Source organism: Artemia franciscana, chromosome 15 (assembly GCF_032884065.1).
Source record: "Artemia franciscana chromosome 15, ASM3288406v1, whole genome shotgun sequence".
NCBI classification, from domain to species: Eukaryota; Metazoa; Arthropoda; class Branchiopoda; order Anostraca; family Artemiidae; genus Artemia; species Artemia franciscana.
In genome coordinates, this window is record NC_088877.1 from 21,154,478 (window position 1) to 21,217,822 (window position 63,345).

Genomic DNA, 63,345 nt, shown 5'->3' on the forward strand with positions numbered 1-63,345 from the left:
TTTTTTTGTTTACGTAAAAATCTGAAAATCCCCTCAAAAAAAGATTTGAGCTGAGTGAATCGCAGTGAAGCCTCATGACGAAAAAATTTTTCTTATCACAACTTTTGAGTATGCCTTTACAATCATTTTTGGGCTCAAAGAGTTTAACTTCCTTTTAAAGTCTTTTAAGTCGGTAAATTCGCTAATTTTACTGAAAGTCATACTACTCAAAATTGCTCCGCTATCCTTCGCAAAGTACAGAGAGTTGTTCTGTAGTTGGGGAGTGGGCTGCATTTCAGCTAGGTAACAAGGGACCTGGAGTTCGAGTCTAGCTGTGTCATTAAATTCCAAGGCCGATGCAAGGACCTTGGCAGTCAAGAAGCGTCGTTAATCCGATACAATACAATACCCAGTACAGAGACTTGTATTGTTTCTTGTTTTTATATTTGCAGAAATTGTAACATAAAGACAGATAGATTTATTTTGCGAAGAATTTCAATGGGTATTGTGTGATTGTTAAAAAAATATTGGCAACTACTAATTGCACATTTCCGTAAGGAATGTGATAAAACTAATAGGTAACTTTGAATATATTACCCCAATCAGTGAGGTAGTCTCCTCCATTGTTCTTGTCCTTAACTGGTTACTCTTAGCAGAAAATTCTGTATGTATAGATCGAATTTACTGCAGCAGTTGACACTCACTCAGTTTACATAGATATCGATAAACAATACCAGCATACGATTCAAACTTAATCCAGAGATTCAATTTATACCCATCCATTGAGAAAAGGAATGGACAGAACAAGGTTCTCCGAAGCGTGAATTTTGTTACAATACTATCTTATAAACTTCAAGTTTTTTGGGGGGCGAAAACAATACTTTGATAAACAGTGTTGTTGTATTTTCTTGTGCTTACGCTTCTTATGCTCTTGTGGCAAAAACAGAAATGTGTATCTGATATTTTCATTATTTTACAATTGATTGAAATATGACTTTTTTTTGCGGTAACAGTTTTGTTCGATGATCTGAATGAAAGAATATGAATAAAGCAAAATCTAAAAGAAAAAAATCTTATAAACTAAGAACAGCTCAGTGGTCATCCGTACACTGCTGTGAACCTCAGACCAAGTCCCTGGATGTAGTCCCAGCTCAAACTCCTTCTGAATTTTTTTCCTTGGAAAAATTAGCATCTGGGCACGTATGATCCACTTGGAGACATGCAAATAAGATAAGTTACGGTAACCCCCCTTTCTGCAGAAGTTATTGCACCAACTTGTCGATTACCCTTACAAGCAATTATTTTGACTGGTTCTTAGGGTTCTGTGAAACACCAGTTTCATCGTAATTAAATATCGGTGACCCAGTAAGTTTGTGATTATTTACCAATTGAGTGAGTAGCGAAAAAAAAACTATCCACAGCCACTCTTTTAAATCCCATAGCTCTTGCACCAGACGTTGACTCGGTCTTCCGAATAGACAGGATATAATTTCTCTTAAAAAAAAACTGTTGACACAGTCTTGACCAGCTATTTCATTTTGAAATCTATGAGCTGTGTCATTTTTTTTTAGCTAAGTGGTAATCTAAGGTACGCAAGTCCTTCATCGTCAAACCAAATAACCGCACCTCCATAGTTTTTAAGTGCGTCACAAGCTTAAGTTCTTATTCTTGGGTAAACATGGCTTGAAATTTCCAAGCAGTTTTATCAATCACATACTCAGGATTTTCGTTTTTGTCTTAACGTATGTTTCAAGAATAGTTTGGGGAACGTCAAACTCATTAAAAGACATCAGTGGCATTCTTCGTCGCCTCGACCAGGATTGTTTGTTTTTCTTTTTTTATATACACGCGAACTATCTGAAAATAAATCAAGAAAAGTTACTGACCCAGTTTTAACGACTGGTCAGATCAAAATAGTGCGGTACGGAATGGGGTACTTCCCCATTCCACCCCAGGAACACGCCTTGTTATTTGGAGGTTATGGCCATGCGAAAACTTCACGTAAAGAAACAATAAGGTGACTAGAACAAAGCTCATTGAACGCACTAAAAGTATGACTAGCTATAGTTGTAATACAAAGAAGTGTGTTGACCTTACTTTGATTACAAAATCAATAAAAGTTGCGATCCAACAGAAATAACAAGACGACAACAGATTCACTCATGAAACGAAAGGAAACAAAACCAACATGGATGCCGTACATTAGCCGTACTGACCAGGAGTAGTTGCAGCTATTGGGACTAATTTTTTCCCACCCCAGTTCGCCCCTTACCCCATTCCGCCCCGTATTCCCTTACCTGAAGAGTTCAATAGCTATGCATCCGGAGAAGAAAACCCAGCCTCACTCCTTGGGACAAAGGTTATAATTTATGCAATTCGTCACAAAGCAAAGCACCGCGTATCGAAGGAGTTGTCACAAAAGCCTCGGAAGGGGCTCATTCAATTTGAAATTAAATGTTCTTGTACCCTATTAAATTGCCGAAAGTGACTCGAGGTTAGTCAGCTTTTCTTCCGTGTCTGCTTTTTCCCAATGAATGTTGATTAAAATGTTGAGACCGCCATTTAGTTTAGCATAGCTGAAGGATCCCATAACTATGCCTGTATTGAATACGAGCCCACCACACACCTAGAATTAAGGGTTGTAAGTAATGCAATTCAGCCATTATTTGAATATAGAATTTACTTGGCGTATCTTGCTTACTATCTTCAAAAAGACCAAGGACTTTCAGGTGCAGCTTTCAGGGAATATCAAGGAGAGTGTTGAACTAAATTAAAACACACTATGTGTATGCGGGTTGTTAAAAGCAGACTCCGGAAGGCTTAGGGTATTACCTGTCACTTTCAGAGAATGATGAAGGGGATGACCGAAAAGCAATATTGACACAGTGTTAGTGCTTATTCTACTACTACTACTACTATTGTGACTACTACTAAGGCTAAAAGATCAAGGTGGAAATTCAAGGGAATGTTGTGGGGATGTTGAACTAATTCAAAACAACGTATATGCATGTAGGTTGTCGAAAGGATGTATCAGCAATATATAAGAGAATGCTTCAGATATTAGGTTGAAAATCACAAAAAATGTTGTAAAAACAAAGGGCGCTAAGTGTATATTACTAGTAATGCTACTTCAACTATTACTACTATTTATTAAAAAAAAGGCATTTTCAAGAAGAGAGGCTTTTCAAACACAAGTGAAGAGCTTCACTAAGCCAAAAATCAGAAGAAACAATATCAAAAAACCTTCCATGCGTAAAACTATCACAAATCACCATCAATGAATAAATGAACATCAGAACAAACAGATATTCCAATAAATAGCCGAAAAATGAACATAAAACTGGAGTGAAAGCCCCCTTGCCTTTTCAAAACCAAAACATAATATGCACTGGATTACCCTGGATTGTCAGTTTAACATAAATATATAATTCCTTAAAATTTCAATAATTTATTTTTAGTAAAGTAAAGAAATTGAAAAGGTTTTAAATGCGTTTTGTTTCCGGTAAAGTGCAAATTATGTTCTGTTCTTGAGAAGGCATGGGGGTTGTCAGCTCTACTCATGCTACTGTTTGCTCATTTTGAATTTGACTCGGAGAGTCTATTGTAATTTCTGTTCGTTTTTATTTTCATCTATTTATTGATGGTGCTTTGCGATAGTTTTACACTTGGAAAGTTATTTGACTTTATTTCTATTCAGTTTTTTTCCCAGTGAAGGTCTATATGCTTCTTTGAAAAACAGGTCTTGTAAAAAAAAAAGTTTCTTTAAAATATTTTTTGCTCGTTTTTTATTTGCTCAGTCTTTTTCATAGAATATCTTTTTGGTTGTTCTCTATAAAAAAAAAAAAAAAAAAAAAAAAAAAAAAAAAAAAAAAAATTGGCTTATTATTTGTATGGTGGGGAAACTACTTCAAAAATCCTGACACAGTTTAATTTTTTGCCTCCTCAAATTTACCTAAAAAATAAACCTTAATATTGTTCAAAAAATATTCTATCTGTACCCTTTGACAACCTGGATATACTTACTCTTTTGATCTATTTAAATTACAAGAGAAAAAGTAGTAAGAGTAGAAGTTGAATACGAATCCCCCAAAGTTTATAATTAATATTCTTAGCCGTTCTCGGTGTATTGCTGAGGTTTTTAATTGGTAACCATGCATTCAGTGCCTTTTGATTTGGTTTTAAGGCAACATTTAGTTCGAAGCATAAATAGTATGGTATTAATAAGTATGGTAGCATAAGTAGTATAAGGGTTTTAAACCGGAACATAGGGGTGCATAAACGAACTACTAGCCCCTAGAACCTTCCATTTTTGTTCAAATGAGTGATTTCCCGTTATTCTAAGACCATTAGTTCGTTATGATCACCCCTGAGGAAAAAAACTAACAACAAAAAATAACACACATCCGTGATCACTCTTTTGGCAAAAAATACGAATAAACCTAAATCTAAATTGGCTAAGTCTTTCTCGACACTATACTCTATGTGCGAGTACTCTTTGTACCAAGTTCTAACAAACCGAAACTGGCGTTTGGAATTCCGGGATTAGATTTCCTCGTTTATTAGAAAATTGATATTTGGCTGAAATAATATAATATAAATAATAATGAAATATATATATGAATAAATATGAAATAAATAATATAATGATAAGCTACATGTTTTCTCAGTCTGAAAGTTTTATTTTTCTTGAGCCCCGGATTTAACTCGACTCTTACAATTCCAGCTTGCTGTTAACTTTTGGCTTCAGATTCTACTCCTTCCATTCTTGACACTTCCTGACAAAGGAATTGTGTTGTGAGAGCAACACTTAGGTTTTATTGTGTTTTTTTTTCCAAGCACCCCGATTTCAGCTTATTCCTAGAAAGTGGTAAGGGTCTAACCTCTGCAGTTTTAAGAAAAGTGTGGACCTTAGGCCGGATTGATGAATATGACTTTGCATTTTGGAAAGCTTCGTAGAACTCTTCCCTGGGGCCAAAAATCTATTATTTCTACCCATTTCTGTTCGTGATTTCAGCTGAGTTTATCATTTGGTCTTTCACACTTGGGATTGCAGTAGAGAAATGGTATCAGATGTACCTCTTAAACTTTAAAAGTCCTCTCATTGCTAAGGAAATTAGTGTCTATCCTTTGCTCCTTTCTAAGTGATGACGTTAGAAACTTGGCCTACGGCAAAAAAGGTCAACTTTTGAACTAAGACGGATAGATTTTTTTCCGACGGCAGTCAATAGCTCTTTATGAGCTGATCAAAGTATATATCATTCATTTTTGGTAGAAAAATTCCTTCATGAGATGCATCAGTTTAAAGGGGTTGACAACTTCAGTACTTTAAAAGTTCTCTATTTGCTATAGAAATTAGAGTTTATGCTTTGCTCCTTTTTAAGTGGTGATGTTAGAAACTTTGCCTACGGTAAAAATTTCAACTTTTGAACTAAGACAAATAATTTTTTTTCGACGGTAGTCGATAGCTCTTGTTGAGCTGATCAAAGTATCTTTCATTCATTTTTGGTAGAAAAAATCCTCCATGAGTTATACCAGTTTGAATGTTTAAACGGATTGAAAACTTCAGTTGTAAGGTGCACCCCGAAACCAAAAACAGGCCGATTACAATTGTGAGACATATAGGGGAGTTTTGAGTAACAGTCGGCTGTTTGTTTCCGGTGTATTTGATTGTAAGATCAATTTGGCTCCAGTGGTAATACATGTAGGGGACTTATAAGTGATAATCGGCTGTTAGGCTACAATTATCTTCAGCGATGAGGGGTTTGCAACTTTCGCTAGTTGTGATAAGGGGTTTGCAACTTTTGCGATTTGGTGTATCTAGTATTTATTTTAAGATCCTTACAGATTAACAGTTTCAGCGTTTAATCGAAGCGAGGAAACAGAATCAAAGTGTTGCTCTCGCAACACTTCAATCGGTGAAGCCGAACAATGGTTGCCGCAACACCTCACGTTGCCCATGTAACGTAAATCTAGTTTCTCTTACTGACTAATAAGCCTAGTTTCATATTCGCTGATTGATTGCCCTATGTCTAGCACTTGTACTGTAGCATCTAATTTTTTAGTGACGGGACCCAACTTAAATTCAAGTATCAGTTGTTTAGCTTCCTCGATACAGTCAATAATGCAAGAAAGATGAGCAAAGATATCGCTGATTCCTACCGTTTCTTCGTAATTAATTTTTGAACAGCGAACTTCTTCCAATGTGTTTTTTCTTTCGCCAGATTCAAGAGTGTCAGACCTAAGAGGATAAGCTACTTCAATTTTTTCAGCCGCGTCTTCTTCTATTCAGACTGATATTTGTCAAGGATTTACTACATATCGATACCACTATCTTGTATATATATTTACTTATAATCCAATATCTTTAAAACTCAAGCGGCTCAAATACTTCAATCCTGTAGGAAAGAACACTTACCAGGACTGTCTTCTAGCTCACAAAAACAAAATTAAATTAAGTAAAAATAAAATGAGTTTGCATATTTAAAGGACTTGTTCACCGCCCTTCAGGATAGCTCATCTTTTTATCATATAATTAAAAATTAAGAATAGATTTTTTTAAATATCACTAATCTTATTATCATTCCTCATTTATCTATCACAAATTATTGAGTGGTTCAATCAAATTTTTTAAGGTTTACTGCCCTTTAAGAAACTAACGATTGTTGATCAGATTTCCCGTTAAAAGTAAGATTCTGCGCAGACTATAGGAGTCTATTCTATCAAATCAAAGTTTACTGCCCTTTAAGAAACTAACGCTTGTTGATCAGATTTCCCGTTAAAAGTAAGATTCTGCGCAGACTTTAGGAGTCTATCCTATCAAATCGTCTACTTACACCTAGGACATCTTTTGAACTTTCATGATAACCATCTTTAGCAGTCTCAGAATGCGAAGCACTAAAACAAGAGACACCACTTAAGACAGACTCTAAGCTTTATGTTGACTTACATTGCACTAAGCTATCTAGCTGTTCGAGATAAAGTTTGCTCATAAGAGGGTCTTTCACAGTTTTCTTTGAGCTTCCTGGCTTTAACCATTTTGGAATATAAAATAGAGTGGTCTTTTTCACAATCCTTAGCCTTATCTTGACTTTGCCAATGTTTTTCAGTTCGTCACTATGGTACTTATGAATATGGGTGGCTTGATAATGAGAGTCAAATTCGTAATACCTTTCATTTTTCTTTCTTTTGAAACAAACTTTTCACTCAAATGCTATTCTAGTTTTAGATATTTTTCTATGTCTTGCAAACATTTTCATGTACTGATGATCTAAACAAATAAAACAGTGCTCCAAGCGTCCTTTTAGGTTAAAATACAGTATCGCACTAATTCAAATTACAATTCCTAGATCACTGAGAAATTAAGAATCCTTGTAAACTGTCTTCACTCTTGACAAACCGATTTTCTTGAATTTGTTTCGGCTTGTGTATGGATTCCAGAATTTTTCTTTTGTAATAGCAGTACAATATAGGCTACTGTTTTTTTCCTTTTTCTTTTTTTTTAAGTTTAAAAAAAGTATCATGTTGCAAAGCAGCAAAATTTTCGAATCTAGATTTGAATTTTTTTTCCCTTGTAGTTTTGATTCTTCATACACTCGGTTATATGATTTGATATACGGCTTTTGAGAATAAAAGAATGAGGTCTAATTCTTGGTGAGCTTAGTATAACCTTTCACTTCTATTGACTCTTGCAATAGCAAAATAAGTCATCTATTTCCAATATTTGAAAAGAAACATCAATATTGGGTCTCTCAATAGACCTACTGGAATCGTCCTGGCTAACTGAAACGTTGAAAAATATCAAATTTTGCAAAGCTCCACCCAACAAGTCGTTTTTTAGACGGGCAATCGGTTAATGTCAGCTGACAATTTCATCATCTTTGCCAGGCGGATGTATTTCTTGACATAGCAATGGACCGACAAAATATTAACTTTTGTCGGCTTTGTATCAATGAAGCAGTAGATTTCGTAGTCCTTCACACGACGAAAGTCTTTAGTGACATTAGATTGGGCCGATAGAATACCAAGTTCTATGGGGCTTGGCTCAACAAGTCATTTTTTAGGGGGGGGGGGTAATTGGTTTCTGCTGACCTTGCGTGGATGAAGCAGTAAATTTTGCCGTTTCTCGCCCTACGGAAGTCTTTTATGACATTATATTGGACCGACAAAATACCAAGTTTTGTAGTGCTCTGATCGAATAGTCGGTTTTTAGGGGGCCAATAGGTGTCTGTCGATGTCACGCACATGAAGTAGTATCTTTCGTTGGGCTTTACCTGAATAAAACCCTTCCAGAAGCTTCATATTGAGCTGAAACATGTAAAGTCGGGAACGAGAAATATATAGAGAAGAGCTCTGGGTATTAATTTGAAAGTTTCCAGGCTGCTACTATTACTACCTCTGCTTTTACAATTTAAATAAATCAAAAGAATGTAAATGTATCCAAGTTGTCAAAGAGCATAGAATGAATGTTTTGACAACAGTATTATGTTTTAATTTTCACATCAACTTAAGAAGATATAAAATGAAAATAATTCGATTTGTCTCAGGATTAAACATGGGTGAAAAACTTCTTCTAAAATACAAATACTATGGCAAACTACCGACTTTTATTACAAAATAGCGTAAAGATAAAAAAAAAAAATTTTCCAAGAAAAAGACCATGTGATTTAAAAACCAGCAGAAATTAATTTAAAAGACTTTCTCCACAAACAAGTTTTTCGAAGAAAAGATAAGAGCCCTATTAAACCAAAAATGAGCAGAAATAAATACACTAGTCAAATAATCTTTCAAGCGTAAAACTACCACAAATTACCATCAATAAATAAATGAAACCCAAAATGAACAGAAATTACAATAAATGAACGAGTCAAAATCAAAACGAGCAAAAATTTATATGAGCATTGCTGACAAACCCCATATTCTCTCAAGACCAGAACATAATTTGCACTTTACTGAAAACAAAATACATTTTAAATGTTTTCTATTTTTTAACTTTAATAAATAATTTTTTTTAAATTTTAATGAAAAAATATCAATATATGCGTATTAAACCGACGATCCATGGTCATTTGCTTTTTTTTAGTATAGTTTTTAAGGATTTCTTTTTAGCTTAAAAAGAAACAACATCAATTCTTCTCAGTTACTTTATATTTGAAGCGTATCTTTTAAATACAAGGAACGCTTGAAGTTTTTCTAGTAACCGATTTTTGAGACCTAGACTATATAGGTTATATCTGCAAATTTGCCCTTTGTTTGAACTGTCTTTTTGGGTAAGTATGTATCATAGTTTTGGTTCGAGTGGATTGGAGCCGTCATGGTTCATGCAGGCCTAGGCTCCAATCCTCAGCTAATGATTTAGGCTATTGCATTTAAATTTTGATCAGGCATTGGTCAATTTTAAAATTCTCAATCATGTACATTCCAATGTCTTGGAAAATAGCTGGGTAAAATTCTAGTTAATTGACTTCTTGCTATCTCAGAAAGGGTTTAGGTTAGGAAAATGAAACTTTCAGGGATGAATCTACAGACTAAAGTATGTCCCAGGAAGGTATTTTCAAGCAACTACCTCCACTTCTTCTCCCTCTAAAAGGCTCTGACCTTTGATTACCTTTAAAAATATGTATGTTATAAAAGTGAAACCTTGCAAAATAGATCTGCTTAATTCAAGTACAACAAAATTGTTTTCAGCTTTATAACTTTGCTCAATTCCATTTTATGAAGTTTTAAAGATTTCCTTAATTTCCTAAATTTTGAAAAAAACACTGAAATGGCTCAAAATTCTACTCAATTAACATGCATTATATTTTCAGAACTAAAGGCAGAAAAAAGCAACTAGTAACAGAAAATTAAGGTAAAATGTTATTCTGTCTAAATTGCAATAGGTATAGAACTGTCATTTAGACAAATTTCAGGGCCTTCTAGAGAGAGAAGGAGTAGAGGTGGGTACTTTAAAATACCTTCCTGGGACATACTTTCACCTGTAAACTCATCACTGGATGTTTCATTTTCCTAACCTAAACCCTTTCCAAGATATCAAGAAGCCAATTAACTAGAATTTTACCAATTTTAGAAGTGGATTCAGAACCTAAATTTTGCCATCAAACCTAAACTACCATAGCCTATATCTGTCCATTAGGGGGGAGAGTAAAGTAGCCTAAATCAAATAAGCTCCTAGGAAGTTTAAATGTAAGTATTATAGAACTTTTTTGGGTAAAATACTAGACAAGCTACTTTCTGCTATCTTTGAAAGGGATTAGGTTATCAAACCAAAAATTCCAGGGATGGATCTACCAACTAAAGCTGGCATGTACACTGGGGGGGGGGGCCTTGGAGCCCAGCCCCCCCCCTAATTTTTCAAAAATTTTAATTTTCCCATGGTTTCTTAGGATTTCTGGCAAAAGTAGGACATTTTTTAAGAATCTAGATACATGTATAAAGCTTGTTTTTGGGGATTTTACAGCATGAATTATCTGATCAAGTCACTGCCCAAGTATTAACCCATTTTCTGTCTAACTTTTTACCCTCTTTGAAGTAATTAGCAATTGTACTGTTATTTTGTTTTGTAAAAAGAGTTTGCTTTCCACACCAAAATAGAATTATCCTTGATATTATGGCATTTTCAGGATAAAGTACAGCTTTTAATGGATCAATTTTGGAAACTATCATTTTTCATTAAAATCAATGTTTTTGCAATAGAAGAACTACCCCCACAGCACCCATATTCCACTATTAACCCTAAAATTTCCCTTTCAGTGGGATACAATAGATCAATCACTGGTTCTAAATTGCTATGAACATAACCTGAGTTTAAAATGTACTTTTGAGGCCTCAGTCTCCTTCCCCCATCTGCTACAATACTACTAATTAAAGTTAATCTGTATTTTCTGATATATGTGCTTTTTGCATTTATATAGTTACTATAAAAAAGTGCTACTTTATATCTGCTGTTTTGATGGTTTTGTCCCCCCCCCAAAAAAAAATTCCTGTGTATGGGCCTGAACTAAAGTATGGGTAAAATTCTAGATAATTGACTTCTTGCTATCTCATAAAGGGTTTATGTTAGGAAAATGAAACTTTCAGGGATGGGTCTACAGGCTAAAGTATATCTCAGGAAGATATTTTAAAGTACTCACCTCCACTCCTTCTCCCTCTAGAGGGCCCTGAAATTTGCCTGCATGACAGGTCTATATCCATTGAAATTTTGACAAAACAACATTTTATCTTAATTTTCAGTTACTAGTTGCTTTTTCTCTTCCTTCAGTTCTGAAAATGTAATTCTGTTATTTGAGTAGAATTTTGAGCCTCATCAATGTTTTTTTTTTTTTTTTTTTTTCAAAATTTAGGAAATGTATTAGCATATCTTTAAAACCTTATAAATTGGGATTGAGCAAAGTTGTGAAGCTTAAAACAATTTTGTTGTACTTCAATTAAGCAGAAAATGTATTTTGCAAGGTTTCACTTTTATAACACACATATTTCTAAAGGTCATCAAAGGTCAGGGCCCTCTAGAGGGGCAAGGAGTGGAGGTAGTTGCTTGAAAATACCTTCCTGGGACATACTTTAGTCTGAAGATTCATCCCTGAAAGTTTCATTTTCCTAACCTAAACCTTTTCTTAGATAGCAAGAAGTCAATTAACTAGAATTTTACCAAGGGTAAAAATTCTAGTTGATTGACTTCTTTCTATCTCAGAAAGGGGTTAGGTCAAAAAAGTGAAACTTTCAGGCATGGGTCTACAAGCTAAAGTATGTCCCAGGAAGGTATTTTGAAGTACCTACCTCCACTCCTCCCTTTAGAGGGCCCTGACTTTTGATAACCTTCAAAAATATGATGTGAAATAAAAGTGAAACCTTTCAAAATAGATCTTCTGCTTGAATGAAGTACAACAAAGTTGTTTTCAGCTTCACAACTTTGCTCAATCCCAATTTATAAGGTTTTAAAGATATACAAATACATTTCCTAAATTTTGAAAGAAAAAACATTGATATGGCTCAAAATTCTAAGGCAGGTATCTAAAAATTCAGGGCAGGGTATGCTAAAAAGTATGTACCAACTATTTGCAATCCTCTATAATTGTCATCCATGACATTTTCCACAAGCCAATCACTATCTGATCATAAAACAGTATGTACTTATACTGTGCATCACAATTACTCATTAGTTAGTTTGGTTTTAATCCAAGCAAAAGCATATATCAACTGGTATTACTCTTGGTCGATCTAAGTGATCACAGATGTCTATCTTAGTTTAACTCAAAAGTGTAGCTAAGGTGCTTTGCTTTGGAGTAGAATCCTATTTTTACTATCAGTAGTATAATGAATAAGATCAACAAGTTTCTTTGAATTAAGAGAAATACGCTGCCTTTGTAGAATCTGCAACTTAGTTAACATAGTGGCAGTTGAATAGGTGACTTGCTTGAGAACAGTTGACAGGTCTTTTTCTGTCCCTAAAAGATTAGAACTTAAAAAGTAGTCTGCTGCAATCTTATTTGTTATACTTGCTTTCAGTGCTTTGGGCATGTTTGATTGGATGATTTGGCCCAATGCTGCAATGTATTTAACTAGTTTTGAGATCAGATAACTATATCTTTGATGCAATGTTTGGATGTGAAGATTTTATTTAGGTGAGGCTGTCACTATTTCAGACAATAATTTCTTGTCAATTCTTCGATTTTCGAACGTTGGGCTGGCATTGATTATATTGAGGTGCTCATGGTCAGACTGAGGGACAGATAGCTCCATAGGAGGTAAGACCATCTGCTTTTGGATATTTTTTGGTAAGGAGCCAGGGGCTGGGTAAAGGGTTTGAGCTCACTTCTTTGACCTCAATAATTGTTGGAAATACTTGCACCTTGGAAAGCTTGGTGAGCTCCATTGCAGCAATTGGGACAGGAATATTTCTTGATTGGCCATTCTCAGAACTTTGGCATGTTGAATATATTTTGGGCATAGTATACAGTCAGTGGATTGATATCTACCTTCACTTCTGGTGCCTTTAGCAATTGTAGTTCATCTTATTTCAAAGGAAGGGGTATTGTTGCCAGGACAATTAGGACACCTTATGTCAGAGATAGTGCAGTTGTTACATGTCTGCCCAAGCTTTAAACATTTTGAGCATTTAAGAGGCTTTCTCTGGTAGCTTTTATATGTTTTAGGCTGGCCAAAGAGGAATAATAAGTCCAATGGGGTAATGGCTGGCAAGATAAAAAGAACTCTCTTACTACTTTGAAGCCTATTAAAGTCAGGCTTGCCCATTTGGTGGTTTCAAAGGCATTTAAATTTCTCCCTTGTTATTCATATGACTATATTTCAAGTCTTCTGTTTACAGTTCAATTGAGGCTTTGTACATCAATATTTTCTGTATGGCTTTGGGAGGAGGTCTCCATGAATTTTGGAGTAACAGAGATATTACCAATTCCATTTTGGTTAAGAGCTGTGCAGGCATGATTTCTGTCTTTGAGCATGACAGTCAAAAACCCATTTCTGTTTACATTTACAGTAAAGAGCTAGAAGAGCTATGATGCATAGTGTTAAGGTAAAAATTCCAAAACAAATACTGCAATACAGTACTTTTCCAAACAAGTATATCAATGGCGTTTGTCCATTTGAAAGAATAAATAAATTGGTATCATTAAAATAAATATTTTCTCAATATCCAGGTTCCTGTTTGTATAAATATGTTATATTATTTCAAAACTTTTCAGTGCTGTCGTTTCTCCCATAATCTGGTACATATCACTGTTGAGGGAAATGTTGTATCTCACTGAGTATCAAAAATTAAATGTGCTTGTACCAACCTCTGTGAGGGAAGGACTACACTGTTGTCATATGCATTGATCCGGTATCAATTACATTTTGCACAGATGACTATACAGAGTTTGAGTTTTGTCCTTAGAGGGGTTCGAACCTGACCTCGTAGCTGATGCAGCATATGCTCCTTGAAACAGGTGCTGTTCATATCTTTAGGTTTTATTAAATTTTAGTCTTGATGAGTCAATTCATAATGTTTGTTCAAATCTTTTAAAGACTGTCCAAAGCCAGAGTGAATTTCTCAGATGTGTGACATATTTAATTGAGACAAGCTTTTTGGGTAAATTCTGATTTTTTCATAAGCTATAATAGCCTACTGAGGAGTACAGGGATTTGATGACTGAAGCACTTATCATCATTAATCTAAGAGTGAAAATTTGATTGTCGCATCCTCTCCCCTTCCTAAAACCACATTGTTTTTCTCTTTTATTTGTTTTTATTTCTTTTATTTCACTATTATTACCTGGGGCCTGATTATGTTTATTCATTTAGTATTTTCAAATCTTTTTTATTCTTTATATATCTTTCCCTGTAACTCTATCATGGTTTAGCACAGTCTCAAAATTTTCTGTCCATCTCTCTTTAATTCTTTCCTTATCACTAGTTGTGGTCCCGTTTCCTATCTGTAACTGAGACAAGTCCATATTGATTACTCCTCTCAATTTATTAACATGCCAGTACAACATTTGGCTTTTATGCCGTCGTCATGCATCTTCCAGATTTTCAGCAACTAAATCGTCCCTCCACACCTGTTTAATTCATATTTTAATTCTTTCTCCACTTTTGTGCATTACTCTTTTCTCATACAGTTCATCACTGAAATAATCATTTTGCTAGCCCCTCCTCTTCTCTAGATACATAAAAAGCAGTCTTATGGTTTTGTTGTTTCTGTTTTTGGAGTTTCGGTTTTTTTTTGTTTTCAGCGTCCCAATTATATTATTGAAGCAAAAAATCAAAGTTGCAAGATATCAGTTTGAAAACCTTGCGTGAACGCTATTTTGTTCCTGATAATTCTCCTCAAATACAAAGGCTTTGTTTCTTTTGCCAGGTTCCTGTTGTAGATGGAAACACTAGTCGTCCAAGCTTTCATCTTAATTAGTTTCAAAAATTGTGGCCTAAACCTACTCTGATTGGCTCATGCTTTAAAGTCAAACACTGTTTAACACAAGAAATTACAAAACTTTTGTACTTGTAACTCTGATGCGTGGCTCACAGTTATTGCAACTTATATGAGGCTTTGGCATTGAAGGTCTAATTTTATTCGATATTCTCTACATTACTCGCCATACATTCTGTACATAACAGACTAGGAGCATTTATGCTTATTAAAAAATCGCAAAGGTGGGAAGCACTTCATTCATAACTACACAACAGGACTGTGGAAGGAATCCACATCTTTGGATTGCCTTGGCTCTTTCTCCTTCCTAAAGCATTGGCATTTAGGCTTAGAACTATATTTCGCTTTTATTATATTTTATATCCTCTAAGAAATTGTAGCTACATGGACTTCTGACCTTATTTATAATTGTTTCACCTTTATTTGAAATTGAGGGTTTCTTTGGGGCATTATATTATTCACTCATTTTCTTGCTTATTGCTAAACCTTATATTGATTCATTAATTTCCAATCTTCTGGTTCTTTGACTCTGGTCACTGATTTACCTAGCCATGTGAAGTCAGCCGAATCTAATACTACTTTATTGTTTTATGCAACTGCTTGTTAGTTTCAACGAGTGATGATGCTATTTCGGTTTAGACAGTTTTGATTTCAAGGTGAAGGTTATTTTTGAAATGGTGGACAATAAAATAGGCAAAGGTGTGATGAAAACCGCAATTTTTGAAACTACCGGCTTAATAAAGGCGTGTTTCTACTGTAGTATTAAAAATTGTTGGTAAGAAATTTTGGCGAGTTTCTAAAAAAATGTCTCCCAAAAGTGTTAGGGTTTTTAGGAAAAAATATTCAAAAGGTAAAAATCAGCTTGATTCGGTTAAGAATTAACTAAGGACTATTTTTGTCTTGTTTCATTGTAATTTTATGCTTGTTTTTTTTTAAGCTTTGAATGTCATTTAAATCTTAATCTATATTTTTGGGATATGGAAGGTATGAAATGGGAACGAAAAATGCTTTAAAATTTAGGTTTTTCTCCTCTCTAGGGGCGAATCAATACTGGACTCCGATAAGGCAAAACTAGACCATCAACTGTTAATTCTGAATAAGTGTGGTTGTTACTTATTAGTAAATGTTCTGATAACTTAAATTTAGGAGCCTTACTTCCCTAGAGAGGAGATTTTGAGATTACTTAAACCTTAAACCCATACTTAAACCCATATATATATATATATATATATATATATATATATATATATATATATATATATATATATATATATATATATATATATATATATATATATATATATATATATATATATATATATATATATATATATATATATATATATATATATATATATATATATATATATATATATATATATATATATATATATATATATATATATATATATATATATATTATATATATACACAAAAGAATAGAGGAAGAAAAATATTGAACCATATCGATAGAATACCTAGGATCTCTATTTGCTTAGACTTTACCTCTGAGGGAATAAAAGAGATCTTATAGCAATCTCAAATAGACTGAGAGACATGTGGATATAACAAGGGTTAATACAAGAAGAGGAGGTAAAATATTTATTTCCAGATATATTCATTTAATAAAAGATCCCAAGAAGGGAGGTAGTCCGGCTAAAGAGAGAAGATTGAATACGAATCGCAATAGTTATTAAATTCAATAATCATTTTAAAAACAGTAAATTGCGGTTTTTACAACATATATATTTCAAAATTCAGTATAGGCTCAAATTTATCAAAATAACAATTTTTTGGCTGTTTTTGGGTAATATTTTCAATACAAACATCTTTGAGGGGGGGGGGGGCTTTAGCCCCCTAGTTACGACTGTGTATTGTATATATATATATATATATATATATATATATATATATATATATATATATATATATATATATATATATATATATATATATATATATATATATATATATTGATTTTATAAAATAAAATTCTTGTATTTTTCACATCTTTTAATTTATTGTTTGTATTAAATAGGTTTTTACATCCGAATAAAATTCTTAATTTGTATATATTCTACAAAAAATGCTGGATTTGCAGTTTTGGTCTCTCTTGGTGGATAGTTCTAATCCTTTGTGTTTTTGGAGAAAGTTGGTGTCTTGGGTATCATTTGCGGTAACCGGAATAGGCTCATAGTATTAGAAATGAAATAAAGCAACCAAGATTTAAATTTGGGCATCTTTGAAGCTATCCGTTACGTGTTATAATGTTATTATATTCATCATACCGGCTAAAGCTTTTTGGATTGCTTCACAGAAACTCCGAACGAATTTGGGAGTTTGTTCCAATAAATTGTTTCAAAGATTTATGTAGGGTCACCTCTTAGGAGTACTTTGAAGACATAAGTCTAGAATCTTCTACCAGGAAGTGTTCGATGAATTACCTGTAAGACCTCCGAGTATTCTTGCGTTAATAACGGCAGTATTTCACCCTGCCTGCACCATTTTGGCCAAGGCCAAAGTTAGAAGCAATTACTGCCTCGGCACACTCTAGTGAAGAAACGCCCTGAGTTGTTTTGAGATTAAATAAAAAGAAAAACAAGTTCGATTAACTGAAAGTAAGGAGCAACATTAAAACTTAAAATGAATAGAAATTACTCCGTGTATGAAAGGGGCTGTTCCTCCCTCAACGCCCCGCTCTTTACGCTAAAGTTTGACTCTTTCTCTCAGTTCTACTTCATAAAACAGTAAATAACTTTAGAATAACTAATTAAAATAAAAATAGAATAGAATTAAAATAAAATAAAATAATTAACTAGAATTAATTCTATTTAGAATTAAAATAACTAGAGCTCATACCATATGAGCTCTTGGCTCTTCCGACCTCGTCACAAGTGCAATATGAGCTCTTAGCTCTTGTTGAATTAATGCATGTTTGATTTTGGCTCTCCACAAATGAATAATTAAAACGAAATTTGTGTATCAATTTTTCTTTTGCTAAATGGCTTTCTCTTAGTTTTGACCAGACGATTTTGAGAAAAAGGGTGGGAGAGGAGGCCTAGTTGCCCTCCAATTTTTCCGTTACTTAAAAAGGCAGCTAGAATTTTTTAATTTTGTAACGAACGTTTTTAATAGTAAAAAATATACGTAATTTACAAATTGACTTACGTAACTAACTTCTATATTCGTATATTTTTATTAAGTATATGAGGGGGTTTGCCCCCTTGTTAATACCTCGCTCTTTACACTAAAGATTGACCCCTGAATCGCAAAGGGCTGTAAAATAAATAGTTGAAATTACTAAAAATACTTTAGCGTAAGAGTGAGGTATTTAGGAAGAGATGAACCCCCATATGCGTAATAATCTCAGTTCGTTTTAAGTTTTAATGCTGGTCCTTACTTTCAGTGGAAAAAACTTTTTCATATTTATTTTTTCATTGTTTCTTTTAAAAATAATGCTAGAAAATCCTGCGCCCTTTTCATGGAATTTCTCTTCTCCCATGACAAATTCCTCCAAGGGAAGATCCTCCCACGTATCCCACTCCCCTCAACCCCCCTAACCAAAAGATCCCCCTGAAAAGGTCTGTATACTTCCAAATAACCATTAGTGTATGTAAACGCTGGTCAAAGTTTGTAACTTGCAGCCCCTCCCCCGGGGACTGTGGGGGAGTAAGTTAGCCCCAAAGACATAGTTATTATGTTTTTCGACTATGCTGAACAAAATGGCTGTCTCAAAATTTTGATCTTTTGACTTTGGGGAAAAATGAGCGTGGGAGGGGGCCTAGGTGCCCTCCAATTTTTTTGGCACTTAAAAAGGGCACTAGAACTTTCAATTGCCATTAAAATGAGCCCTCTCGCGACATTCGAGGACCACTTGGTCGATACGATCACCCCTGGAAAAAAACAACAACAAACAAAAAAATAAACACGCACCCGTGATCAGTCTTCTGGCAAAAAAATACTAGGTTCTACATTTTTGTAGATAAGAGCTTGAAACTTCTACAACAGGGTTCTCTGATACGATGAATGCGATGGTGTTATTTTCGTTAAGATCGTATGACTTTTAGAGTGTGTTTCCCCCTGTTTTCCAAAACAAGGCAAATTTTCTCAGGCTCTTTACTTTTGATGAGTAAGACTAAATTTGACGGAACTTGTATATTTATAGTCAGCATAAAAATCCGATTCTTTTGTTGTATCTATTAGTATCAAAATTCCGTTTTTTAGAGTTTCGTTTACTATTGAGCCGGGTCGCTCCTTACTACAGTTCGTTACCACGAACTGTTTGATTAATGTCTGAAAGTTCATACAAAATCTCCTTTTTGATTAGTGTTCGGCCAAAGATCTAGGAAATGGAAAGTAGGTCGTCCCCAAATGGGTTATAATGAGATCGTAACGAAAAATTTGTGTTTTTGTGTTATATTTTTTTTTATGCTCTGTCTCCATGTTTTTGTATGACGAGTTTGCAAATAAATAATAATAATAATAGCTGGCCGCCCTTTCTGTAGGGGCTCGAGGATGTCATGTCATCCCCAGAGGCATAGTTATTGGACTTGTCAAGTATGTTGGACCAAATGGCCGTCTCAAAGTTTTGACCGGATGTCAATGGGGAAAAGGGCACACGAGAGGGGGACTAGTTGCCTTCCAATATTTTTGGCAATTGAAGAAGAGCAGTAAAACTTTAAATTTCTGTTGGAATGAGCCTTCTTCCGATCTCCTAGGACCATTGGCTCAGTACAATCACCCCTGAAAAAAAAGACGCATCCATGATGTTTCTTCTGGCAAAAAACACAAAATTCCACGGTTTTGTAGATAGGAGCATGAAACACCTAAATAATTTTCTCTGATATGCCGAATCTGATGTCGTGATTTTCATTAGTATCGTTTGACTCTCTGGAGGCCTTTTCCCCCTTTTTTTTTTCAAAGATTTGGTAAATTTTCTCAGGCTTAACGCTTTTTATGGGTAACATTAAACTTAAGGGATTTTATATATTTGTAATCAGCGTAAAAGGCCAATTCTTTTGATGGATTAATTTTTATCAAATTCCTTCTTTTACAGTTTTGGTTACTATTTAGTCGAATTGCTTCTTGTTTACAGTTCGTTACCATTATGAACTGTTGGATAACATTAATACGAAAAACAACCAACCAAAATTAGCAATATTTTGTATGTATACTAAGGCTATATATAGCCTCATCAGGGAGGGATGGATTGGACGCAAATAAAACGATGGTAACCATCAAACAGTTCGTGGTAACGAACTGTAGTAAGGAGCGACCCGGCTCAATAGTAAACGAAACTCTAAAAAACGGAATTTCGATGCTAAAAGATATATCAAAAGAATCGGATTTTTATGCTGATTTCAAATATATAAGTTTCATCAAATTTAGTCTTTGTCATCAAAAGTTACGAGCCTGAGAAAATTTGCCTTATTTTGGAAAATAGGGGGTAACACCCCCTAAAAGTCATAGGATCTTAACGAAAATTACACCATCGCATTCAGCGTATCAGAGAACCCTATAGAAAAAATTTCAAGGTCCAATCTACAAAAATGTGGAATTTCGTATTTTTTGCCAGAAGACAAATCACGGGTGCGTGTTTATTTGTTTTTTTTGTTTTTTTTTTTCCCCAGGGGTCATCGTATCGACCAAGTAGTCCTAGAGTGTTGCAAGAGGGCTCATTCTAACGGAAATGAAAAGTTCTAGTGCCCTTTTTAAGTGACCAAAAAAAATTGGAGGGCACCTAGGCCCCCTCCCACACTCATTTTTTTCCCAAAGTCAACGGATCAAAATTTTGAGATAGCCATTTTGTTCCGCATAGTCGAAAACCATAATAACTATGTCTTTGGGGATGACTTACCCCCCACAGTCCCTGGGGGAGGGGCTGCAAGTTACAAACTTTGACCAATGTTTACATACAGTAATGGTTACTGGGAAGTGTACCGACGTTATCAGGGGGATTTTTTTGGTTTGGGTGTGGGGTTCAGGGGAGGGGGCTATATGGGAGGATCTTTCCTTGGAGGAATATTTCATGGGGGAAGAGAAATTCAATGAAAAGGGCGCAGGACTTTCTAGCATTACTGTAAAAAAAAACAATGAAAATATAAACATGAAAAAGTTTTTTCAATCGAAAGTAAGGAGAAGCATTAAAACTTAAAAAGGAACAGAGATTATTACGCATATGAGGGGTTCTAAAAATACTTTAGCATAAAGAGCGAGGTATTTAGGAGGAGATAAACACTTCACTCTTCATGCAAAATTTTTTTTTAATAATTTCAACTATTTATTCTACGGCCTTTCTGATTCAGGGGTCATTCTTAAAGAATTGGGATAAAACAAGATGTAGTGTGAAGAGCGAGGTATTAACGAGGGGACCAGCCCCCTCATATATATAATCAAAATATAAGAATATAAAAGTTTGTTACGTAAGTTAATTCTTAAGTTACGTATTTTTTTTACTAATAAAAACGTTCGTTAAGAATAAAAGATCTAGGTGCCTTTTTAAGTAACCGAAAAATTGGAGGGCAACAAGACCTCCTTCCCCACCCCTCATTTCTCAAAATCGTCTGATCAAAACTAAGAGAAAGCCATTTAGCCAAAAAAAGAATTAATATGCAAATTTCATTTTAATAATTTATGTACGGAGAGCCAAAATCAGACATGCATTAATTCAAAAACTTTCAGAAATTAAATAAAAAAAAACAAGTTTTTTTAAATGAAAGTAAGGAGCGACATTAAAACTTAAAACGAACAGAAATTACTCCGTATATGAAAGGGGCTTTTCCTCCTCGACACCCCGCTCCTTGCGCTAAAGTTTGATTCTTTCTCGCAACTCTACTTTTTAAAACAATAAAAAAGTTTAGCGTAAGGAGCTGGGTGTCGAGGAGGAAAAGCCCCTTTCATATACGGAGTAATTTCTGTTCGTTTTAAGTTTTAATGTCGCTCCTTACTTTCATTTAAAAAAACTTGTTTTTTTTTATTTAATTATATGTGGAATCGTTATTGTATACGGTATCGAATGGTATCCCGAGAAACACTTTAGTTTTCTTTAGTATATCTTTGCCTTTATGGTAATATATGGATCATTTTTCAGTTTTCACTGTCATTTGATTCGAAAAAAATCGACTCTAACTTTGCCCCCCTTCCCCCTCCCCAGGATTTTTGACGAAATTAAAAACCATACTGAAAGCATCTGGTTTAAAAATATCATTTTAAAATCATTTTTATTTATAATTTTTCTCTAATGTTTCATCAAAAGCTAATATTGACTTATTTCAACAGTCTTGCACCATTGTAACCCAAGTTTGAATTTGGTGACTTTCTTTCTTTCTGTTTTACTTTCCTTTACTTCTTTTTCTTTGTTGGATGAAAAAAAGACCATTTGGCGAATTTACTGCATGTAAAGTATGCATGGTTCTGGTTATGATTTTCAGAAAACGCGTCAAAGATCGGTCTATTGTAATGAGAAAATGATGGGATGTGACTGAGCAGTGACGAAGTTCGTGTACCGATTTGTCAATGATCCTAGCTGATCGGTAAAATATTCATGAGGCATGTCTATGTTTGAATGTTTTCGGGTATTTCAAACTAACGAGTCGTTTGTTTTGATTGACTCTTTATAGTTTAAAGCGACTTTAATAGGGTGTAAATTTATTATTTTTTAATTTCAGCCAATAATTCGCCTGGATTAGTTCGAAAGACGATATGCAACACAGCTTAAAATTTCCTGGAGATGGGAAGGAAGGAAAAAATGTGTTTTGGGCAGGGGTGTAATTTACTATGGGGCAGGGGGAGCAACTTTCCCCCTAGACCCCAATGTGGCCTCCCCAGTTGAAATTTAGTCTCTTCAAAAATATTGTAAAAACTAAGCTAGGAATACAAAAGTCAAGCGTCCACAGAAACAGATCAGTTTTCTTTAGCGTACCTTTGCTTTTATGATACTATGGCTCATTTTCACTTTCATTTTTCACTTGACTTGGAAAAATTGACTGTAACTTTGCCCCCCCCCCGCTTCGGATTTTGAAGAGTTTACGCCACTGTTAAGTTTTGCGTGATGAACGTTGCTTCTGAAATGCGTTTAACTACATTTGATATTCGATGTCTGAATATTTAAGTCTTTTCTAAAGTTTAAACTACAATCCAAAATTTTTAATCGTCAACAGAAAACTGGTAAAATGTTAGCGTAGGGGTTTTTGCTATCTTGGAAAGTATTGATTCAGGTGAATGAAACTCCCAGGAATGAATCCAGAGTCTTAATGATCTCCTGGAAAGATATTTTGAATCCTTTATCCCTACTCCTTCCCCTCCATAGGGCACTGACCTTTGCTGACCTTAAGTGATCTTTGTGCTGCAAGAGTAAAACCTTGCAAATCCACCTGCTGCTCAAATAAGGCACAAGAAATGTGTTTTGAGTCTCAAATCTTTACTCAATCCCAACTTACAATTTTTTAAACATCAGTAATTCTATTTTTTTTTAAATTTAGGAGAAACTCCTTAATATGGCTTAACATTCTACTGAAATAATAGGGGTTGTCTTTTCTAAAACTTGAGTCAATGAAAATGAGATTGAAAACTCAAAATTGTGGTAAAACATTTTTGTTTTACCCTCAAGTTAAGGATTCCCTTGTATCCGTGGCCATGGAGCCTTTCGAGGGGAATTAAATGTATTGTAATTCAATTTTGAATTGTGTTTTGTATTGTCTTCTATTTAATATTAATAAACTCTCTCTCTCTCTCTCTCTTTCTGCTCTGTCTCTCTCTGTCTCTCTGTCTCTGTCTCTCTCTCCGTCTCTCTCTCCGTCTCTCTCTCTCTCTCTCTCTCTCTCTCTCTCTTCTCTCTCTCTCTCTCTCTCTCTCTCTCTCTCTCTCTCTCTCTCTCTCTCTCTCTCTCTCTCTCTCTCTCTCTCTCTCTCTCTCTCTCTCTTGTCAGAATTCAGATAGGCAGACTTGACAAGTATGCAATCCTCTAAGCCCTAGAAATAAGGAGAAGATAGACACAGTAGTTTGGTGCATAAGTAGCCTCCTTGGATTCATTTTTGGCATTGTATTTACTCCTGTAAGTTTTATTCACATGACTCACTCCAAGATAACCAAAAACTCTTGATCTAGAATTTTACCAAAAAAACTTCACAAATAGTTATAATATTAACCAATAAAAGTGAGAGAAATTAATTTAAAGATCCCAATGAAGTTTTTAAAAGAAAAGCAAAGAGTCGTATTATAATTTAAGTTGGGCATGAATTAAGTCATTACAGAAGCTCAAGCATAAAACGAACAGAAAATAATATCAATGAAAAATGAAACCTAGAACGAACAAAAGTTATAACGATAATCGAGTTAAGCTTAAAACACTTACTAAACCTTCTAAAGACAAAGCCTTATTTATACTTCACTGAAATAAAATATGTTAAAAAAATCCTTTGTATAGCACTGACAGACAAAAATAGTTGAGATTTCCAGGATCTAACGTCACTTTCATTAGTTGTTTTCAATAATCTTGATTATGTATGTTTTTTTGTCGATAGTGTCTAAAACACATGCTTATTTAGTTATTTGATTGAGAAGTCGCCTGCAAAGACATGAAACAGAGTATAAATAGAAAAACAAAGATAAAACAAAGAAACAGATGAACTACACTAGCAAAACCGTTATAACAGTAAATTGTCATCTAACACGAGAAAAAATCTAAATGCTTTTAGAAAAGTGATAACTGCTTTTATAAGGAGCGGAAAAGCTCTCGGCAATACAATAATTTATTCTGCCTCTAGAAGTGGTCGACAAACTATTGATTAGTGGAAACAATTTATGTACTTGTGTCTTATAGCCACCCCACTCAATTTTTGTTGAAAATTGAAGTTTGCTTGAAATTGAACTGCCAGGTTAGGTTAGAAAACTACAATATTAGCTTCGGCTCGGTGGGAAACTACATTGTAGCTATGTTTTAATTAAATATGTAGTTGGTATTTTGGTTAGGTTAGTTTATTAGACAATAGCTGGAAACTGCACTGTAGCTATATTTTAGTTTAATATTGAGTTGGTATTTTGGTTAGGCTCGTTTAGGTTACGTATTTAATACAATGCAGACTGGGTGGCCCTCCTTCCATAATTCTTTTTTGTAGTTTTTATAATTTTGTTGATAATTTTCTTAATTTTCAAAGTTTTCATAATTTTTGTTGACAAAGTATGATATTTTCATCTTATTTTCTTTATTTCGTTAGCATAAACCAAACTTCACTTTTCGACTGAACTTTGAGTGGAGTGGCTATAAGACACAAGTACCGCAATTTATTTTACTTCTTCTTCAAAGTTTTTTTTTAAGCATGTTTTGTATAAGATTTGCAATTTTTGAAAATAGTGACTCCATAGTACTTTTAAAAGTCAAGTGGTTTTTAAACCGGTTGGGCTTTTGCCATGAGCATCTAAGCAGCATGATGAATTACAAAAACATAGACAAGTAGTTTTAGTTTTTGGTTCGAAGCCAAGTAATCTGGTTACTGAGTAGTATGTTAGTAAGAAATATTTGTCTACGAAATCTATATCTTATCTCAGTTTATTGAATGGAATGCTCCGTCTTGGAATATTGCGCTAAGGTTTCCTCTAAGAATTGTTTCCAACGCCAGCGCATGTGAGAAAAATCTCGACACTTGGTCGAACAGTTTTCTTGCATTGAGCGCTAGAGAGTGACTATTCCCCTAGATGAAGTCCAAAATCCTTGGCTCATAAGAGTGTTGTAATTGTGTTTTATACTCCTCGGCCATTCGGATATATTTAAATCCTTTCAGTTGGTAGGTTTTTTTTATACCTGTTTTTGCTTGGTTTGACTTTTTCCCCATTATATCCAAGACTTCGGTAGGCTACGATAAGTTTGCTTGACATCTAGCATAGAAAAAAGGTCCTTGTTAAATAGGCACCTCACTCAAGCTCTGTCAAGAAGTGAAGTTTGGTTAATGCTAATGAAATAAAACAAAATATGATGTAAATATAAAACTTTCTCAACAAAATTAGGAAAACTACGACTCGAAGAATTATGTAAGGTGAATGGTGGCATTACCGGAACAATTTTTTTTGGGTCATGAAACTATTGTTATTAGATGCATTTTGACTTTTTGAACATCTTTTCTCTCTTGCAAAACTACCGCAAACTCACCGTTATGGAGTTATTCAAACTGAAATTTTGACATTTTTCTGTCAATTTCCACTGTTTTTTAAGTCTTTTTTTCTGTAAGATTGATTGCTCTATCTTGTTCGAGCATTATTTGATGATAATATGCACAATAGAAAATAGATACTAAATAGAGGTTAGGTTAAGTACCTTCTAAAGGCGAATTATTTTATGCCGATTCTTTCATAAATTAGATAAAAAACAAACAAAATTAAAAATAAAAAAGTTTTTTTTTTACTGAAAGCAAGGAGCGACATTAAAACTTAAAACGAACAGAAATTACTCCGTGTATGAAATGGGTTGCCCCCCCCCCGCAATCCCTCGCTCTTTACGCTAAAGTTTTTAATTGTTTTAACGAACGTTTTTATTAGTAAAAACTATACGTAACTTAAGAATTAACTTATGTAACAAACTTTTATATTCTTATATTTTTGATTATATATATGAGGGGGTTTGTCCCCTCGTTAATACCTCGCTCTTCACACTAAATCTTAAGTTTTGTCCCAATTCTTTAAGAATGGCCCCTGAATCAGAAAGGCCGTAAAATAAATAGTCGAAATTACTAAAAATACTTCAGCATAAAGAGCGAAGTATTTATCTCCTCCTAAATACCTCGCTCTTTATGCTAAAGTATTTTTAGAACCCCTCACATGCGTAATAACCTCTGTTCGTTTTAAGTTTCAATGCTACTCCTTACTTTCAATTGAAAAACTTTTTCATGTTTATATTTTAATTGTTTTTTTTTAATAGTAATGCTAGAAAATCCTGCGCCCTTTTCATTGAATTTCTCTTCCCCCATGAAATATTCCTCCAAGGAAAGATCCTCCCACATAGCCCCCTCCCCTCAAGCCCACACCGAAACCAAAAAAATCCCCCTGAAAACGTCAGTACACTTCCCAGTAACCATTACTGTGTGTTAACATTGGTCAAAGTTTGTAACTTGCAGCCCCTCCCCCAGGGACTGTGGGGAGTAAGTCATCCCCAAAGACAGAGTTATTATGGTTTTCGACTATGTGGAACAAAATGGCTATCAGCATAAAAATCAGCATAAAAATTCGATTCTTTTGATATATCTTTTAGCATCGAAGTTCCACTTTTTATAGTTTCGCTTACTATTGAGCCGGGTCGCTCCTTACTACAGTTCGTTACCACGAACTGTTTGATAATCTTCTCTCAATCAACGATCAATGAAAACGGAAATGATTGCAATTCTGTATGTATAAATACTAGAATGTTTGGGTCGAAATAACTCCATAACGGCGAGTTTGCGGTAGTTTTGCAAGAGAGAAAAGATGTTCAAAAAGTCAAAATGCATCTATTAACAATAGTTTCATGACCAAAAAAGTTGTTCCGGTAATACCAACATTGACCGATATTTAATTAAAATATAGCTATAATGTAGTTTCCCACCGAGCCAAAGCTAACTTGTCTTTATAAGGCCATGAAAACCGGTTGTCGTCTCATGTTCTTGATACAAGATCTTAAGTGTAGTGGCTATAAGACAAAAGTATCGTTAAATATCCAGAACCCACTCAAGAAATGAAGTTAAATGAAGTGAATCATAATGAAACATACCAAAATATGAGGAAAATCCCATAGTTTAGTACAACAAAGAATTATGGAAATCAGATGATATAATACCCAGAACGTATTATATTAAATACCTAACCTAACCTCCTCTATATACCAAATATTTAATGAAAATATACCTGCATGGTAGTTTATTTCACCAAAGAATAAGCTAATTAAAATCGAATGTGAGAGTAAAACCGGTTTATTTAGATGAAACAAAGCAAGCTTCTTGAGTGTGTTCTAGGTATCTAACACGTACCAAAAAAGCTTTAAGAAACAAATCTGGGGTATATCTTTTCTGCACGATTGTTATATCCAAAAGTTTCATTTCAATAAGACCTAACTCTCAACAACAAGAATTCTAATTTAGTTTTTTGCAATAACCATCAATAAACTTTCTTATTTTTCTTATAAATTTTACTATAATTCTGAAAAGGTCAATTGACTTCTTGTTTCAGCTTTAAGATGACAAACAGTTCGAGCAACGCATTTTGGCCTAGAAGTGCAGTTTTTTCTTCTCGGTAAAACCTTCTTGTGAGATGATAGAAACATTCCTTACTATCAACAACGACTCTACCCGATTTAGGGGGGAGTATACATATTCAGTATTTTGGAACCCCATCCCGCACTCCTAAGAAAAATCGCATATTCTCCAAAATGGGATTTCCTTATAAATACTCACGACGGCATTTTGCATTTAAACAAGTACTAAATGTCTAGCAAGGGGGGTTGTGGGCGATTCCTGGTTCTACTTGAAAATCATGAGTATCAGTTTGGCATTTCCACTGTCGAAATGGAAACATTAAACAATTTTGGAAAAAATATGAACATTCTACAATAGTTACTTGAATCATTCCTTTAGGCATAGGCCTAACGATAAACTTTACCCCACGCCTCCTTATTGGACAAATATATAGCCTGAATCATACACACTCAATGAATTTTCTGTTTTCCGATTCTTTTCTTCCCGCCGCTTGTTGTCGTTCTTCTGGAGAGTAGGAATCCTCAACTGATACCAAAGCCTTGAAGAACTCAGTTTCTTCCTAATGAATTAATTAAAAGTAAATTTTATCTGATTAAAGTTAAGAGCTAAGATGAAACCTAATTAGGCTTCGTAATTAATGCAGTAGTGGTACAAATATACTGACTCTGAATATTTCCATAAATTTGCAGAATTCTGAAAAACTAGCGCTCAACTGGAAACTGATCTTTCTTGAAGTTTCGAGGGAATTAAAATTATATACTAAAATTTACTGATTCTGTGGCCCGCGGAAGACTATTGGAATATTATAAATTAGTCTTTTATTTTCAGCTCTTAATTGTGTTTTGCTTCGTCGGTTTTGTATTTTCAGTAAAGTACTAGTACGCAACGAAAATTGCAATAGTAATGACATAAATTTTTGTAAAATTTTATTAACTCCGCATATAAAATTTGTATATATATATATATATATATATATATATATATATATATATATATATATATATATATATATATATATATATACATATATATATATATATATATATATATATATATATATATATATATATATATATATATATATATATATATATATATATATATATATATGTGTGTGTGTGTTTGTATATATATAGTTCAAATAACTGGAGGACATAAAACAAATTTTATATGCGGAGTTAATTTCATTTAGTACAGTATTTCATAAACAACGGTAATTAATTTTCAAGTTCAAAAGGTACCGAGGACAATATATCCCTTGGACTCATTGTTTGACAAAATTCCTAATCTTTGTAGGGAAAGCGTAAAGGGAATTTGAAGTATAATATATATGCACAACGCCATGTTTTAACGAAAACGGATGTGACTTGTTTTTTGTCATCGCTTCAAAACAAGAATCTTTTTGAAAGATTACCTAGGATAAAAAGGATGGGCTTTACCCATGGTTAATTCACTTTTCCAAAATCAAAAGGTAATGCGCAATATTTTCCCAATTAGATGTATAAAAGTGAATTTAACAGTTTAATTCCAAATACGACAACGTTATCTACTGAGTGAGCTATACCAAAATTTTAGTCTTCATTAGGAAAGAAAAAATCCAATGGATTGTTAGGATGGTATTTTGAGAATGAAAAGATAATTTAGCAACCTGTCGATTTTGGAATATCTCCGTAAATTTTCCTTAGATTCTCTGAGGATAGACAAGATCATTTAGGTGGGCAATTAAAAATAGCCGCTATTATCGTCATAGATTTCCTAACGCGGGGTTCAAACGCATGTCTAGCTAGAATACTAGCTATAGTATGTAGGTTCAAGCAGCTCACGTTAACAAAATCTTTAGTTTTTGGCTGCACAAGGTACGATCTTGCATCCAGCCTTAGGGCTGAGAACCCTGTGTATGATTCAATCAGAAAACAGCTTTTGGTCATCATTTGGTGAAAAGTGGAGTTCTCGTGTATATCGGACCAGGGTTCCATGCGTAAGCAAGTGCTTTGCCAGACTGTTTTTTTTTTTTTTTTATGTCGGTTAAAAAGTATTGTCGTATCTGTCAAATGGTTTACTTTTGTGGGGAAAATGGTTGCCAGTTTTGGTTTTATTTCCCATGAAATCTTGGCTCACGCGAAAAAATGATGGAAAGGAAATTACGATTCTGTTAAATAGCCTAATACATAGATACGAATTTAGAAAAACATCTAAATAGTGAAAGCCGCCCACTTATTCAAATTACACTGGTGTGTGTCTTCGTTAGTGTATCTGCGTCGAAAGTTGACAAATGAATTAGACGTTAGCGAACAGAGACGTTATAAGACAGACGAACACTGCCAGTTATAATAATAGCTGTATTTTGTCAAATAATGCATTATCTGAAGTCACATGATTCGTTAACTGTAAATTTACAGTGACTTTACTAATTTAGTAAATTAATAAATATTTTATATAATATTGATATTTTAATTAATATTTTAATATTTTATTTTAATTATTTATTTAATTATTTATTTATTTTAATTTTATTTAATTATTTTAATTAATAATTAATTAATATTTTAATATTTTTATTAATATTTTAATTAATAATATTTTAATAAATTTAAATTTACTTTCGAAAATTTACAGTGACTTACATCTTAATAATCCCTAAAGAGGTTTCTCGAGTAGGAATTATTTCAATGATTTTTATAGCAAGACTTTTTCTAATAATTAAAGCTCTAAAATGTAGAAAAGATAAGGCTAATTAATTTTAGTAATTAAATTAATTTTGTTTATATTTTGAAGAATTCTTATCAATACTTTACTTTTTTGTTTTCATGTAAGTTATTCTTCAAATGAATTAAGCATGCTTTTTTGCTACAATTACTTTATTTAGCACATATGTATTTACAAAAATATTTACTGCCACCCACAGCAGTTTATTCTGTTGAAGAAGGTTAATGTGAACCATTTATTTATTTTTTTGTATGATGTAAGATTTTTTTTTTTAGCTTAGCCTATTCATGTGTATTCTTACGCTTTAAAAATACATTTTCTTTATATTTAAAACAGTTCGAATGTCTGAACATTTCTGGGACCCCGAAAGAGCGTGGAAGCTTATTTTGGGAGAGGTGGCAAAATTGCTCAATTCAGTAGAAAAAGAAAAAAAGATGCAGCTTATGCAAAGTTTTAAAGACACAAACAAAATTTTAAGATTTGGGAGGGGCGTAAGTGTTCCTGAACACATACCTTTCGTGAAAGATCTTCTTTCGACTATTGCAAATAAAATTGAACTCCTTCCATCAATAAAACTCAAGGTCGTATCCAGGATTTTTTTTCGGAGGGGGGCCTAGAAAAAACTTAAAAAACACATCAAAAATTTGTTTATATTCATTTTGTTACGTTTTTACGAGTCGGACAACCATTTGGAGGGGGGGGGTCTTTCCCCATGGATACAGCCTTGATAAAACTTCGGGAAAACAGACCGGAAAGTTGCGCGAACGCAGAATGTATAGACAAAGAGATCCGCCTTTTTAAGAACTAAACTTGGAAATTTGGCATGATTTAAAAATGAATAAAAAAGCAACGTTTCAATGTATTATATAAAAAGTTGTTTTCGCAAAAAGTAAAGGGGTACACCTTTGGTGCATAGGCTCTATGAAGTATGGCTGTGACTATGGTCCGTCCGTTACAGTTGCGGAGAAACATAAGAGACAACGTCTGTCAAATCGGGCTTAAACCCTATAAGGGTGCAACAAAAGCCCTATTTGCTCATACCTACCAAATTCAACCTGACGGGCCTCTCTGAATATGTTGTAACATGTTGTATTTTAAGGTTACCCATTAAAACTTACAAGCATAAGGCATTCTGTACAATTTTAGAAAGAGTAGCCTACCAACATCTTCAAAAAGGACCCCGATCTTGATAAAGATCACACCATCAAACTTGTCATGCCTACGAACTCTATTTTGGAAAAGGAAAAAAAAAATGTATTTTTAGAAAAGATGGTGACAAATTGGCGTTTCTCTGTTTCTTTGTTTTCTTTTACCCCTTTTTCTGCTGAGAGGTTATTCGTATCGAACCAGTGATCTTACAAAACAAGAGAAGATAAAGAGCAAATTTGCGAAGACTGAATAACACAGTAGTACAATCTATGCGAATATTTCGGCTATATATTCAACAACTGTCATCAGCGAAATACAATATAAACAAATAAAAAGAAAACAAAATTACTATATAAAAAAAATCACATTAATAAAACAAATACATAGGCTTAACCTATGTAAGATGAGGGAGCCTAGACTCTTTAAAAAATTATTTTATGATTTAATTGAAAAATTTGTTTTATCTAAAGCGAGCAAAAATAAAGCCACATTACAAATCAAGCGTTAAGCGAACAGAAATTAGTGTGGACGAATAATAAAAAAAAACAAAAAAAAAACAGTAAGAACACAAATTACTATGAATCATCAAGTCAAACTTAAAATTTAAAATATTATAGTAAATAAATAAGTCAAACCTAAAACGAACAGAAATAAAAAAGGATAGTTAAGTCAAGCTTAAAACAAACAGAAATTACTACATATAAGTGGGTGCTATTACCCCCCAAACACCATGAAAGGTGGTAATTATATTTTTTCACAGTTTTCTTTTTTCTTTGTTCATTATTTTTCATTTCATAAAGTTGAAAGTTTTCTAAAAAGAAGCTGTTCAAAGAAAAATAAAGAGACGTATCAAATCCTAAAACGAGCAGACATATCAGTTTAATTCTACAAACTTTAAAAGAACAGAAATTACTATGAATGAATTAGCGAAACCCAGAAACAATAAAAATTAAAATGAATTATAACATCAAAAATAAAGATAGCAGAAACTACTATGGATGAATAGATAAATCGTAAAACGAATGAAGTGAAAACGGATAATTTTGTCAAACTTAAAACAAGCTAGCACAGAAGAGAATAGGTACTCTCTAAAAGGTGGCTAAAATGACACCCTTTAAAACCCTGTGTTTTTTGCACTTTACTGGAAACAAAATATGGTTTGCACACTTTTCCTTCTATCATTATGTCATCGAAAAAACAATTCTGGGACTACTAGGAATCAACATTTTTATGTTTGAAAAAATCGACCTAGTCTCATCAGCCCGATGTGCAGCAAATTTTGCAGCCCGTGCAGCCCGATGTGGAGCTTCTTTTTTTCAAACGCATTCGTCTCAAATATAAAGAAAATCAATTGTTAAGTTATTTATTGATTCGTCAATTCGAAATATTGTTTCAACTCACTCATGAAACTGCTGCAATTTTGAATGACCATTTTAGAAGTTAAGTTCTATTTACGTGTATGAAATAGAATCAAACAGAAAAGTTTTGATAAGAAGTGGTTTTTTGAAATACTGAAATTAAATTGACAGTCGCCAAATTTAATTATTCTAAGAAATACTTTATCTTTCCTGTAATTTTAATCGTTATCGTGATTCTATTTTAAGTTGTTAATGTTTCCACAAATGGAAAACACACTTTTCAAAACACATTTGGTTTTCAATAAAGTGCAAGTGACACTCAATCCTTTTAAAAAGTTTAATGGGAAAGAGGAGATCTCAGAGGGGATAACTCTTATTCATAAAGCCTTATTATCAGTTTTGTGGTATTAATTTGCTGTTGAATTGTTTGCTTATGCTGTGACATATAAAAAACACGCAGCTCAAAATCGTTTCTACTGAAGCTCAGACAACGCTCTTGCTTTTAGAGGGGTAGGTGGCGGTAGTTCTACTTTCATTTGTCATAACGTCTGTCCATTTTAAGTGTGACTTAATTAATCATTAAAGAAGAGTAAAGTTTTTTTTTTTTTTTACTGTTTTTCATCTTAAACTAACATTGTAGTATAGTTAAAATTATGACCAGATAGGCCTTTTGAATATCAAAATTTGCTAAAAGTAAAAATATAAATTAATTTTAGTTTGCTTTTTGATTGACGTTTTATTATGGATTAGTAGCAGATGTATTTTTGTAGTGTTCTTTTTCTACCTTTCTTTTTAAGAACTTAAATATAGGGCTGTAATTGAAATTTTTGGCAAAATTTGAGTATTTACTCAAAATGTTCTATCAGACGTAGACTTGTACGATTTAGTGCTCAGTTTTTTGACGCCCAGTCTCTTTGAGAAAAATTTCCATGGATGGCCTGTAATAATCAACTGGTCTTTATTAATATCTGGATTGGTAGAGAAACATTTCCTTATTAAACCATTTCCTCTTATTTATATTTGTATAAGATTAAAACCGGAACTACAAAAACGGACCACTGATATATCTTCACCAATTTTTTGTTCTACATTTAGATTGTTGTCTTCCTTTGCCTTTTTAGATAATGATTCTTGACTTGTATGGTGAAGGTTTTTTTGTCGAAGAGTGGCCTACTTCAAAAAATCGTGTACTTGCAGGTGACACATGTCATGTGTGGCGGAATCAGTAGTGTTCCAAGATGCATGTCACGTGGTGGAGAGTGGGGCAGTCCTCTTTTTTCAGTCATTGTTTTGTCTAGGAAAGGCGAGCTAGTTTATGAAGCTGTATTTCTTTCTGTGAAATAATTAGGAGAAGTTGAACAATTATGATATTCGTTGAAACTTTGCTTGTAAAGAATTATAGATTCCTAGTAAAGAGCGAAACACCACCCATAGTAACCTTAGTTTAAAAAAAAAAGATTATTGAAAGATACTATGTTGTGAAAATCTTTCCCGCGTAACAACATTTTGAAATAGTGATTTTTATTCATATTCAGCTGAAAAATAATTTATAATGTCAAAAAGGCGCGTTAATAGGAGAGGGGGTACGCAATTGCCCCCCCCTTAAATTTTGAACCTTCCAATTTTTCGTATTTTCATTCAAAATACCCTTCTTGTATATTCATGAAAAAAAAAAAAAAAAAACAACAACATAATCGCCTCCTGGATTTGAAAAATGTATTTTGTCCCCCACTTTCCCGTAAATTTTGCGAATTGACGTCTCTGATTACGAGACATTTTTTTGATTAATTTCAAGAGAGCAAAAAAAAAAATCAGCAAAAAGGATACTAAATCTAAACAAAAAGTAAACCATAGAAAAATACTGTAATCAAAAACCCTTCGATGGAGACTTGCAGTCCTCCACCTTGAAAACAATGAAAATCATTTGGACGGAAATCAAAATATCGTCAGTCGGGCATCAAAAGGACGTAACTCCATAACTTAAATTTTCAGAAGAGCAGAAAAAAGATAACCGTAAAAAAAAACGGATTGATATGTATTGATTTTACACATTGATCCGTTTTTGTTTTACGGTTAATGGAGGGGGAATAAAAAAGTTAAGAGAATTATGGAGATGCGTTCTTTTGATACCCGACTGGCGATATCTAATGCTGTTTTAAAGTAGCGACAGCGACTATGCAACAACAATGAACCATTTTCTGCCATTTTATACTAAAAAACACCAATTTTGCTTAAAGAGGGCTTATTTATGAGTCTCCTTTTTCTTTTTTTACCCTTAGAGATAACCGTATTTAACTAGTAGTCGTTGATAATCATAAGGGGTGTTCGTTTGAATTGAGATTAAAATTTCTAGCATCATTTTTAAGGTAAGAAAGAGATCGCTCCGCAACAAAGGGGCCATTTTCTGTCACAAAACGACAATTTTGGCTAAACAGGGTCAAAATGCAAGTGATTGAGAATTCTGAGATTGATCCAAAGCTATTGAACAGCTGTATATTAATTCCTAAATTAAGATAGAAACAATGTACGTACGGGGACCATCCCTCTTTTTCTTTTGCTCCTTCTATAAACTGTACCTTTTTAGTGGTTTTGACAAATCCCCTTCCCCACTCATATATATCGGTCTGATAAGGTGAAACTTAAACAATAAGAGCGACCCATAGTAGCCGAAAGTTTGAAAACATATTTTAAAGAATCTGTCTTGTGAGGAGCATCTCCCTATCGATTTAGATTCAGAAGTAATTACTATTATTCAGATTAAGGAGAACGATGATTTGTAATTGTGAAAACGACATTTTCAAATTTCAAAAAAGAACTTTATGCCTCTTAAACATGTCATCAAATCGAAATAGAAAATTCACTTTTGGAATCATCATCGTTGACATTCTTGATTGGAACTTCACCCCCCCCCCCATCTTGCACAACATGGAGAATGGCTTTTTTGCATGGGTAACAGTGTTCGCAGGTATCTACAGGTATCGCAGGTATCTAGACAGATTTTTAATTGCTCATATAAAAGAAATTGCTCCTATCTACATCCTTCCTATAAATTCAACCACCAGCAAGTTCCAAATGACACTAAAACGGCACTTTTGGTGCCATGTCTTAAGTGGGAAAGCTGGGGCTAGTGAACTACCAGAACTTTTAGAGTGACGTTTAGTGGCTCATTTGAAAGCTATTGCTCATACCTCCGTGATATTTATCAATTGTACCGTCCGTAAGTGTGATTTAGCACCAAAAACAACACTTTTGATGTCACTTTTTAAGTAGAAAAGCTTGGAATGTAATAATTATGGTCCAAAACCCTTAACTGAAGGATTGTAAGAACATCTCTCGTATATTCCCCCACCAAGCTTAATAAGCTATGCAATTAAGGTAAAAACACTAATATATCAAATTAGATTATTAAAGGCGTGGTTCTGTTAGTACAGCGTTCGACTTCGAATGAAAGTTTATTACGTTCGATTTCTGCTTGGGTGTTTTTTTTATTCAATCATGGTTTTCTATCTTCTATACCATCATTTTCAGATAATTTGTAACACTGTTTTTGTAAATGTGATGCACTCATTTTTTAAAGCATGTCCCAGAAAGGTATTTGGTACAACAGTTTGATTCAAAAGGGAATAGAGGTCATATAGTCCATGGTTTGCAACGACATTCTGAGTAGATCACTATATCCATACCCCAACGAATGCCGTAATTTTGTAAAAATTCTGTGAGGGCAGGGGGGTCAAAGTTGGAGCAAATTTTCCCAAATCAAGTGAAAATGATAGAGAAAACTGAAAAACTAGCCGTATAATAATAAAAAAGTTAAAGACATACTAAAGAACACTGACCTGTTTCACCGCATACTTGAATTATGCAGGCTTGTCTTAATTTTGACAACATTTTTGGAGAAATTAAAATTCAGCTGGGAGGGGAGACAAACTGGGGTCTGGAGAAAAACTGAAATCTGGGAGGGGAAGTTGCCCCCACTTCCCCATAACAAATTACACCCCTGGGCCCAACCCCTTGCCACTTAGTGGTTGAAGAAGTGTAGACATGTGGTTCTGGAACTACTCAAAGTTATATATTAAAACAAGCATTAATTATTGTTATACTTACTTATCAAATTATTTAATTGACAATTCCGCTGTAATAATTCCTCCATACGTTAGAATGTGCCTCCAAAGAGGTAGAAAGACAAACGAAAACAGTTCTGTAGGAGAATTCAGGTAATTCTTCCCAAAATTTTGAAATGAAAACTAACTTATTCTATAACTATATATAACTTATTATATAAATTTTCATTCATTTCTGAGTAATGAGTGGTGTATTTATTTAGGGACAGGTCAGGTAAATCGCTAAGCCTAAAGGCAAATTTCTGTTGAGTTAGCAACATTTTCCGCAGGCATGTCGATATACAAACCTGTCCGCTCAGTTAACCTTTTATTCGAAGCTACTCGCCTGGAGCTACTTTCTTAAGTGTGACTAAATTTAATTTTTAAAACAAAGAATTAAAGATCTATTTCTTCTTTTTATTTTTTTTTTTTTTTTTTTACGAAAAGAAACTACTTTATGTTCTGATTTTCTTTCTACTCTAAACTTTTTTTTCCCTTTAATTCTTGTGCGGCTTCTTAGTTCAGCTCCTTAATAAAAGGGTTGAGATGTCTTATATCCCCTAAATTGGAGGTGATTAGAAATTATATAAAAAAATAAGTTTTTAACAGAAACTAAGGACCAGCATTAAAACTTAAAACGAACAGAAATTATTTTTTCATAATCCTAGAAACACAGGGAAACATAATTAGTTGTTTTATTTGTACTAGTTTTATTGATACATATATTAGATAGGCTGTGAAGCCATAATTTTTGTTCGTTTTAAGCTTCAACGTTGCTCTTTACTTCCCTTGGAAAAACTTTGTTTTTTCAAATTAATTTTATGTAATGGCACATGGCAATGGCAGTTTGGAGGCAATGGGCCTTTGTGGTGTAAGCCTCGACTCCAGTTTAAGGGTTTGCCTATAATAATGATAATATTTTAACATATTGCCAAAACTGCAGGGGAGCATCATCAGTATAACACTCCTCTAAATAGCAAGCGACCAAAATCCTTGATAATTGTTGAATACATACTTTGCGGTTTGTGGTTACTAAACCGTGCATGGATGCTAAGTATAGCACACTATAGGGTTGTCATTTGTCACTCATGTTTGTCCAAAACCACAGTCAATGGATTGGAAAAATATGGAAAAATATGGAAAAATTAAGGGCTGATGACCACAATATATTTTTATTTGAAAGACTTACTGATGATTTAAACCAAGACGAGTTAAGCTCATGAAAAAAAGAAGAAAACTAAATTGTTTGTAGGCCTTGTCTTTAGTCTCCAACCGTTTGTAGATCGTGTTTGGACTATGTCGTTAGCTGTATAATCATGAATAAGTAAAATGTATCATCATAAAGTACCGTTGCATATAATTAATATATTTTCAACTGAGTCTCAGTTAAATCTTTCTTACACATTCTAAATTCATTTTATGAATGTCAATAAAACACTTGTAGCTACCAATTCGGCTTCTTTTGTACTGCATCGTTTTTAGTTAAGTGCATTCAATTAGGTCTACGTTGCAAGGGCAACGTGAGGTGTTGTGGCAACCTTTGTTCGACTTTGCCGACTAAAGTGTTGCGAGAGCAACACTTTGGTTTTGTTTCCTCGCTTTGATTAAACGCTGAAATCATTAATCTGTAAGGATCTTAAAATAAATACTAGGTACGCCAACTAGCAAAAGTTGCAAACCCCTCATTGCAACTAGCAAAAGTTGCAAACTCCTCATCGCCAAAGATCATTGAAGCCTAACAGCCGATTATTACTTACAAGTCCCCTGCATGTCATTCCACTGGAACCAAATTGGTCTTACCATCAAATACACCGGAAACAACTAATAGGTAAACCAACTAGAAAAAGTTGCGAACCCCTAATTGCCGAAGATGATTATGAGCTAACAGCCGAATGTTGCTTAAAACTCCCCTATATGTCTCACAATTCGCATCGGCCTATTTTTGGTTTCACTGTGTACCTCACTACTGAAGTTGTCAACCCCTTCAAACTTTTAAACTGGTACATCTGAAGGAATTTTTCTACCAAAAAATGGATGACATATACTTTGATCAGCTCATCAAGAGTTATCGACTGCCGTCAAAAAGATCTATCTGTCTTAGTTCAAAAGTTGACTTCTTTGCCAGAGGCCAAGTTTCTAACATCATCACTTAGAAAGGAGCAAAGGATAAATTCTACTTTCTTTAGCAATGAGAGAACGTTTAAAATTTAAGAGGCACGACTGATACCATTTCTCTACCGCAATCCCAAGTGCAAAAAACTGAATGATAAACTCGGCTGAAATCACGAACAGAAATGGGTAGAAACAAAAGATGGCAGCACTTTCGGTCTCCACTTTTTTGTTTCTGTAAATTTTTCTATTTATCACTCAAAGAAGATATATTGGCTCTGGGGCCTGGTAACTACCGCATATATTTAACACTTATAGATTTTAGTCCATCTTCAATTTGAAACTGATGCCTGCCTGCTTGCCTGCTAGAACGGAGCTTTCCACTCGAAAGCAGAAACATGATTGCATATATCGGAATACAAACTTCTATAGAGTTCTGGGCTGTGTTAATGAAGTGGTTTGTTCCAAGACCCTCTTAAATGTAATCCCTAAAAAATGTGAGCTCGACGTTAACCTAGTAGCTATCTAACTCCGTCTCAAGTACTTCGCGAGAAATTAGATATAATTTATTTTACTTAATGGCAAACTATTTTCTCATTTGTGAACATTAGGTTATTCTTGGGCATAGTGAACTTGGAATAGCCCATGATGTTCCAGAGCACGTATCTGAGAGTACCCTAACATATAATTTTTTTTAAATTGTATTTTTCGGTTGGAAGGTGATGGTTGAACATATTAAGTTTAAATTTATAGAAAGCCCGTAAGTTTCGCAATGTAACGAGTTGCCAAGTTTTCCGTGAACTAAATGTCTTTGATTGGGGTCTAGCAAGAAGAAAATATATATATTTTTTTTACCATAAAAGATCTCGTCTATATATATATATATATATATATATATATATATATATATATATATATATATATATATATATATATATATATATTTATAGATTCGCAAGCATGAGCATGCCATTTAATTCATAAATAGTCAAAAAATTGAGTTTTCAAGTATTATTGAAGTGGGTTTTAAGATACCCGTCAAATCTGTATCTATAACTATGTTTGCATACTGATTCCCTTCATTCTGATGTGCAAATAATTATATTTTTAAATGTTGATAATTCTAGATATTTGTAAGAGTTCCTGAGCCCTTTACTACTCTTGGTGGCTTTCCTTCTGTCATAGGTAAATAAGAGCCTTATACACTGAATTTACCAATCACAAATTTAAAGCTTGTATTCACTGAGATTTTTCAGATCTTGCTTTTTTCTCTCCCATCCAACCAGCAATTCACCATTGATGATTTAATTAAAGCATTGTTATGCGGAGTTAGCTTTTGGAGCCTTGCCTGGAATAGGTCAGGCAAGGAACCTTGTTTGAAGGTCCTGTTCTACTAGTGCACATGTTATTTTTGCTGCACAGTAATGGTTGCCTTAAGAGATAGAAAAACAAACTTCTCCAGAGGAAAACTGCTCTTGATATGCCAAGAATTGCCGATGTGGAGCTTCTTTTTTGTTTTTTCTGGAGACTGTTGATTCTAAATGACAAGCTGATACAAACAAAGAAGAATGTTGGTACAAATATTTTATAAAAAACGGTGTCATTTTGTTTGTCTGTGTTAAGTGTATATCGTTTCTTTGCTGTTTTGACTAAAAACTCCCGACCATACTAAAGAAGTGAAGTTAGGTTAATCATAATGAAATATACCAAAATCTGACGAAAATATAATACCTTAGTAACAAAATTATGGAAACTACAACAGAGAATGTTGGAAAGCAGGCCGCTCAGAACATATTGTATGAAACCTAACCAACTCTACATATTAAATATTTAATTAAAACATACCTGCATTGTAGTTTATTTCACCAAAGAATAAGCTAATTATAATCGAATGCGAGGGAAAAACCTGTTTACTCAGATCATGAACTTGAGTGTGGTTGGGATAATAGACAAGTACCGGCAATACTTATTATTCTAGTGATTAGATTAGTAAACGGTAAGACCTCATAAAAAGTTTTTACATAATTCAATATACAGTTATACACACTATGCTGCAATACCATAAACCCAAAAATGCCAAGAAGTTTTCCTTATCACCTTCTTGGAATCAGAATCCAGAAATGGAATGGACTCTGATACTTTAATAGAATGGCTAGGATCTTCCTATCAGACTTCTTATCACGTTTTTACAGGCTAAAAGAGTGAGTGTAATTTAAGATGAATCAAAACTCATTAGGAGTAGCGGTTCTGGCCTCTCTTGCGCCTGTGGCAAATTCTTGATCAGTACCCCCCCCCCTGTCTTCTAAAATTTTTCAGGTCAAATTTTAACAAAATTTCTCATTTATTACCAAATTTTCATTTATCAAAAAGTGGTACTTGTGTCTTTAGCCACCGCACTCAAGTTCTGTCTAGAAGTTGAGTTTGGTTAATGCTAATGGAATAAAACAAAATATGATGAAAATATAACACTTTATCGACAAAATTATGAAAACTACAACAAAGAACTATGGAAGGGGGCCGCCCAGATCGCATTATAATAAATACGTAACCTAATCTAACCTAATCAAAATACCAACTAAATATTTAATTAAAATATAGCTATAATGTAGTTTCTCACTGAGCCGAAGCTTAATATTGTCTGGTATAAAGACCATGAAAACCGGTTATTGTCTCATGTTCGCGGTTCAAGATCTTGATTGTGGTGGCAATAAGATAAACGTACAAAAAAATTTCATTTATTCCAATCTGACTTTTCTTAATTTATATGAGAAAAATGGTGGGGAATCGGGCAATTTCGCGAGTGGATTGGGCAGTTCTCTAAACTCTCGCACTTCTATGGACCGCTTTGTGTACAAACAAAGGCTTCCTGTCCCGCTGCTAAAGACTTTCGGCTCCTTTATCTAGTGCATTATTTTTAAAAAGTGGTCATACATCTTCTGTCCCTCTGCAATCGTAGGGGCTATGGATCTGTGCAACTTTATTTGATATCAACGAACAGGATCTATGAACAACAAAATAAAAGCAACAATCACTTACAATTTTACAACGCCCCTAGAAATGTAATAACTTGTCTTTTTATAGCTTGTCCTAATGCAAGGAGTTTTCCCAAATGGATGATTCAGAGAGCTTTGCTGCAGCAAGTCCTGTCAGGTTAGGAGGCTCAGATCAGCCCCTACATGTTCTTCAATTAAATGTCGGTTCCCATGAGATGGATATCATCAACCTAAGGATCTTTGTCCCGGAATTGAATATATCAAAGAGTTTTCGGTGTCAGTCTGACGAATTGATTTGGAATGTGAAACAACAGTGTTTGACGTCCCTCCCTAAGGTGAGCTGATACGTAGATTGTTTTTGTTTCAAAAAAATGACAGCAGTTTCCCACAAGTAGGGAATACGAGATTAGGACGTACGACATATTTTGACACTTGGTGATCAAGTCTATTCCTTTAAATCAGTATAAACTACAGGGATAATTAGACCAGACTTTGGGATCAGAGCAATGCTCGGGCCACATTATAGTCCCACTTGTCGATGCACGACAACAGCTAGAATTATGTACGCCGTTCATATATTTTCGAGTTGAACATTTCAAGCATAAAATTTTTGATCGACAAATCAGAGTCAAGTGTTAAGGCATAATTTTTTGTAATTGAAAAAGATGGAAGTTTGAAACATTAGTTTTTTTATTTGTAATAGGAATTTGGGAAAGGATAAGATTGCGGTGTGTGAGTAGAAAGTAGTTTGGAACAAATTGGTGCTGGTACAAATTGTTCAAACCAATTTTTGCCATTTTACTTTTCTGTTTCTGAAATACAAGTGTGACATTCGAATCAAGAAAAAACTCCATGTCTTTGAAAAAACTAGACTTTTTATCGATCGATGTGACTATGGTATGGTTCGGGCATAAGCAATAATTGCCTGATGTTACTCTGTTACACACTGTGTTTCAAAATAATTATCGAATTCTGCAGCAAAACTAATTGAATATTTTAAACCTTTTTTTGTGGTTTCTACCGTTTTCCGCCTCAGACAACTCTAGAGACCATGATATAATACTATTGGGCCCAGTAGGTTCGATAGGCAATGTGTAAAAGTGAAGTATTAATGTATGATACAAACTGACAATGTAGAACTAGAAAAAAATAATTTGTAGTTAGTACTAATAAAGCTACTTGTGTGTTATAGCGACCACATCAAAGAAGTAAAGTTAGGCTAATCCTAATGGAATATACCAAAATATGATGAAAATATGTTTCTTTAGTAACAAAACTATGGAAAATACAAATAGAGAATTATGGAAAGCAGGTCTCCCAGAACGCATTATATTAAATTCCTTACGTAACCTAATCAGCTATATATATATATATATATATATATATATATATATATATATATATATATATATATATATATATATATATATATATATATATATATATATATATATATATATATATATATTATATATATATATATATTATATATATATATATATATATATATATATATATATATATTTATATATAATATATATATATATATATATATATTATTTATATATATATATATATATATATATATATATATTATATATATTATATATATATATATATATATATATAATATATATATATATATATATATATATATATATATATATATATATATATATATATATATATATATATATATATATATCACTTAATGTAGTGTTTGATAATTTAAAGACTGTTATCAAGAAATCTTTCCTCTTATCTAGTAAAAGGTTCTTAAAAATAGACATTTATAATAAAAAAGCTATATGGACAAATTGCTTTAATGCTACAGTTAACTTGAGATGTTACAGCTTGGATATGATTTTTGAGTTATTGGAATTTGTTTTATACAATACTTATATAAGATTTGGGGGTGATTTGTACAAGCAAATTGTGGGAATTCCCATGGGGGGGAATGCCAGCCCATTTATAGCTGACTTGTTTTTAAGTCAACTAGAATATAAATATATGATGGATAAGAATAATCCAATTAATTTAAAACATGCTTTGTCAAATAATAAAAGATATTTAGACGATATTTTGGTCTTAAATTGTAAGGATTTCATTGATATTTCTAAAAATATATATCCATCAGAGCTTATTCTTGAGCCTAGTCATGGCGCTGGTCATGAAGATCATTTCTTAGATTTAAATATTAATATTTGTGATAATAATAAATTAAGTTTTAAAATGTATAATAAAACGGATGATTTTGATTTTGAAGTGATTAGTTTCCCATTCCCTGAAAGTAATATACACTCAAATATCACATATTCAGCGTTTTTCTCACAGTTACTTCGTTATGCAAGGATTTGTAGTAATTATATTGATTTTAAAAATACATGTAAAATCTTAAGCCAAAAATTGATATCAAGAGGTTTTTCTGCAAATAAATTAACTTGGTAATTTAAAAAATTTAGTGTTCATTATAACGAACTTTTAAATAAATATCAAAAGAATTATCTAGAAATACTTAAAGAAATTTTCAACTAATTTCGGAGGTTTGAGAAATGTTGTCGCAGCGCCATTTATTTTGAATTGTGTTTCTAATTGAGCGGATTTTCTTAAAAATTAGCCACATGGTAAAGATGAATTCTATAATTGTTTAGTTCATTCAGGTTTTTTGCAATGTGTTATTATTTGTGATTTGGTAAAATTTATAATATTTAGTTTACCTATTGTTGCTAAAGGGAGGGATACATTAACAGGATAAGCTTGTTTTGGTTTTACTTGGTTGTTTTACATTTGCTGTTTTTTTTTCTTTCATAGGCATATATTTTGGGGGTGATACCTGACGCGGGGATGCCATGGATATTCTATGGTAGCCACAACACTGTGCTGGGTAGAGAATTTAGAGTGGCGAAACCCTATATAGGCCAGTGTATTCTCCTGATGAGCCCTTATGTTGGGTGTTGCCTCTGAATTATTTGTCTATATTATTTTTTCTATTGTTTGGTAAATGACGACTTATACTTATTGACGACATGACTGCCTGTCCATGGATTATTCTTTATGGTTGATTGTGTGTGGCTATGCTGTTTGACCTATGTGATTGTATGGATGAGTAGGGTTAAGGCCTCATTCAAGTGCTGGTCTATATTAATCACTAATTTAGGAAAACAGTCTTCCTTTATATATATAAAGGAAGACTGTATATTATGTATATTATATATATATATATAATATATATATATATATTATATATAATATATTATATATATAAATATATCTTCCTTTATATATATATATATATATATATATATATATATATATCAAATATTTAACTAAAATATACCTACATAGCATTTTACCTTGCTCTGGCTAAGCTGATTATCTCCGAGTGGACACAGAAAACCGGTTTAATTACGGATCAAGAACAAAGTGTGGTCGCTATAATACTTAAGTACCCTAAAAAAACCCAAAGTGCTGTATAATCTCGAAAATAGAAGAAAAAATTGACAAATAATTATTTCTGCCTGGATAAAAGGCAGGTCATGGGGACGTAGCCGAAGCTACACATCAGAAAGGGGAGATAGGGATCCAAATTGGTAAATCTTTTAATTGCAAATAAATGGCTGAAAAATATTTATTATTAATCTGTAATTACCGTAAGTCGAGGGGGGGGGACTACGTTCATCTGGATGCACCACTAATGTCCTTATTCAAAATACCAGTATTATAAGTCGTTTAAAACGACTGCTTAACTATACCTTGTCTTAGGATCTTCGTGTTGGAGTAGATATTGTCCAAAATTATGCAGTGACAAAATTAAAAATGGAGTGTTTAAGAAGTAAAAATTTTCAAACAGAGCCCAAGCATTCAAACTGTATATTTGTCTACTTATATATCTAATTCCTGTATTTCTTAAATCCCATCTTGCAATCTAATGTCAGTATTCCAAAAGATTTCTAGTGGAAGATGAATTCATTTGAAACTTCGAGGAAAATAGTCTTACAATTGGACGTTAAAATTAGCAAAAATTCTAACCATCATAAACCATTTTATCTGACTATGAATCACTTTTTTTATAAACCACAATTTTCAATCATATTTAACACCTGCATGGCAGACGTGGACGCACAGGGCATTCGTCCAACCCCCTCTACCTTTGATCAAAGAAAGACAGTTTTGGCGGTTTTAAGGGACAGATGTCTATTTAATACTTTTTTTCTATAGGGAATAAATTTTGACTTGGAAACGTTTGATCTTCTGTTAATTGTGAAAAAAAGCGTATTTTCATAATTTTTATTGAATAATGGGAAGGACGCTGACAAATTTAAATAGTTTTTCTATTTTTGGGCAAATACCTTTGGTGCGCACGTGTTTTTCATTTTAGAGAAATAAATGCGTGACATTTTGAAGAGCTTTCAGTTTAATGCGTTATTATTTTTGTAGAAGATGTGCTGTCTTGACTATCAATTTGTGAAAGACACCTGGTTTTTTTTATTCGAATGAATGATCGAAATAATTGAATTCTTTGACCACTATTTTGCCGATATAAAATCATAATCACGAGCTCTCTCTGAGTTTTGAATTCCAATTAATTTCGAAAGAGTTTATGATTAGTATTCATTGTTCTCGTTAATAAACCGCTTGCCTTTTGTTTTTTTGTCTTTTTCAGTCACCTTAGCCAAATGTTATTTTGATGTCAAAAGTATACAGATTCAATATATATGTACTTGATCTAAATCTAGAATTAAAACTACTTTCTCTCTAGAACTGGTGCACTAGATAGCTTTAGTGTTAAAATAAAATATATTTTATATATATATATATATATTTTATATATATTTGTTTGATCTAAATCTAGAATTAAAACTACTTTCTCTCTAAAACCGGTGCACTAGATAGCATAAGTGTGAAAAAAAAATATATTTACATGGGAAATTACGCTAGCAAGAATGTTTAGATTTAACAAGAGGGGTATTGCCGAGGGTATTGTTTGGAAGAAAAAAAATGCGTCTAATTGTTTCGTTGCATTTCGCTGAAACATTTCTAATTTGTGACCAAGATCCTTGCCTTCTTAAAGACACGGACTCAAATGAACATTTGCGAAATCATATCAGCACAAACAATTCTATTTATATGTATTAAGGTATGTAAAGCTTTTCACTGATATTACAGGGGAAAGGATGGCAAGGTCGTATCCATTCGGAGGGGTTACTGGGTTCGACTCCCCCCCTTATAAAAATTGTCGTCTCGTAAAAAGGCAACAAAAATGGATATATACAATTTTTGATGACTAAAAAATGCACCCCCCGCCCGGAACAAAATCCTGGATACGCTCTTGAAGGATGGTCATAAACATACGTTGTTCCTTTATCAGTTTATGACCCAGGGCATGAAAGCCCTGACGAAGGAGTCCAAGTCCACGGAAGTGAAAATTATGAAAACCTAAGACCTTTGAATCTGGAGAAAACAACTGATGAAAAGAAAGGAATAAAATCCGTGTAAAATTTTCGGGATTCGCTGATACATTTTTCAAATGGAATTCGTCTTACGATCTCTTCCGTTATGCCAAGATCATAAGTTTTGGTTAAAATGGACCATAGCAGAGTATCTAAAGTAACTAGTGGAAACCTTAATTTTTTGTCTTAATTGAGGCTCTCCTCGTCCTGGAATTTTACTTGAGGTGTCTGACACTATAAACCAGATTAACGTTCAGTTATAATTTTTTGTCCTAAAAATCAGTTTAACCACATTTTCTTCAACAATTTATTGTCTTTGTCAAATTCTCCTTTGTGACCGTCTACTTATCCTGAAAGTTTCACGTCGGAAAGTTTTATTTTTTCCCCTATGTCCCAGTATAGGCCTGAATGTGTAGCAAGCTGCTAGCCGATTGAGGACCTAACAAATTTGGGCCTATTTTGGGAATTACTAATTGGAAGAACAAATTCTTCGAATAACTTTTGTCTTCATTATATTCTGGCAAAGTTTTACATTATGTGAACCCCCTTGTCTTTATCTACCTGTCTTTTAAGTCTAAGCCAGTCTAGAAAAGGGTCTGCTTAGCCCTGTCTTTACGCCCTGTAAGTTACCAATCTATAAGGGACGAACAAAATTTTGAGTTCACTTAGGGGCGTCATAAATCAATGCAATCAGAATAAGTATCTTTTTTCTTCTTTTTTTTTTGCACTTAAGTTTACCTTGCCAAGAAACGTGTGGATGTTATTTTAAAGCTCGTTCGAGTGAATAAACATCGGGCCCCGTTTTTGTACATTGATAGTCTCTTAGTTTTTTAGTCTCGAATGATGGAAATTTTTGAAGTCAAGTAACTGGGATGAATAAAAAGTGTTACGAGTCTTAGGTGATCGAAAAAAGCTACGGTCCCAATCATGGACGAAATAGTTTTATCAAGCTTTTTCTGTGCTTAAGGGTTTTCTTGACCCAAAAGCTTACCGTTGTAAAGCTTTCAAGAAAAATTGGTCGACCCTTGGTTGGACGAATCATTAGGAGGCAAAAATACTATTGCACCAATATTCCTTTCCCCAAACAGGATATTTGTAGCCTCTCTACCTTCCGAAAATACCCTCTTAAAGTTTTATTTGATCCCCCTCTTCGTTCCCGAGATATTAAAGATATACTATTTTGATAGCCTTGGTCGGATGTCTTCGGGGGTTGCTCGGTGGAGGGGAGGAAAAAAGGGCAGGGGGAAGGATGGTTGCCCTCCAATCAATTTTGATCATTAGAAGAGTCAAATAACATCATTGATAAAGTTAGCTGATGAAGAAACTAGGCAAGGGAACCTCTTGAACCTCTTCAAATGAGACTATAGATCTACCTGTGCGAATAAACATTTTTTTCGTTTATTGGAGTAGCTAAGAGAATGTCATAGCTTTAGTTTCAAGCATATCCACGCATTTTAAAAAAGAACCAGACACCCAGAAAGCATTGGTTGTAATTACCTCTTATTTTCGGTCGTCAGTCCTCAATAAAACGCAAAAGAAAACAGAAGAACCAATTTATTTATTTTTTATTCATTTAACTTTTATTTAACATTAATAAATTTAACATTGATTTCATTTATTTAACATTCAATATTTATTTTTATTTTTTAACAACCATATTATAAATGTGACTGCCTTGCAAGCAATTGTTTGCACGATGCACAATGGACAATATTTGTCCTATCTGTAATGGACAATACAGAAATAACGTTGGCTAAAAAGCTTTTCTTGTTAAGGGTTTTTATCGCTGGCTTAGTGTAGTTACTGCTCTCATTATCGTAATAATTAGGATAATTTACAAGGTTCTTTCTTTGAGCAGCAAAAGAGTTTGAATTTAGGTATAGTATATTTCCGTCTTAAATAAGTGTTATTAGCTTGTCTTTCAAACTATTTCTTTTAAATGAAGGTTACTTACACCCGTTACAATTTGTGATGCCAAACAAGTGCTGCCACCACGCCCTACAACTTAGTTACAAATTAGACATTTGAAGTACGTACAGAATTGTTTGAGCAGTAGTTTTGGGTTATTTTGGTTATATTTATGGTTTGGCCCTTCATATGCTTCGCAAAGGTAAATCAATCAATGCTGCAAACACCGCTTTACCCTAGACCAGTGGCTCTCTACCAATTTCGGACCTTTCACCTCCTAGACATTTCTAAAATCCTGCTGCTGCTGGTGCCTTGAACAGGCTTGAAAAGTACAAACAAAATCAAACTGAACGTTTGATATATACAATGCTATTAATTGTTGAAAGATCATCAGTTCGAGATTTTATTTCACTGTAATCGTGTTGCGAGAGCAACACTTTGGTTTTGTCGTTTTTTTTTTCTAGCATCTCGATTTCAGATTATTCCTAGAAAGATAACTTCCCCAATTTAATAAGGTTTCATCCCTATTTTGAACTGTTATACTTTCTATACTAGAAAGTAGTAAGGGTCTAACCTCTGCGGTTTTTATGGAAAGTGTGGACCTTAGGTCGGATTAATGAGTATGGCTGTATTTTGGAAAGCTTCGTAGAACTCTTGCCTGGGGTCAAAAATCTATTGTTTCTACCCATTTCTGTTTGTGATTTCAGCTGAGTTTATCATTCGGTTTGCACTAGAGAAATGGTATCAGATGTGCCTATTAATCTTCAAAAGTTCTCTCATTGCTAAAGAAATTAGAGTTTATCCTTTGCTCCTTTTGCTCTCGTTTATCCTTAAGTGATGACGTTAGAAACTTGGCCTACGGCAAAACAGTCAACTTTTGGACTAAGACAGATAGATTTTTTTCGACGGCATTCGATAGCTCTTGATGAACTGATCAAAGTATATGTCATCCAGTAGAAAAATTCCTTCATGAGATATATCAGTTTGAAAGTTTAAAGGTGTTGACAACTTCAGTAGTAAGGTACACACTGAAACCAAAAGTAAGCTGATACAGAAATGGCATCAGATGTGCCTCTTAAACTTTAAAAGTTCTCTCGCTGCTAAAGAAATTAGAGTTTATCCTTTGCTCCTTTCTAAGTGATGGCGTTAGAAACTTGGCCTACGGCAAAAAAGTCAACTTTTGAACCAAGACAGATAGATTTTTTTTTACGGCAGTCGATAGCTCTTGATGAGCTGATCAAAGTATATGTTATCCATTTTCTGGTAGAAAAATTCCTTCATGAGATATACCAGTTTGAAAGTTTAAAGGGGCTGACAACTTCAATAGTAAGGTACACACTGAAACCAAAAACAGGCCTCTACCAATTGTGAGACATATAGGTGAGTTTTAAGCAAAAGTCGGCTGTAAGCTCATAATCATCTTCGGCAATGAGGGATTTGCAGCTTTTGCTAGTTGTGTACCTATTGTTTGTTTCCGGTGTATTTGATGGGTAAGACTAATTTGGCCACGTTGGTAAGACATATAGGGGACTTGTCAGTAATAATCAGCTGTTAGGCTACAATCATCCTCAGCGATGAGGGGTTCGCAACTTCTGCTAGTTTTAATGAGGGGTTTGCAACTTTCGCGAGCTTATGTACCTAGTATTTATTTTAAGATCTTTACAGATTAACAACGTCAGCGTTTAATCGAAGCGGGGAAACAAAACCAAAGTGCTGCTCTCGCAACATTTTACTCGACGAAGCCAATGCCGCAACACGTCACGTTGCCTATGCAACGTAGGTCTAATTTAATTTTCAGTTTCAATGCTGCAATAACTGGAAAAGAAAATATTTGTAATATAATTCGTTTTCAGTGAAGCACCAATGACGTAGTAGGCTTTAAACTTTTACAGTTAGGGAAAGGGCCAGTATCCAAACTCTTGTTTGTAGTGAAGCTATATTTGTCTTGAACAGTCTTGGAAAGAACTAATAAGATTAAACTGAATATTTCATATATAATAATCTTAATTGCTGAAAGCTCACCAATTCAAAATTTAATTTTAGTGTAACTTTTATGTTAATTTTCAATTTTGTAATAAGTACAAAAGAAAATATTTGTTTATAATTCGTTTTCAGTAAAGCGCCAATGAACCAGTAGGTTTTAGTTTTACAGTGGAAGAAGGAGGCAAAACTCAAAGAACTAAGAACTAATAAATTAAACTGAATATTGAATATAGAATGATATTAATTGCTGAAAGCTCACCAGCTTAAGATTTTGTTTCACCCACGTCGGATTTAAAGCTTTGATGCCACTAGGCCTAAGCATTTTTGCCGCTCCGTTTTTGCAAGATTTCCGGGGAAATCACCAAAACTTTTGGAAAATGGAATCCGCAGGGCCTAGTGGGCCTATTGGTAAATCCTGGTCTGGTTTCACTGCAATTTTCATTTTATCTTCAATGTTGTGTTAACAACAAAAGAACATATTCGTAATATAATTCCTTTTATTGAAGTGTCAAATACGCAGTAGGCCTTATACTTTTACCGTTAGGGGAACGGGCAGCAACCATAGTATTGTTTGTAGTGAAGACATCATTCAGTAGAAATATATAACCCCTACTCCACAACGACCACGGTCTAATAACCAATCCTCAATCCAATTAAATAAAAAAACAAGTTTTTTTAATGGAAAGTAAGGAGCGACATTAAAACTTAAAACGAACAGAAATTACTTCGTATATGAAAGGGGATGCTTCCTCATCAACGCCCCGCTCTTTACGCTAAAGTTTGACTCTTTCTCTTAACTCTACTTTTTAAAACAGTAAAAAACTTTAGCGTAAAGAGCGGGGCGTTGATGAGGAAGCATTCTTTTTCATATACGAAGTAATTTCTGTTCGTTTTAAGTTTTAATGTCGCTCCTTACTTTCCGTTAAAAAAACTTGTTTTTTTTTTTTTAAATTTAATTTCTGAACGTTTTTGAATCAATTCATGATTTGATTTTGCCTCTCCGCAGATGAACAATTAAAACGAAATTTGCATTTTTTTTTTGCTAAATGGCTTTTTCATAGTTTTGATTGAATAATTTTAAAAAAGGAGTGGGGGAGGAGGCCTAGTTGCCCTCCGATTTTTTGGTCACTTAAAAAGGCACTTAAAAAGGTCACTTAGACCTTTTAATTTTTTTATGAATGTTTTTATTAGTAAAAGATATACGTAACTTACAAATTAGCTTACGTAAAGAACTTCTGTATTCTCATGTTTTTATTACTTATATGAAGGGGTTCACATCCTCGTCAGTACCTCGCTCTTTACACTAAAGCTTAAATTTTGTCCCAATTTCTTAAGAATGACCCCTGAATCGCAAAAGCCATAGAATAAATAATTGAAATTACTAAAAATACTTTAGCTTAAAAAACGAGGTATTAGGAAGAGGTGAGCCCATCATATGCGTAATAATTTCTGTTCGTTTTAAGTTCTAACGCTTCTCCTTACTTTGAGTTGAAAAAACTTTTTCATATTTATTTTTTCATTTTTTTTAAATAATGCTAGAAAATCCTGCGCTCCCTTCATGAAAATTTTCTTCTCCCATGACAAATTCCTCCAAGGAAGGTTCCCCCCAACATATCCCCCTCTTCTCAACCCCCCTCAACCTAAAATCCCCCTGAAAACGTCTGTACACTTCCAAATAACCATTACTGTATGTAAGCACTGGTCAAAGTTTGTAACTTATGGCCCCTCCCACGGGGACTGTGGGGGAGTAAGTCGTCCCCAAAGACATAGTTATAAGGTTTTTGACTACGCTGAATAAAATGGCTACCTTAGAATTTTGATCTGGTGACTTTGGGAAAATAATAAGCGTGGGAGGGGGCCTAGATGCCCTCCAATTTTTTGGTGACTTACAAAGGGCGCTAGAACTTTTCATTTCCGTTAGAATAAGCCCTCTCGCAAGATTCTAGGACGACTGGGTCGACTGGGTCGCTCCGGGGGAGGGGGCTATGTTGGCAACTAAGTTTTTGTTATCTTGTCGTTGGACTATATCAAACAAACTGGCTATCTTAAAATTCTCAGTTGATGAATTTGGGGAAAAGAGGGTGTTAGTGTCAGGGGTAGATGCCCTCCGTTAAGTTTGGCTCATAAAAAGGGAACTAGAATTTTCAATATCCAGTAAAATGAGTCACTTTCGAAATTTATACGACCACCCCTTACATAAAACCCTTTTACGCCTCCGGGGCATAACTTAAAAAAACTTGCCACCGGACTCTGGGAGGTTGTGTCGACCCTAGAGTTTTTGTTATCTGATATTTGAACTATTTAAAAAAATTGCTATCTCAGAATTTGTATCAAATGGATGTGGGGAAAAAAAGGGCTAGGGGGTGTTGGTTGCGCTCTGATCTCTTTTGACTCTTAAAAAGTGAACAAGAACTTTCAGTTTCCAACCAAATGAGCCACCTTCGAAGTATATATGACCACCCCTTACATAAAAACCTTATACGCTTCCGGGGTACAACTTAAAACACTTGCCCCCGGGCTCTGGCAGGTTGTTTTGACTCCAAAGTTTTGGTTATCTGATATTTGAACTACTTCAAAAAATGGCTGCCTCAAAATTCGTATCGGGTGGGTTTAAAGAAAAAAGGGCTAGAAGGGGGAGGGGGCTAGTCGCCATCAGATCTCATCTGACTCTTAAAAAGTGAACTAGAAATTTCATTTTCCAATGGAATGAGCTCTCTGAAGTTTATACCAGCATCCCTCCCATAAGAACCATATATTGCCCCAGGGTATAACTTACAATGCCTGCCCCCGGGCCCTGGGGGGTTGTCTCGACCCGGAGTTTTCGTTACTTGATATTCGAGCAATTTCTAAAGAATGGCTCTCTCAAAGTTCTTATCGGATGGGTTTGAAAAAAAGGGTGTAGAGGGGGGCATAGTTGCCCTCCGATCTCTTTTGACTCTTAAAAAGTGAACTAGAACTTTCGATTTCCAATCAAATGAGACCTCTCTGAAGTCTATTCGAGCATTCCTTCCATAAGAACCATATATGCCCCCAGGGCCTAACTTACAAGGCATGCCCCGGGGCCCTGTGTGGTTATGTCGACAATGGAGTTTTTGCAGATCTTTCAACTATTTTTAGCAAAATGCCTATCTCGAAATTTTTATCAGATGCATTTGTGAAAAAAGGGAGTGGGGGGCTAGTTGCCATACGATCACTTTTGACTCTTAAAACAGGGACTAGAACTTTCGATTTCCAATCGAATGAGCCCTCTCCGAAGTTTATGCGATGACCCCTTCTATATGAAGTACCTCCGGAAAAAAATTAAACATTGGAGGCGTATGGCCTTTACTATAGGAAACGCTATAGCATTGTTTCTGATTTCAAAATCTAAGGGATGTTTTTGTATAGGAGGAAATCTTTTCTCTTTCCTCTACATCAATAGAAAGGCCATTTTTCCTCTTAAGAATATCAACAGAGCTATACAAAAAAGGTACATCAATCAATTCAGCAAATATCAAAAATTTCCAACTAAAACAAGGAGTAAATCTTTGACTTTCGAAACCAACTAGTAATGAAGCTGAGAAAGTATGCTTAGCTCAAATGTATTGATCGTGGAATCCAGAGACGTACAGAGAAATATTAGAGTTTCCAGTCTCACAGGCTCGGCCCAAGGGATACGACCTAAGTCTCTACAGACATAAAGAAGCAACATTCTTTAAAGTCTTTCAGAAGTGAAACTCGTCTAATAATATAAAACATTTTCGATCAATATTTGGCTAATGAAGTAAAAACTAAATGAGGGAGAAATAAGTCTGCAGAAAGATATTTACGGAAATTGAATAACATCTTAAGAATTAAGAGAATTTATTGTTTCTTAGCAAAATGTGGAAAACATAGAAGTACGATCTAACTCAGTGTGTATATCATGAATGAGCGGCTCAGGATGCGTGGAACTGTCCCCAGGACGGCTGATGACTGTATTCCTAGAAGCATCTTCAGAAATACTTCTACATCTGATTTTTGGTCTGCTATATGCTAAAGATGAAGGAATCTATCCAGATTTAAGACACGAACTAACTCGAGTAGAGCTCAATCAATATGGTTTATAGCATTGAAGAAATATGGGATGACTAATTAGACGAATTGTGTGTCTAGAAGTTACTGCTTCTCCCTCCCTCCTGTCGGAATATGACGACTTCGCATGCTACCCGTGTACGTACTTGAATTGGACATTCTTTTCTTTCTTTCAGTAGCCATCGAACTTCTCTTTCCATTGCAAACAAAGACAGACGGTATCATTTTTTTCGACATATTTTAATCTCTTGAATGTACGATAGTTTAACTAAGATTTACATATCCATTTAAACTATACACAGAGTGAACTTTGTCATTTTCACCTTCGTTTTTTCTTGTTCGGAGTAAACCAAATAAAGTATTAAAAAAAATGTATTTACTGTTCAAAATTGCCACTCACGTAGATCTTTTATTATTTCAGTGCCTATAGTTCTAATCGCGGTTTTATGATTTATAAATAAAGAGATAGAACTATTTACAGCTATAGAGGGAAACATAAAAATATAAAAAAGCAAAAGTACACAGTTTGTAATATTCTTGGGTTTTTAACATAGACCTAAAGCAAACTTTTTTACTGACGTCGGTTTTGACGATAATAATCATGATGCATGTAGAAAACATACCAACCCCCAGGAGCGTTTAAGTGATTTCTCTTTTCAGGAGCCTGAAAAGTTAAAAAGTGCTTTTTAGACAATAATTTTGATATATTACAGCTTTGAATTTTTGTGTTTACTATTAACAAGCCACAACCACTTACCAGAGTGTCTCCCATATGGTGTTATTTTGTATCCCAACTACTTCACGTGGACATGAAATGGAAAGGGCATGGCATACAGGGATATGTAAAGGGGGTCCTAGAAATTTGGAAGGAGGGTCGTTCAATTGAAAACTGATAGTTTTGATGCCTTTTTTAAGGTCTCAAGTGATCGGGTTTTTAACAATCTCCCACCCGTGTCTTTTTTTGCTAGTGATCACCCCTGTAACCCCCATGGCTGTGTATCAGAATGTTCAGATAGCCCTTTTAACAGAATAGACGAAAAGCCAATAAATATGCAGAGACATGGAAAGGGGGTCTTAGAAATTTGGAAGGAGGGTCGTTCAATTGAAAACTGATAGTTTGAATGCCTTTTTTAAGGACTAAAAGTGATCGGGGTTTTGGCAATCTCCCACCCGCCTAATGATCACCCCCATAACCCCCATGACTGTGTATCAGAATGTTCAGATAGCCCTTTTAACAGAATAGACAAAAGCCCAATAAATATGCCTACAGGAATGAAATGACCCTTGCAGCTTGCAGACTGGTTTCATAGTAGAAAAGAGGTGGATGAATTTGATGCAGCCTGTCCGATTTGCTTCAAACTTTCGTGGATAGCTGCTAGGGACAAGAGGACCTCATAAGTTTGTCAAAATGGTCTTTGCTGCCTTTAGAGGCCTTTAGAAGCACCAAAGAGGTTTTTTTCTCCAATCGGCTTGAAAACTGCTCCAAGTCCATAAGTCTGTAGGCTTAGGGAACCCTAATGTACAAATTATTTTTCCAACTGGGGCACTGGCTCCCCAGAAATGCAGCCTGAATGGGTCAAAACACATTTTCCTTTATTGGCTCGAAACTTGTATTCTTAGGTCCTTGATCTAAGAAGAATCTAAAAAACAAGACAATTTAAAAATAGTATTGGCTTGCCCAAAAATTGAGCCCAAAAAAAGGCAAAAAGATTATTTTTTCTGTTAATATCTATTAGGAAGTCTGAAAAGGGCCAACAGTTTTTCTTTTTCGAATCGACTTGAAACTTATTTCCTCATGTTCTAGCGTTGCAACTTTTTAAAATATATTTCGTTTTTAGAAAAGTTCAATGACAGTCTAGCCTTTAGAGTGTTCAAGAGACCGTAGCCCTACCCTAAATACTAGTAAATTCTGGTCGTTTTTGGGGTAACTTGATTATTCGTTTGAATTTCTGTTCGTTTATGTTTAATTTATACATTCATAGTAATGTCTGTTATTTTTCAGTTACTATGATTATTTTTTTTTAGTTTATGTTCGTTTTAGGTTTCGATTATTGATTCGTAATACTTTCTGTTTGTTCGAGCTTTGACCTATTATGTGACGTTAATTTGGCTTAAACATTGCTCTCTACATATTTTCGAAAAGCTTTTTTCGGAATGTATTTTTTTATGGCACTTGGTATTAACCAAGTAACATATAGCGATCGCAAATTCTGTCGGTCTGTCTGTCTGTCTGTCTGTCTGTCGGTCCCGGTTTTGCTAGTTTGGACACTTACTGATAAGCTAGGACGATGAAATGTGGCAGGCGTATCAGGGACCAGACCAGATTAAATTAGAAATAGTCGCTTCCCCGATTTGACCGTCTGGGGGGGAGTGGGGGACGGTTAATTTGGAAAATTAGAAAAAATGAAGTATTTTAACTTACGAACGTGTTATCGGATCTTAATGAAATTTCATATTTAGAAGAATATCCTGTCTCAGAGCTCTTATTTTAAATCCTGACCGGATCCGGTGACATTGGGGGGAGTTGGAGCGGAGAACCCAAAAATCTTGGAAAACGCTTAGAATGGAGGGATTGGGATGACATTTGGTGGGGAAAATAAGCGCAAGTCTTAGACACGTGAATGACATAACCGGAACGGATCCTCTCTCTTTGGGGGAGTTGGATGGAGGGTTAATTCTGAAAAATTAGAAAAAATGAGGTATTTTCAACTTATGAAGGAGTGATCGGATCTTAATGAAATTCCATATTTAGAAGGACCTTGTAACTCAAATCTCTTATTTTAATTCTCGACCGGATCCAGTGTCATTGGGGAGAGTTGGTGGGACCGTGAATCTCGGAAAACGCTTAGAGTGGAGAGATCAGGATGATACTTGGTGGGAAGAATATGCACAAGTCCAAGATAAGTTACTGACACAACCAGACTGGATCCGCTCTCTTTGGGGAAGTTGGGGGGGGGGGGGTATTTGAGAAAAATTAGAAAATATGAGGCATTTGTAACTTACGAATGGGTGATCAGATCTTAATGAAATTTGATATTTAGAAGGATCTTGTGCTTCAGAGATATTATTATAAATCACGACCAGATCCGGTAACATTGGGGGAGTTGGAGGGGGAAACTGGAAATCATAGAAAACGTGAAAATTGAGTTTTCTTTATCTTACGAATGAGTGATCGGATCTTAATGAAACATGATATATAGAAAGATCTTATGTCTGAGATCTTCCATTTTCAATTCGAATCGGATCCGGGGACATAGGGGGCTGAAGAGGGGAAAACAGAAATCTTGGAAACCGGAAATCTTGGAAAACACTTAGATTGGAGAGATATGGATGAAACTTGATGGGAAGAATAAGCACAAGTTCTGGATACGTGATTGACATAATTGGAACGGATTCGCTCTCTTTGGGAGGGGGGTGTGAATTCGAAAAAATAGAAAAATTGAGGTATTTCTAACTTAGAACGGGTGACCTGATCTTAATGAGATTTGATATTTAGAAGGAACTCATTTCTTAGAGCTCTTATTTTAAATCCCGACCAGATCTGGTGACATCAGGGAGAGTTGAAGGGGAAAAACAGAAATCTTGGAAAACGCTTACAGTGGAGAGATTGGGATGAAACTTGGTGGGTAGAATAAGCAAATATCGTAGATACGTGATTGACGTAACTGGACTGGATCCGCTGTCTTTGGGGGAGTAAGGGGGGTCCAGTGCTTTGGCGAGTTTGTTGCTTCTGGATGTGCTAGGGGGATGAAAATTGGTAGGCATGTCAGGGACCTGCACAAATTGACTTGATAAAGTTGTTTTCCCCGATTTTACCATCTGGGGGGGGGGACTGAAAGGAGAGGGAAAATTAGAAAAAAAATTGGTATTTTTAACTTACGAGTGGTGATCGGATCTTAATGAATTTTGATATTTAGACGGACCTTGTGTCTCAGAGCTCTTAATTTAAATCCCGACCGGCATTAAGCCTCTGATTTTCCTTTTAAATAAATCTATTGATTCTTAGAATTTGCTACAACTCATGCCATATGAGCTCTTGACTCTTGGCTCTTCTGACCTCGTCACAAGTGCCATATGAGCTCTTAGCTCTTGTTCTAATTAATCAGGGTAAAAAGACCAAACCGCGTAGGTAGTTGCACTAGACCCCGTAACACGATTAGATGAAGTACTGAAAGGTCAGCAAGTGATTTGTAGATTGGTCAAATGACAAAGATTAATAGTACAAGCGTTGAATAGAATTGAATTGGGGAGTAACCTTGAGCAAGAATCAGTTAGCATCTTGCCAAGGGAGTATCCATCATTTTTGTTTGGGGGTGGTTAGGGTTAAAAAAAAATCGTAGAAAACGCATCAAAAATTTGTTTATGTGCATTTTGTTACGTTTTTAATAGTCAGATAAAACTTGGGGGATGGCTGGAATCCCGTAACCCCCCCCCCCCTCTAGATACGGCCTTGCATGTGGCTCATGGCTATGACGAGATATTGATAGTACAAGTAGCATAGTATCCCAATATTTACAGTATTATTCTTTTTAAGGAGTTAAAAGAGAGCTTCAATTATGGGCTTTTCTTCCCACCATCCAATGGGCGAGCTGGCAAGTTCCTAGAAGAAGAAAGGCCTCTTCTAGATTATGCATTTCATTCGCTCGAAACTTATCTAGAGGTAAGTCCATTTTCTGATGTTGTAAGTACATTCAATGCATTTAAGTTTTTTGTTTATAGCAGTAGAAGTTGATATTTGTTGCTTTTTTTTATATTGTTAAGATCTATCTTAGCTTGAAAGAAATCTAAAACATAGTTCAGACAATGCTAAGTTATTGTGTTTTAAAATTCCTGGGGGTTTTGGGTCCTCGTTAGTTGCGCTATCAGTGGGTTTGAGTCCTACTCAAATCAGATATTTCATAACAAATTTTTTGTATTGTTAACCTTTATTGTATGTGACGAAATGGGCAAACACAAGGAAAAAGGAGGATTTCTGTAAAACGGAATATACGTTTTTTAAATTTTGTTTGCCAATTAAATGTTTAAAAGAAGTTTTCCTATGAGAAGCAAAAATCAAAGTCAAAAGTTGAATCGAGCAGGAATTACTATGACTCAAGAAATGGAACCTAAAATTAAAAATAAATTACAATGAACAGTGACATCAATCTTAAAATGAACAGAAATCCCTACAAATTAGTAACTAATTAACGCTGCCTAAACCTCTTGGAAAGCTAAATTGTCATTCACGTTTTATTGAAAAATGAATAGATAGATTAAATTAAAAGCTTGATTCAGCGAATTGAGTTTCTATACATTTAGGTAAAGGGACTTGAAGGGAAGAAAACATCGAAGAATTTTAATGACGTACGTTCTTAGATTAATACAACCAACCTGATGGTCACAAATGTACAAATATTGAGAAAAACCTGAAACTTTGAGCAACATTTGTTTTTTCGAATGTTTGAATAAGTCCAAATCGTTCAAAACTTATTTTGTTTTAGGGAGCTGTAACTGACGTTCACGCCTTTTTGGGTTCTGATTACATTGGGTAATATGGGATTTTTCAAGTTATACCTCGTTGTTCATTGTAATTTTGTTTTCTTTTAGGTTTTATTTATTCATTTATACAATTTTTACTCATTTTAAGTTAGGCATCTTACATTGGGTGATTTGTTTCCGTTTAATTTTTCGATTTTTGCTTTGCTTTTCATGGAAAACCTTTGCTTTCACAGTTTGATTTATATATATTTTTTTGGTATCTACAAGAGTCAGACTCTAATCCTCTGCCGATCGAACTAGTTCGTTTTTTTGTACTCGTTTACATAATTGGTTTCGCTGTACCGATCCAACCAGTCCAGTTTTTTTCTACTCGTTTATATTATTGTTGTTGCTGTACGGACCCAACTAGTCCAGTTTTTTTCTACTCGTTACTATTATTGGTGTTGCTGTAACGACCCAACTAGTCCAGTCTTCCTTTACTCGTATACATTATTGGTGTTGCTGTACCGACCCAACAAGTTCAGTTTATATATATATTTATATATATATATATATATATATATATATATATATATATATATTAAAAGGGCACTCTTATTCAACTTTTGATTGATGTATAATAGAAACTTACCTACCAAGTTTGGTCACATCGAATATTATATGGGAAATATATACTTTAATATTTTACTTCTCTATTGGAATATTAGCCTCAGATTTGTAATCAACAACCTAAAATTCTTAGTACCAATTAAATATTAAGTTACGTTCGTTGGCCCAAAGATAGTTTCTCCCACCAAACCTTATAACTTTAATCTTAAGATGTAACAGCGCGTTTTTACTTCTCTTGAACATTTTGGAATACGTTTTATTTGCCACAACGCCCATAGTGGCGGAATTGGAATATTTTTCCCGATTGTGAGCTTAGATATTTGATTCGTAACAAAGTATAAAAGAAGATAGGCGTATAATATTTTTTTTGTACATACTGTTGTAGCCGAAACCTCATTTATAACCTTGGTCTTTTCTGCTGACCAACGGATAATGAAACTGTTGTTTGTTCCTCACTATTGACTAGCCAAGCTGATCTGCTTCTCTTAAGATTTTAAAGACGAAGCAAGATATTCTGGAATTTACTATGGAATTCCAGTGAAATTCTTTTCAAACTAAAAGCATGAAGTACCCATATTATGTGCAAACAAAGATAATACTGATCTTTTGTGTCGCTACTTGTTTTTGTTACTGAGAGTGAAATTTTGAATCAAATTCTTTCATCTTCAAAGCAATTAAAAAAGTGTATTGTCGAGAAATTAAGCAGAGAAAGAAGATAGTAGGAGTTTCCAAGATCGCTTTATTGATTTCTAAATGCTTCAAAAATTAAAGCTACTAGAGGAAATGGCCTACAGTGTTTGATCAATACAGACTAAGTGTAATACTACCCAGGCTCTGTGGCCGACTCAGATAAAATTAATGCTACAGAACAGGGCCACTGGCAAGGCCGTATCCAGGGGGGCTAGGGGGGTTAGAACCCTAACTCCCCTAACCTCCCTAATGAAAATTGCTTTCCCGTCCCAGTTAATATTAAATATTCAAAATTAACATTTGAGCAACGATGGTGTTAAAGACATATTTTTACGCCTCCAAACTCTCCATCCTTCAATAAATAGTTTAATATTATGATCCAAGTTGGAATTGGGCTGTATTCTTTATTACGCATGGCTTTTTACTCTGGCTTGGTTTCGGCTGGTAGTTACTGGAGAGCGACTGCTTATCATTTTCCTTTTTAGTTATTTTCGGTACTAGTGTATTATAGCGACAACACTAAAGAAATGAAGTTAGGTTAATCCTAATGAAATATACCAAATTATGATGAAAAAATGATACTTTATTAACAAAATTATGGAAACTTCAACAGAGAATCATGGAAAGCAGGCCACCCAGAATGTAT

General features: G+C 34.2%; 1 long non-coding RNA gene across 1 annotated transcript; it reads left to right on the top strand.

The window, feature by feature from the left end:
* The first annotated feature begins 25,356 nt into the window (after window positions 1-25,356).
* On the top strand, window positions 25,357-60,601 carry LOC136036617 (uncharacterized). Its single transcript, XR_010619756.1, has 3 exons — window positions 25,357-25,680; window positions 42,617-42,863; window positions 60,457-60,601. It is a non-coding gene; the product is annotated as an uncharacterized LOC136036617 (long non-coding RNA).
* Window positions 60,602-63,345: the final 2,744 nt, after the last annotated feature.